Source organism: Aegilops tauschii, chromosome 7 (genome assembly GCF_002575655.3).
Source record: "Aegilops tauschii subsp. strangulata cultivar AL8/78 chromosome 7, Aet v6.0, whole genome shotgun sequence".
Taxonomy (NCBI): Eukaryota; Viridiplantae; Streptophyta; class Magnoliopsida; order Poales; family Poaceae; genus Aegilops; species Aegilops tauschii.
In genome coordinates this window covers 593,814,919-593,887,007 of record NC_053041.3, presented here as the reverse complement: position 1 = coordinate 593,887,007, position 72,089 = coordinate 593,814,919, and positions in this window count along the sequence as shown.

Genomic DNA, 72,089 nt, shown 5'->3' with positions numbered 1-72,089 from the left:
CAATCCGCCTCCTCCCCCGCCTCGTGGGGAGACATATCCCACCCCGCCGCCTGTCACGCATCCGACTCTCGCTGGCCGACTAGGCCACCGCGAAGGAATCGGTGAGAACGACGCCCGCCACCGGATCGACCGCCTTGCGCGATCCCTGGCGCTAGAAGAAGAAGGCGATGTCGGCCCACCTTGCTTTGGCCCCCGGATCCGCGACGAGCCCTTCCCCAAAGGGTTCTCGCTCCCCAGAGACATGCCCAAGTACAACGGCTCAGTGAAGCCGGAAGATTGGCTCATCGACTATTCTACCGCTGTCAGCATAGCGAATGGCAACAGGCGCGTAGCCGTGAAGTACGTCCCTCTCATGCTTCAAGGCACGGCATGCACCTGGCTAAACAGCCTCAAGCCCTATAGCGTCAATAGCTGGCTGGACTTCACGGAAGTCTTCATCCGCAACTTCACCAGCACGTACAAGCGGCCCCCAAAGCCCCGCCAGCTCTCCTTGTGCGTCTAAGGGCCTAGCGAATCGACTCGCGACTACCTCACGTGATGGGCCGAGCTCCACAACTCCTGCGAGGGGGTGCACGAGGTTCAAGCCATCGAATACTTCACCGCCGGGTGCCGAGAGGGCACCCTCCTCAAGCACCAACTCCTCTGCGACGAGCCGGCTACCCTCGACGAGCTGCTGGTCATAGCCGACAAGTACGCCACGGCCGACTCCTCCATGAAGACCGAGCTCCGAGTGGACGCCTCTGGGAAGGTGCTCACTCCGGCTCCCAAGACGCCGGCTGGAGACTCCAGCCGGCGCCCCTACCAGAACGACCACAAGCGCAAGGCCCCTATGCCGCCTTCCACCAGTCGACAGGTGGCCACTGTCGAAGATGAGCAGCCCGAAGAGCGGCCGGCTCCCAAGAAGAAGGGCGGCAGGCCGGCTTGGCAGCCGGCCTCCTCCTACGAGCAGACTCTCGATGCCCCCTACAAGTTTCACAACGGCGCGAAGCCGTCCAACCACACGACCTGGAAGTGCCACTGGCTCACACGGATCTCCAAGGGCGAGGGGCTGGTGCCGCCTCCGCCTCCCGGCCCGCCGCCTCCAGCCCCCCAGCAGCCGGCTGCTCGGCCAGCAGTCGGAGCTATTCAAGATGAGTTCCCAGATGAGCATGCCGCCTACGTCGTCTTCACGAGCCAGGTCAAAGACAAGCGCAGCCGGTGCCGACAGCACTAAAAGGTCAACGCGGTCGCCTCCAGCAACCCCAAGTTCATGCATTGGTCTGAAAGGCCTATCAGCTGGAGCCGGGACGATCACCCAGAGGTGATGCCGTCTCCTGGCTCCTACGCATTGGTGTTGGACGTCACCCTCGCGACGGAGAGGTGAGCTGGCCGATTCTCCCGCGTGCTGATTGATGGCGGAAGTAGTATCAACATACTGTACCGCGACACCATGGAGAAGTTGAACCTCAAGGCAAAGCAGCTCATGCCAAGCCGGACCGTGTTCCATGGCATCGTACCCGGCCTGTCATGTTCCCCAATCGCCAAGATTAAGATGGATGTTCTCTTCGGAGAGAAGGATCACTTTCGCCGAGAAGTGATCTGGTTTGAGGTAGTGGACCTAGAGAGCCCTTACCACGCCTTTCTTGGCCGACCTGCCCTGGCCAAATTCATGGCTGTGCCCCACTACACCTACCTCAAGATGAAGATGTTGAGCTCGAAGGGGATCATCACTATAACCGGCGACTACAGGAAGTCCATCGAGTGCGCTGCAGCCAGCAGCCGGCTGGCCGAGTCCCTCGTGGTTGCAGAAGAGAAGAAGATGTTGGAGCGAGTTGTGGCCATGGCCGGCAAGCAGCCAGCCCTGTCCCCCAACCCCAAGGAATATGATGCGCAGGGCTCCTTCCAGCCAGCCAAGGAGACGAAGAAGATACCTCTGGAACCGGAGAACCCGGAGAGGTTTGCTGTCATTGGAGCAAACCTGGACAGTAAATAGGAAGGCGAGCTCGTCGACTTCCTCCGTGAGAATCGAGACATCTTTGCATGGTCCCCAAAGGACATGCCGGGTGTTCCGAAGGATTTCGCCGAGCACAAGTTACACGTCCGAGCGGACGCGAAGCCAGTCAAGCAGCCTCTCCGCCGACTGTCAGAGGAGAAGAGAAGAATCGTGGGAGAAGAGATAGCCCGTCTCCTTGCCGCCGGCTTTATTATGGAAGTGCTTTTCCCAGAGTGGCTTGCCAACCCAGTCTTGGTGTTGAAGAAGAACAACAAATGGCGTATGTGTATAGACTACACTAGCCTCAACAAAGCCTGCCCCAAAGATCCGTTTGCCCTGCCACGGATTGATCAAGTGATAGACTCCACAGCCGGATGCGAGCTGTTGAGTTTCTTGGATGCCTACTCAGGATACCACCAGATCAAGTTGGACCCAGCTGACCGCCTGAAGACCGCCTTCATCACACCCTTCGGAGCTTTCTGTTACCTGACTATGACATTCGGCCTGAGGAATGTCGGTGCCACTTTTCAGCGTTGCATGCAGAAATGCCTCCTCAAGCAACTCGGCAGAAATGGCCACGTCTATGTAGACGATATTGTGGTGAAGACGGAGAAGCGTGGTACCCTGCTGGAAGACCTCAAAGAAACATTTGCCAACTTACGCCGATTCCAGATCAAGCTCAACCCCGAGAAATGTGTGTTTGGAGTACCAGCCGGCCAGCTTCTAGGCTTTTTGGTCTCCGAACGCAGCATTGAGTGCAACCCTGTGAAGATCAAGGCCGAAGTTCATCGGGTGCCTGGCCTCCCTAAACCGCTTCATCAGCCGGCTAGGAGAAAAGGCTCTCCCCCTGTACCGACTCATGAAGAAATCCACTCACTTCGACTGGAACAACCAAGCAGACCAAGCTGAAGAAGATGCTGACCACTCCACCTGTCTTGGCGGCACCGACTGAGAAGGAGCCCATGCTCCTCTACATAGCCGCGACTAGCCGAGTTGTCAATACAGTCATCGTGGTCCAGTGCCCAGAAGAAGGCCGAGCCCAGTTAGTCCAGAGGCCGGTATATTATTTAAGCGAAGTACTGTCCACCTCAAAGCAAAACTACCCGCACTACCAGAAGATGTGCTATGGAGTGTACTTCGCCGCCAAGAAGCTGAAGCCCTACTTTCAAGAGCATCCCATCACGGTCGTATGCACCGCCCCGCTTGCCGAGATCATAGGCAGCCGGGATGCATCCGGCCGGGTGGCTAAATGGGCCATTGCGCTGGCGCCTTACACAATCTTCTACCAGCCCCGCACCGCCATCAAGTCTCAAGCATTGGCCAACTTCCTTGTCGACTGGGCCGAGACCCAGTACCTACCGCCGGCTCCCGACTCCACTCATTGATGGATGCACTTCGATGGGTCCAAGATGCGCACCGGCTTGGGAGCCGGCATCGTCCTCACCTCTCCCAAATGCGACAAGATCAAATACACGCTGCAAATCCATTTTGCCGCCTCCAACAATGTGGCTGAGTACGAGGCGCGCATACACAGGCTCCGGCTAGCCAAAGAGCTCGGCATACGCCGGATACTGTGTTATGGCGACTCAGACTTGGTGGTCCAGCAGTCATCTGGCGACCGGGACGCCAAGGATGCAAACATGGTGAGCTATCGATTCCTCGTCCAGCAGATCAGTGGATACTTTGAAGGGTGCGAGTTCCTTCACGTGCCACGGGCCGACAACGACCAAGCAGATGCCCTGGCACAGATCGGCTCCACCCGACAGGCTATACCAACCGGTGTCTCTCTCCAGCGCCTCCTCACGCCGTCTATCAAGCCGTCTCCAGAATCGGACTGTTATCTTTGTACCGCCCGCCCCTGATGCAGCAGGATCCGACTGGAGGAACCTAGCAGGCGGCTCGGGGACCTCGACAAGCGGCCCGGGGACTGTCGTAGTCGCACCCGGCTCGGGGACTTCAGAACCCGGCCCGGGGACTGCAGCCGTCGGCCCGGGGACTGCAGCGACACAAGAAGCGGTGGCCGACTCCAACTCTCCACCGCCCAACCCACCCACCTGGGTCACAGTGGTCGTACTAATGATAGAAGAAGTCACAGCTCCATCATGGGCCTAGCCCATCCTCAACTTCCTAGTCGGCCTCCATCATGGGCCCAGCCCATCCTCAACTTCCTAGTCGGGTCACAGTGGCCGTACTGACGATACAAGAAGACTGGCCGCCTTAAGTTATATTAAAAGTTCTACCTGAAGTCAGACAAGTAGTGTGCCAGCACCCGAGCCCTCTCTTGTTGAAAGTCGCAGCTCGAAGAACCGACTGTCCGACTGGCAAGAGCCAAAGGCAGAAAGGATGCCCACACGAAAAACGGCTAAGGACTAACGAACTTATATAACGCAAGCCGGCCTCCAGCCACGCCTACCGACTGACCAAACAGCCGGCTGGCCGGCTTCCCAGTCACTTCGCTACAATCCAACAAAGCTAAAGTACTTGCCCTCCCAACCGGCCAAGCACTTCTTTTCTGATTTTTGCATAGGTTACAAAACATATTACTGCACATAATATAGAGAGCACAACATATAAACAGCAGATTTATCGAATACAATAGAAGATTAGTCTCCGAATACAATTCATCATATTAGTCTCCGAATTTCAAATACCGAACAAAGTTATAACATTACAAGTCTCGAAACCGCGAGTAGCGAGTTTGTCGAAAGTAATACTAATCCTAAAAAGTCCTACTAATCATCATCATACAACTTCAACTCGTTATTAATAACAAGTCATACGATCATCATCCTGATAGTCATCGAACCAACCCTACTTAATTGTTCTTAGCACATGATCATCAGTATTAGGCAGGACCTAAATACCCTATTTAAGGTAAAATAGCATAAAACAATATAGACCCTGACTCTCCATTATGGAGAATGGAGATCATCCTGTCTCCAATTCTTGCACGGCGCTTCCTTATGCTTCCAAGAACCTCCTTACGACTGTCCATACATTTTTTCCATTCTCTGATTAGCATGTCTCCACTTCTTCTAGAAACCGGTATGGACAGTTGAGATTCGTAGGATGACCTGGATATATGTTCAAAACACGAAGGCTGCCATTCTGATACATCAAATGAGGCACACAATCCTCTGGGATTCTCTGTTGAAAAACATAGTAATAACTTCATAGTTAGCAATGATGTACTAGTTTTAGAAGTATGCAAAAGATGCACGGATGTCGTAATAGTAAAAAATCTTACCAGGGTATCTCCATGGTAGTTACCGTAGTTCAACACGTGCACTAGTGGCACGTATTGACCATAATGTTGAGGAGTTTGATTGTAGATATTGTTATTCTCAAGATCAGTACAAAATCCGACCAGATGATTTTTCTCCTGATAAGTTAACTCGGAGCCATCGGTGTAGTGGGTTTTGTCTACCATGTTCCGCACATTTTTTGAACAATCAAAATAAGCTGTCAAAGGAAATAAGTTGTCAACTATTTTGAAATAAACAATATAAATTAGTTAATAATTAACTATGTTTGAGAAACTCACATAGCGGTAGAACTGGAGGCGTATCAACAAGGACCCAAATGTCCATATTGTCTTGGTCGATGTCAGGATCACCAAGATCCATGGTGACAAGCATACCCTCATCAAAACCATACATCTTGCAAAATGCTTCCCAATTTTTGCAACCAAAATGGGTTACGCTCTCAGCATTATACAAATTTACTTCAAAATCCACATCATGATGTGTCCTTAGGTGAATTTTCTTCGTTTCAAAATTTTCATGGTCTTCAAAATCCATCCTCTCCAAGACATAGCGTCTTGCATGGCATGGGATAAACTATACTCGAATTGTAAAAGATGAAAATTACACGTTGAAATAGTTGAAGTCATGCTTAATTATGAAAAAAACACTTGTCGTCGTTGCGTACCGTTTCAACTTCGAAGGTCTCCTCGAGCTTAATGCTGAAGCGCCGATCATCGTCCAGGTGAGGCATGTCGCACAGACCTCGACCATCGTGGCACCAGTCGCACTCCCCCGGGAGACTTTCGTCGTCCGATGACGACATTTCCTATGTTCATAATTCAAAACTACATCATCTCTGTTGGGTCCAATAAGATAATCCACAGTGTGGTGAAAACACGCCCTTCGAACTGGTTTGAGCAATTGGTGAATGGAGATGGTCTAAGATTTTCAGTAGTAAGAAGTGAAGTGGTAATTTTGAGAGCAAATGGTTAGGATGAGTGGTTCCTCTTTCCTGTTTAGCTTTACAATAGAATATTGTTAGTCATGCACACTTGTGCATTTTCAGCCAGGCCTAGTGGAGTTGGCCTCAAAACATTTCTTTCTTTAAGCCTGCTACATCCATCTCAAGTATTTATGGTCAAGGGTTAGCAGGGCCATCCAAATAGAATATTTGGTATGAGATTTTTTAGTAGGTCATCCTACCAGATTAGGGTTTATCGATGACGAGCAACTGACATTAGTAATAACTATGAGTAGATATCACACTTCTATATGTATAACACAATAGGCAGTTGATCCTACTTAATGAAGTACTAAGATACCCCGGCCCATGCATTAGTCGCAAGTGCCCCATATGTCCTATTTTTAGCAAAGTCATGCAAAAATCACGGAAAATTTCAGCATGACCTTTGCTGAAAAGAGGACATATGGAGTACCCGAATTTGCCGGAATGGAAGTTAATCGACATTTCGGCAAACTCAAGGGCCTCTCGGGGTACAGCAGCAGCATCACAAGTTGACAAAATTCCCAAGTAGTACATCAGCAATATCACAAGTAGTACCAATGAACATATAGTCCAGCACATTATGAATTTCGATAAATGACAGCAAGTTAACTCATTCTGAACATATAGTACCAATGAACATATAGTCCAGAACATATAGTCCAGCAGCAGCATCTATTTACCCACTTGATTTACCGGTCTTGAAGAAAGAGATACTTGTATGCCAAAACATATGCTTAGTCCGGATGCCTTAAATCTTAACCACATTTTGCTATTGCTAATTTCTAGAAGTGAGCTCTGACAGCTTTCTATAATAAATTAGTCAAGATAAGTTCCTAAGCTCCTCATATGATAAAACAAGCGTACAAATACCAGTAAATACAATTTGTAACAAATTGTTGTACAACAATATATCTTCTAGCCATGAAATCCTACCCTGATTCTCCTTTCTTCCTCTTGCCGAAGAGAAGTTGGCTGCAGAGGATGGCCCAACTCAGATCAGCCTGCAGAAGTTCATTGTATAATTCTGTTTAGTTCCAAGCAGTAGTTCAAGAAGTGCAAATTGCAGAAGTTTGAGAAAGCACTAACTGGAAAGTCTGGTGTTTCCTTGAAAACATGAAAGGGCCTGACTATGCATACAATTTTACAACAAGACATCCACCATACAATTTTTATTAAAGGAAAAGACATAAGTTAACTTTAATTAAAGTTTCAGTTAAAGTTTAAATTAAAGTTTCAGTTAAAGTTTTAGTTGATTTTAAAGTTAAATATGGAGGGCACAAGACAAACTACTGAAAAGGTTTGCAGCTACAGTTTAAAATTTCTACTTACAAGGTTATATCTGAAAACAGCACTAAATAGACATTTTAAATATATTTCAGTGATAATATGATCATTTCCTTAATCCTACAAACAATGGTAGCCACCCTCTGGTACTCATGCCTGCATATCATAACAACAGCTTCACTGCAGGAAAACATGTGGTAATTGCCTAACTACAGAACCAGGAAAATTGGGGGGGGGGGTCAAGTTTGTGTTTTGGTGCCTTCACATGAATGGTGCCTTCATGATTGTCCCTGCCTACGGACTGCGGCTGCGCCTACGGCACGACCGACAGGAGGGACGCCGGCGTCGCCACGGTCGAGGGGAGGGTCGGCGGCGGCGGCTGTGCGGCATTGACCAAGGCCGTGGGTGACAGTGGCAGAAGGGGAGGGAGGGAATGGGGAGGAAGGGTGGAGAGGGAGGAAGGAGGAAGGAGGAGAGGTACCTGGGCGGGCGCGGCCGGTCGCCGGAGGGGTCGGGGTCGGGGTCGGCGGCGGCGGGATGGTTGCGGGTCGGCGGCGGTCGTCGTCCTGCTCCCCGTGCGGTCGTCGACGGTGGGATGGTTGCGGGTCGGCGACAGGATGGTTGGGGGCCGCGGCGGCTTGCTGTCCGGTGGGCGGCGGAGGAGCTGCAGTGGTGGGGGCGCGGGGGCGCGAGGGCGGCGGCGCACGTAGGGGCGGCGGGGTCGTGGGTCGGGGCTGCGGGGCGGAAGTGTGGTGAGGGAGGGACGACGGGATCGGGCGAATTAGCTAGCTAGGGGGGAAGAGTACTAATGGCGCACCCCCTAGCGGTGTGCCATTAGTATTTTTTTTATAGCAATGGCGCACCCCCGAGCGGTGCGCCATTAGAAATCTTTTTTTAGATAGCAATGGCGCACCACCTAGCGGTGCGCCATAAGTAACCTTTTTTTCCACAACAATGGCGCACCAGCCAGCGGTGCGCCATAAGTAATTTTTTTTTGTTGCATCTAATATTTTTTTAGAAAATGAAAATGAATATGAAACAGTAATATTTTTTTATAAAAACAGTAATAATTTTTTAAAAAATATCATCAAATTTGTTATTTGAAAATATTTATGAATATGAAAAAATATCATCAAATTTTTTATTTGAAAATATAATCAAATTTGTTTTTTTTTGGATTTTTAGTTGCATTCATTTGTGAATTGGTAAGACATTACTGGGGAGGGTGCGGGGGTGCTCGGTGGCGGTGGAGCGGGCCGGGGAGGGTGCGGGGGGTGCTCGGCGGCGGTGGAGCGGGGGAGGGTGCGGTGTCCTGATGAATATTCAATATTTTTTCATATAGAATATGAAAAAATGTCATAAAATTTGAAAAAATATTCATGAATTCAAAAGGTGCCCATGAAATTTAAAAATATTCATGAGTTCAAAAAGTGCCCATGAAATACAATCGAGAAATGAAGGCTACAATTTAAATCCGTGGACCACCTGCCCCGCGAGATATCCGTAACCAAGATAGTCGTACACCGTCGTGAGGAGTGCGGCTCTCATAGGGAAATATTCTTTCTCTGCGGCGTCCCACGTATTGGCTGGCGTTTTCCATAGCATGTCTAGCTCCTCTTTCAGCAGCCCCAGATACAGATTGATGTCGTTCCCTGGTTGTTTCGGCCCTTCAATTAGCATACTCATGTGAATGTACTTCCTCTTCATGCACAACCAGGGGGGAAGGTTGTACATCCACACAAACACAGGCCAGGTGCTATGTGTGCTTCTCTGGCTGCCAAACGGATTGACTCCATCGGTGCTCGCGCCCAGCACGATGTTCCTTGGATCGTTCCCAAATTCTGGGTGTTCGAAGTTCAACACATGCCACTGGCTCCCATACTTAGGGTGACTCAGCATCTTGTCTTTTTTATTTATCTCCAGATCATTTGCGTCATCTTCTCGCTTCTTCTCCTCCCTATCCGCATGCCAGCGCAAGAGTTGCTACCTTAGGGTCCGCGAAATACCGCTGCAGACGAGGAGTGATCGGAAAGTACCACACCACTTTTCGAGGAGCTTTCTTCCTCTTCTTGTATCGAGTGACGCCGCACACTGGACATATGGTAGACTCCGCGTGCTCGTCCCGATAAATGATGCAATTGTTCATGAACACATGGTATTTCATGTGCGGTAAATCCAGAGGTCACATGATTTTCTTCGCCTCCTCGAAACTGGTAGGGCACTTGTTCCCCTTGGGAAGACGTTCGTGCCAGAATGACATGTTCTCGTCGAAGGACGCATCGGTCATTTTGTGTTTTACCTTCATCTCCAGAGCCATGAGCGTTACTTTCAGGCGGGTATCCTCGGGCCTGCATCCTTCATAGAATGGAGTAACCGCGTCTATCTCCAGTTGATCCAGCTTGGCTTTCTCTCGGGCTGCAGCTCTTGCGTTATCCGTCTGCTTGAGAAGCAGCTCTGAATATGATGGTCCTGCACCCAGCCCATCGATGGTCCATCGTCGTCTGCTCCGGCATCTTCATCTTCATGATCATGCCCTTTGTCTGTTCCGGCATCTTCCTCATCATCATGTCCGGCATCTTCTACATGATGACTGTGTACTGCATCTACTTCGTGATCATGTCCTGGAGATTCTTCGTCTTCTCGCCCGCCCTCGCCGCGGTTGTCTTGCTGCCCTTCCTCATTTCTTGCCGGCAGGCCCCCATGGACGACTTCATAATCATCTTCATCACCTTGCCACCGATAGCCATCCATGAAACCACGCAAGAGCAGGTGGTCCCGCACCTGTACGGAGTCCGGGTCCATAAGGCTCCTCAGCTTGCATCTTCGACACGGACAACTTATCTCCGTCTCGTTATTTTGAAGCATCTCGGCCTTCGCGGAGCTCAAAAACCTATTCACGATGCCTTCGGTCATCGTGCGGACCATGGTCGCCTGCGGGGTAGAGAAAAATGATATTTTAGAACCAAGAAAAGATTTGGCATGACTTTGCCTAAAATAGGACCAAAAAGAATGCATAGTGCCAAAATTCTCGCCGAAACGGAAATGAATCAACATTCCAGCAAAATATTGGCAACTATCGCATTTCAAATACTGGTACCTGCAAACAGAAACATATATGCAACACCACAAACATACATAGATCTAGCTAGGCCATAAAAAGTGCATGTGCACGTTGTTGGAGGGAGAAAAAAGTAGATCTACAACATAAAGCAAGCTTTCCCCTTACTTACCTATCCAAAAAAGGTAATTTAACCACTTAATTTGGATGAGTCTATGGTGCAAATGAGGTGAGGAGGAGGAGGCACCCGAGACAAGCTTGGAGGAGGAGGTGGAGAGAATGAAGTGGGGAAAGTGAGTGTGTAGGTCGCTGTCCAAAATATCTAGCTGGTCCCAGGTTACTAATGGCGCACTGTCGGAGTAAATGGCCACGGGTAGCCTAACCGACTCCCCCTGGCTCTTTGAAAAATTATCAGGCCATTCGAGCCTTCAAGCATACAGAGCACGGGGCCGCCTTCCCCCGGCCGGCTATCCCCAGGGCCGACTACCAGAAGGCGACCCGGCCTCCGAAACCTTCCCGAAGAAAGCTAGGAGATGGCCGACTCCAGTAAGCCGGCCATAAGAGGACCGACTCCCAGCAGCCGGCCATGAAGAGAGCCGACTCCCAGAAGTCGGCCAAGACTACACCCACCAAGACTGCATCCACATAACGGTGATAAGACGGGTCGTGACCGCAGTACAGCCCACTACCCCCGAATCCCGAAGCAGGCATGGCCACAGAGCGCCGTACAGGTTAGCCATCTCCCGTCCGGCACGGCACTGTAGCCATGTTGACCTCGATGTCACCCACGATAGGCGCCAGTACGGCCCGCGAGCGGCGGGCCCCTTTAGCCAGAGAGACACTCGAAGGCGGCCCGGCCTCCCCTAGTCGGCCAGGGGTGCGGCCGGCTCCCAATAGCCGGCTACCTCCCTCCCTCGAAACATGTGCCTCATTAAGGAGACAGGACGAGGTAAGGCTACAGTGAGAGCCCGCAAGGCGGCGGCACTGTAGCCACTCTTACCTCGAAAAAGCCCTCGTCATCAGAGGCGAGGCAACAGTAACCAGCCGCACTGTAGCCATGTTGACCTCGATGTCACCCACGACAGGCGCCAGTACGGCCCTCGGTCGGCGGGCCCCTTTAGCCAGAGAGACACTCGAAGGCGGCCCGGCCTCCCGTAGTCGGCCAGGGGTGCGGCCGGCTCCCAATAGCCGGCTACCTCCCTCCCTCGAAACATGTGCCTCATTAAGGAGACAGGACGAGGTAAGGCTACAGTGAGAGCCCGCAAGGCGGCGGCACTGTAGCCACTCTTACCTCGAAAAAGCCCTCGTCATCAGAGGCGAGGCAACAGTAACCAGCCGCCGACAAGGCCCCCAAGCGGTGGGGCCGGCCTGTCGCCCAAGAGACCGGCAGCCGGCAGGACCCACCAGTCGGCGAGCCCCAATGGCCGGCGGAGAAGCCGGCGAGCATAGACACTGATGGCTGGGACCCGCGCCCAGCCGGATTACCATTGTACCCCTGGGGGTAGGCCTATATAAACCCCCCGGGACACCCATGAAAAGGGTTGATCTCATAGAGTTTCACACACCATATAGAGAGAAAAGGAGAGCTAGCCTTGCCCTTCTTCTTCCTCTAGCCAAACAGCTCAAGGAGCACTTGTAGCCACTTATATTGATCTAGTGATCATGAGGAGACCCCGCACAGCAGGACTAGGGGTGTTATCTCCACGGAGAGCCCCGAACCTGGGTAAGATCCGCCGGCGTGCATATCTTCGCCTTCTCCCGTTTCCAGGCACCGGCGATGTCTTACTGGCTCCCACAATGATAAGCCACCCGTTGGCATATGTCACACCTACCACCCGACATTTTGGCGCCCAACTTGCGGCCAGGCGCACCGTCGTCCGGAGACCTGTTCTGGACGGGAACCCTTTTCCTCCCCCGCGAGCATAGTCAGCCCGCTACGCCCAACAGCGCTTGCCTTGACGCGCTGCGAGGCGGCGACGACGCCTGCGCGGTGAGCTGCCTCGCCGACCTTCTTGGCGAGACTCGCATCTCTGACGAGCCCGCGTCCGACGCGGGCACGGACTACCCCGAGAGCCGCCTCGTCAGCCTCCTCGACCAGCTTCACGTCTCCAGCAAGCTTGTTGTGGACTTGGAGTCAGTCGGCTCCACCGACCCGATGCTTGTCGACTCCGACACGGCATCGCTCGACGCCTACCCCTCCGACGTGGTAGTCTTCGACGACCCTCTCCCTCGAGCCGACAGTGGCAGCAGCGCTGTTACTAAGGTGCTGGTCAGCAGCCACGCCGTCGACTCGGGCGAGAACGCCCACGATGCCCTACAAGCGGCGATGCACGGCTTGTCCATCCCCATCCCGGCCGACGCCGACGCCGAGACTCTGGAGGCACGCCGCCTCGCCCTCATCGCGGAGGGCCGGAAGATAGCCTCCATGAGACGCCTCACTGAAGCTCACCAGCGCGAAGTCGATCGCGCCGCCTTTGGTACACCGCCTCATGGCGGGCCGAGCCGAGCCGGCCTCGTCAAGAACCGCGGCGCGGCCATCGCCAGCATGCTGGGGGCAGACCGCCCAGTCTACGCCACACCGCTCGAGAATCTGCGAGCCGCCCAGGCGGCCGCAGAAGAGCTGAACGGGCTGGGGGCTGATGAGCTCCCCTGCATGACAAGGCGCATCCGGCAGCTGATCGACGGCGGGCCCCTTTAGCCAGAGAGACACTCGAAGGCGCCCGCACTGAGAGTCCTCCCCCACGCCGAGAACACGCCGCGACATCCCGGTGGCCGACTGCGAGCGGCGCCCGCGCAAGGAAAGACAAGGAGCCGGCTGCCAGCCACAGCCGGACTCGAATCACCATCGAGCGCGACGCAGAAGGCCGCCCTCGAGCAGTGGAGCGCCAAGGCAATCGGCCTCCTCCCCCGCCTCGTGAGGAGAGATATCCCACCCCGCCGCCTGTCACGCATCCGACTCTCGGTGGCCGACTAGGCCACCGCGAAGGAGTCGGTGAGAACGACGCCCGCCACCGGATCGACCGCCTTGCGCGATCCCTGGCGGTAGAAGAAGAAGACGATGTCGGCCCACCTTGCTTTGGCCCCCGGATCCGCGACGAGCCCTTCCCCAAAGGGTTCTCGCTCCCCAGAGACACGCCCAAGTACAACGGCTCAGTGAAGCCGGAAGATTGGCTCATCGACTATTCTACCGCTGTCAGCATAGCGAATGGCAACAGGCGCGTAGCCGTGAAGTACGTCCCTCTCATGCTTCAAGGCACGGCATGCACCTGGCTAAACAGCCTCAAGCCCTACAGCGTCAATAACTGGCTGGACTTCACAGAAGTCTTCATCCGCAACTTCACCAGCACGTACAAGCGGCCCCCAAAGCCCCGCCAGCTCTCCTTGTGCGTCCAAGGGCCTAGCGAATCGACTCGCGACTACCTCACGTGATGGGCCGAGCTCCACAACTCCTGCGAGGGGGTGCACGAGGTTCAAGCCATCGAATACTTCACCGCCGGGTGCCGAGAGGGCACCCTCCTCAAGCACCAACTCCTCTGCGACGAGCCGGCTACCCTCGACGAGCTGCTGGTCATAGCCGACAAGTACGCCACGGCCGACTCCTCCATAAAGACCGAGCTCCGAGTGGACGCCTCTGGGAAGGTGCTCACTCCGGCTCCCAAGACGCCGGCTGGAGACTCCAGCCGGCGCCCCTACCAGAACGACCACAAGCGCAAGGCCCCTATGCCGCCTTCCACCAGTCGACAGGTGGCCACTGTCGAAGATGAGCAGCCCGAAGAGCAGCCGGCTCCCAAGAAGAAGGGCGGCAGGCCGGCTTGGCAGCCGGCCTTCTCCTACGAGCAGACTCTCGATGCCCCCTACAAGTTTCACAACGGCGCGAAGCCGTCCAACCACACGACCCGGAAGTGCCACTGGCTCACACGGATCTCCAAGGGCGAGGGGCTGGTGCCGCCTCCGCCTCCCGGCCCGCCGCCTCCAGCCCCCCAGCAGCCGGCTGCTCGGCCAGCAGTCGGAGCTATTCAAGATGAGTTCCCAGATGAGCATGCCGCCTACGTCGTCTTCACGAGCCAGGTCAAAGACAAGCGCGGCCGGCGCCGACAGCACCAAAAGGTCAACGCGGTCGCCTCCAGCAACCCCAAGTTCATGCATTGGTCTGAAAGGCCTATCAGCTGGAGCCGGGACGATCACCCAGAGGTGATGCCGTCTCCTGGCTCCTACGCATTGGTGTTGGACGTCACCCTCGCGACGGAGAGGCGAGCTGGCCGATTCTCCCGCGTGCTGATTGATGGCGGAAGTAGTATCAACATACTGTACCGCGACACCATGGAGAAGTTGAACCTCAAGGCAAAGCAGCTCATGCCAAGCCGGACCGTGTTCCATGGCATCGTACCCGGCCTGTCCTGTTCCCCACTCGGCAAGATTAAGATGGATGTTCTCTTCGAAGACAAGGATCACATTCGCCGAGAAGCGATCTGGTATGAGGTAGTGGACCTAGAGAGCCCTTACCACGCCTTTCTTGGCCGACCTGCCCTGGCCAAATTCATGGCTGTGCCCCACTACACCTACCTCAAGATGAAGATGTTGAGCTCGAAGGGGATCATCACTATAACCGGCGACTACAGGAAGTCCATCGAGTGCGCTGCAGCCAGCAGCCGGCTGGCCGAGTCCCTCGTGGTTGCAGAAGAGAAGAAGATGTTGGAGCGAGTTGTGGCCATGGCCGGCAAGCAGCCAGCCCTGTCCCCCAACCCCAAGGAATATGATGCGCAGGGCTCCTTCCAGCCGGCCAAGGAGACGAAGAAGATACCTCTGGACCCGGAGAACCCGGAGAGGTTTGCTGTCATTGGAGCAAACCTGGACAGTAAATAGGAAGGCGAGCTCGTCGACTTCCTTCGTGAGAATCGAGACATCTTTGCATGGTCCCCAAAGGACATGCCGGGTGTTCCGAAGGATTTCGCCGAGCACAAGTTACACGTCCGAGCGGACGCGAAGCCAGTCAAGCAGCCTCTCCGCCGACTGTCAGAGGAGAAGAGAAGAATCGTGGGAGAAGAGATAGCACGGCTCCTTGCCGCCGGCTTTATTATGGAAGTGCTTTTCCCAGAGTGGCTTGCCAACCCAGTCTTGGTGTTGAAGAAGAACAACAAATGGCGTATGTGTATAGACTACACTAGCCTCAACAAAGCCTGCCCCAAAGATCCGTTTGCCCTGCCACGGATTGATCAAGTGGTAGAATCCACAGCCGGATGCGAGCTGTTAAGTTTCTTGGATGCCTACTCAGGATACCACCAGATCAAGTTGGACCCAGCTGACCGCCTGAAGACCGCCTTCATCACACCCTTCGGAGCTTTCTGTTACCTGACTATGACATTCGGCCTGAGGAATGTCGGTGCCACTTTTCAGCGTTGCATGCAGAAATGCCTCCTCAAGCAACTCGGCAGAAATGGCCACGTCTACGTAGACGATATTGTGGTGAAGACGGAGAAGCGTGGTACCCTGCTGGAAGACCTCAAAGAAACATTTGCCAACTTGCGCCGATTCCAGATCAAGCTCAACCCCGAGAAATGTGTGTTTGGAGTACCAGCCGGCCAGCTTCTAGGCTTTTTGGTCTCCGAACGCAGCATTGAGTGCAACCCTGTGAAGATCAAGGCCGAAGTTCATCGGGTGCCTGGCCTCCCTAAACCACTTCATCAGCCGGCTAGGAGAAAAGGCTCTCCCCCTGTACCGACTCATGAAGAAATCCACTCACTTCGAGTGGAACAACCAAGCAGACCAACCTGAAGAAGATGCTGACCACTCCAACTGTCCTGGCGGCGCCGACTGAGAAGGAGCCCATGCTCCTCTACATAGCCGCGACTAGCCGAGTGGTCAATACAGTCATCATGGTCCAGTGCCCAGAAGAAGGCCGAGCCCAGTTAGTCCAGAGGCCGGTATATTATTTAAGCGAAGTACTGTCCACCTCAAAGCAAAACTACCCGCACTACCAGAAGATGTGCTATGGAGTGTACTTCGCCGCCAAGAAGCTGAAGCCCTACTTTCAAGAGCATCCCATCACGGTCGTATGCACCGCCCCGCTTGCCAAGATCATAGGCAGCCGGGATGCATCCGGCCGGGTGGCTAAATGGGCCATTGCGCCGGCGCCTTACACAATCTTCTACCAGCCCCGCACCGCCATCAAGTCTCAAGCATTGGCCAACTTCCTTGTCGACTGGGCCGAGACCCAGTACCTACCGCCGGCTCCCGACTCCACTCATTGGTGGATGCACTTCGATGGGTCCAAGATGCGCACCGGCTTGGGAGCCGGCATCGTCCTCACCTCTCCCAAAGGCGACAAGCTCAAATACACGCTGCAAATCCATTTTGCCGCCTCCAACAATGTGGCTGAGTACGAGGCGCTCATACACGGGCTCCGGCTAGCCAAAGAGCTCGGCATACGCCGGATACTGTGTTATGGCGACTCATACTTGGTGGTCCAGCAGTCATCTGGCGACCGGGACGCCAAGGATGCAAACATGGTGAGCTATCGATTCCTCGTCCAGCAGATCAGTGGATACTTTGAAGGGTGCGAGTTCCTTCACGTGCCACGGGCCGACAACGACCAAGCAGATGCCCTGGCACAGATCGGCTCCACCCGACAGGCTATACCAACCGGTGTCTCTCTCCAGCGCCTCCTCAAGCCGTCTATCAAGCCGTCTCCAGAATCGGACTCTTATCTTTGTACCGCCCGCCCCTGATGCAGCCGGATCCGACTGGAGGAACCTAGCAGGCGGCTCGGGGACCTCGACAAGTGGCCCGGGGACTGTCGTAGTCGCACCCGGCTCGGGGACTTCAGAACCCGGCCCGGGGACTGCAGCGACACAAGCAGCGGTGGCCGACTCCAACTCTCCACCGCCCAACCCACCCACCTGGGTCACAGTGGTCGTACTAATGATATAAGAAGTCACAGCTCCATCATGGGCCCATCCCATCCTCAACTTCCTAGTCGGCCTCCATCATGGGCCCAGCCCATCCTCAACTTCCTAGTTGGGTCACAGTGGCCGTACTAACGATACAAGAAGAATGGCCGCCTTAAGTTATATTAAAAGTTCTACCTAAAGTCAGACAAGTAGTGTGCCAGCACCCGAGCCCTCTCTTGTTGAAAGTCGCAGCTCGAAGAACCGACTGTCTGACTGGCAAGAGCCAAAGGCAGAAAGGATGCCCACACTAAAAACGGCTAAGGACTAACGAACTTATATAACGCAAGCCGGCCTCCAGCCACGCCTACCGACTGACCAAACAGCCGGCTGGCCGGCTTCCCAGTCACTTCGCTACAATCCAACAAAGCTAAAGTACTTGCCCTCCCAACCGGCCAAGCACTTCTCCAGCCACAGACTGCAGAGCAGCTGTCCGGCTGGGAAGGCGGCAACCAAGGGAGGGCGGCTAAGGAAACAGCCGAAGGATGAAAAGCAAAGAACAAGGGAAAGCCAAACACATGCATAATTACATTTACACATAAGGCCTTCAACAGGCCGGCAGTCAATATAGTTCGAATACACCCCCAGTGGGTGGAATTGTGCAAACTTAACAAAATACTGTTCCAGGAGTAATAAAACGGGAAAGTAGAGGTAACCAATTAGACTAAGGGTGCAGCAGGGGAGCCATACTGGTCGGTGGAGACGGCGGCGCCGGCTGGAGGAGTGGCCGGCTGACGAGTCTCGGCTTCATCATCGCCAGCTGCAGGCGGTGCGCCCGCGCGTGCCTTGTTGCTGGACGCACGGTCAAGCTGAGGCTGACCGGCCGCTCCACCATCTGGCGCGGTGTCTTCACCCTCCTCCTCCTCCTCGCCCTCGTCGCTGGAGTCGATGTCCTCCGCCGAGTCCTCGCCGTCTGCCGGGTTCAGCCCGAACCACTCCTCCGGCTGGGCAACGCCGTTGTCGTCCACCTCAGGAGCGAAGGCGCTGGTGTCGGTGTAGTCGGCGATCGCCGAGGCTCGCTGGATGATAGCCGGCCGCACCGGCTCCAGCTCCGTGTCGGCCTCTTGCCGCCAGGTGGCCAGCTGGTCCAAACTCAGCTCGGGATACCAGGCCTTGATGAACTCCAGCGCCCGCCTGGCGCCGGACCGAGCCACAGAAGCCTTCCAGGCCTCGAAGCGGCCGGCCGCCACCTCCAGCTAGTCGGCAGTCCGACTGGGGTGCGGGGAATCACCTCACCAGGCTAGAGAGTGGCCAACACCTGCGCCCCAACACGCTGAAGCCGGCGGAGCATGTGGTGAGCCAGCTGGAGGCGGGCTTGAATCGCCAAGAGCTGTTCCTCCAGCGACCGGCGAGCGTTCGGCGCGATCTCGGCGCCAGCCTGCCTTTGTGCCTCGCGGTGGGCCTCGACGACCTGGTTGGCGGTAGTAGAGTAGCCAGGGAAGTACTCTGCGCAAGAAAGAAAGAGAAAGAAGAGAAAAATACCAAGTCAGAAAAAGAACCAAACGGCAAGCGGCAAGCAAGGGACGAAGAAGAGGGCGGCCTACCCTCAACCAAGTCTTCAATCTGGCCATAGCTGTTGATCAACGGCTACCTCACCTCGGCCCAGCTTGTCGCCTCTGTCTCATATTCGGCTTGAAGGGTGGCCTCGCTATCGTGCACCGCCTTCAGGGCCGCCTTATGGCTCTCCTCCTGGTCGGCCAGCCTCTTGGCCAGGCGGTCACGCTCCTGGGCCAAGGCATCAAACTCAGCCTCCTTAGCGCGAAAGGCGGCCTGAGTCCCACCCAGCTACTCCCTCAGTTTGGCGTTGGCCGCTCCAGGCATGGCAGAGAAGAAAGAAGCAATAAGGAAGAAGTCGTCAAGGAAGATCCGACCCGACTGCTCAGCAGTCGGCCCGAATCTCGGGGACTACACCGAGTTGGTGCGCTGACGCGCCCCCACGTGAGATAAAAGATGAAGCACTTACCCCGGCTCTCAGATAGATCAGCATTCTTCTGGGTCAGCTCCCGAGCCTGGGAGTTGAAGGCAGCCGCGCGGAGGTTGTGGTAGTCCTGCAAGTCAGGTAGAGAAGCGAATGAGAACATGATAGTAAACAAAGCCTGCTAAGAAGTTCCAAGCCGCCTGCTCAGCAACCGACTCGGAACTCGGGGACTACACCCAGTGGGTGCGCTGACGCGCCCCCACGGAAGAAAACAAGATCAAAAAAGCAAAAATGGGAAGACTAACCCGAATGGCCGCTCACGTCGCAAGGAACTCGTCATTGTATTTCCTCAGCGCCGCAGCCTGGGACTGAAACCGGTTCCGGACTTCCTGCGCCGCCACGTTCACCACGGCCGTCCCTCCACCCGGCGTCCACCCCGAGCTGGCGCTGGCCGCCTCCACGTCTCGGGCCGACGAGCCGGAGCCCGCGGCCTTCTGCGGGTCCGAAGTGGCCTTCCCCGCACGCTGGCGCGATGGCGACTGGACCACCAGGTCCGTCCTCGCGGCCGGCTCGCCCCCAGCTGGTTGCACCGACGGCACATTAGGCCGGCTGCCTTGGGCCGCCCCAGTCGGCGAGGCCGGTGCCGCCTCCCTCTCCGGGACGACGACGTCGTCCTCCCTCTCCAGCCCCGGCAGGTCGCCGCCGGCTTTCTCCGGCGGGGGCTCCGGGACCTCGGGCGCCGCGACACGCAGAGGGGTGAGAAGCAAGGCCCCCTCCGCTGTCGTCGCGCCCGCAGCCTCTGCTTGGGCTTTGGCCGCCACATCGGCACGCGCCTTCGCCGACTCCTCCTCCTCCTGTGCTGCCTTGGCCGCAGCCGCCCTCAGCTCCTCCGCCTCCCGCTCCTCCCGTGCCTCCCGCGCATTTCGCTCCGTCGCCGCTTGAAGCTCGGCGCGGGGGTCCACACGGCGGGTGCTCCCGGATCCTCCCGGCGACCCAACCACGGAGGCGGCAGCAACCCGCTCAAGAGAAAGCGGAGCCCTGATTTTTGAGCAAGGACAAGGATTCAGAAATCATCAAGGAAAGAAGAAAGAATATGCAAAGGAATATACACTCACGCCAACACCGTCAGCGGCTGCTTCACCACCTTGCGGAAGCGCGCCGCCTTCGCGGCCGCCTCATCCTGCTTGTTCGCCACCGCCCCGCCCTTGGGCTTCTTCGGCCGACTGCCGAACAAGCCCGACGCGGCCCGGTGCTTCTGCCCGCCGCCCCGAGCAGGTGGCGCGGCGGAGGAACCCGCGCCATGGACGGACACCGGCTAGCGGCGCGGGACGATTTCCGCCTCGTCGTCATCCGGCCAGTCGTCGAAGCTGACTCCAAGCCCGGAGCCGCCAGCTTCGCCGCCGGCTGCGCCGCCACCCGCCTCGGTGTTTTCGTCCATGGCGGCCGCCCCCAAGTTGTGGTCCTCCAGGTCATGCTCCGCCCGGTCGGGGAGAAATCGGCGCTCCGCCCCCGACTCGGCTACAGGTCGAAGGAGAGGGCTCCGCCAAGACGTGCCGACTGGTCAGAGTCGGCCAAGAGGAACTCGGCGACAAAACTAAGAGAAGAAAGGGTAAAGAGAGCATACCGTAGGCGGAGGATGTGCACAGGAATATGGCTCCTTGCCAAACCGCCACTCTGCGGAGAGCTTGCAGTTCGCAAGTTAATTTACCATATGAGCCACTTCGTCGTGCGGCATATCCTTGGTGCACATCCGACTCGGATCGAATTGGCCACTCATCTGACAGATCAGGTGAGGGCGGCTTTGAAGCGGAAGCACCCGGCGCGCGACGAAGGCGGCCAGCAAGTCAGACCCAGTCAGGCCCTCTGACTGGATCATCACCCGAAGTCGGGCGATGGCCACGGCTCCAGCCTGCAACAACGTCACGTCCCGATAGGACCACTGGGGCCGCCTCAAAGCCGGCGGGCCGACTACGTAAGCCGGCAAGTTGACATAGTCTCCTTGCGGGGCGACGTTCCTCATGTAGAAATACGACTTCTGCCAGAGCTTCACCGACTGGGCCAGCGTGATGACGGGGAAGGCGTTGTCGGCCGCCGGCCTCCGCATCGCGATGAAGGCGCCGCTCTGAGCCGGCACGCCCTGCATGCGGGTGCCGAGCTTAGATTGGAAGAAATCCCCCCAGAGCTCGAGGGTGGGGAGAACGCCAAGAAAGCCTTCGCACAGGGTGACGAAGGCGGACAGCAGCACCACCGTGTTCGCAGTGAGGTGGTGCGGCTGGAGTTGATAGAAGTTGAGGAAGGAGCAGAAGAAAGCGCTCGCCGGCAAGCCGAGGCCGCGCAGGAAGTGCGAGCGAAAGACTACCCGCTCGCCTTCCTCCGGCGTCGGCGTGATCTCCTTCTCTGGTGCGAGACGGACCCGCACCTGGTCCTTGCCGGGCAGCCGCCGCGTCTTGCGGAGGAACTCGATGTGGTCCATATGGACGAGGGAGCCGTCCCTGTCCCTGCCGTACTACATGGTGGCGAGAAGCTAACAAGGAAAAGTGTGGCGGCGGAGAAAGCACGGCCCTGCGGCGGCAAAGCTGCGGGGCGGAGTGAAGATTGGTGGGACGGCGCGGCGGCGAGGCGCTGCTGCGAGGGAAAGCAGGAGGAAGAAGATGGCGGAGAAGAGAAGAGCGTGCGAGCGTTTGCCGCTTCCCCTCCTCCCCCTACTTATAGCCTCATGCGGCGAAGCCGAGGAGGCGAGGCATGGGGAGGAACGTGGGATTAACTGCGCCCACTCCCCCACGTCCCGCGATTATTACGCCCTAACGGCGTGCGGAAACCGCCGCCGGAAGACGTGCGGACAGCTCTGGGCCACAGAGGATCCACGCCTGGGCCTAGGCGTAGGAGTGGTGGGCCCCCGGCCTGCGGCGACGTCCTGTCGCGCGCGTGGGTTGGCAGGCTTTTTTCAGCCGGAGGAAGCCACGTGGTTCGCAGACGGTGAGCAGCCGGCCCGCGGCCCGGTGCATGCTCCAACAGACTCCCGCCTTCCTACTTTAGAAATTTTGCCAAGACAGCGCGCCCAACCGAAGCCAGCTCCTAGCTGCCGGCTCGTCAAGATAAGAAGCTGACCGAGCTTCTCGACCTCCTCTCAGCCTCGAAGCCCAACCAGCTTCGGGGACTAACGTCGGAGTAAATGGCCACGGGTAGCCTAACCGACTCCCCCTGGCTCTTCGAAAAATTATCAGGCCATTCGAGCCTTCAAGCATACAGAGCACGGGGCCGCCTTCCCCCGGCCGGCTATCCCCAGGGCCGACTACCAGAAGGCGACCCGGCCTACGAAACCTTCCCCAAGAAAGCTATGAGATGGCCGACTCCAGGAAGCCGGCCATAAGAGGACCGACTCCCAGAAGCCAGCCATGAAGAGAGCCGACTCCCAGAGGCCGGCCAAGACTACACCCACCAAGACTGCATCCACATAACGGTGATAAGACGGGGCGTGACCGCAGTACAGCCCACTACCCCCGAATCCCGAAGCAGGCATGGCCATAGGGCGCCGTACGGGTTAGCCATCTCCCGTCCGGCACGGCAATATAGCCATGTTGACCTCGATGTCACCCACGACAGGCGCCAGTACGGCCCGCGGGCGGCGGGCCCCTTTAGCCAGAGAGACACTCGAACGCGGCCCGGCCTCCCCTAGTCGGCCACGGGTGTGGCCGGCTCCCAATAGCCGGCAACCTCCCTCCCTCGAAACATGTGCCTCATTAAGGAGACAAGACGAGGTAAGGCTACAGTGAGAGCCCGCAAGGCGGCGGCACTGTAGCCATGCTTACCTCGAAAAAGCCCTCGTCATCAGAGGCGAGGCAACAGTAACCAGCCGCCGACAAGGCCCCCAAGCGGTGGGGCCGGCCAAGAGGCCGGCTGTCGGCGGGCCCCAATGGCCGGCGGAGAAGCCGGAGAGCATAGACACTGACGGCTGGGACCCGCGCCCAGCCAGATTACCATTGTACCCCTGGGGGTAGGCCTATATAAACCCCCCGGGACACCCATGCAAAGGGTTGATCTCATAGAGTTTCACACACCATATAGAGAGAAAAGGAGAGCTAGCCTTGCCCTTCTTCTTCCTCTAGCCAAACAGCTCAAGGAGCACTTGTAGCCACTTGTATTGGTCTAGTGATCATGCGGAGACCCCGCAGAGCAGGACTAGGGGTGTTATCTCCACGGAGAGCCCCGAACCTGGGTAAGATCCACCGGCGTGCATGTCTTCGCCTTATCCCGTTTCCAGGCACCGGCGATCTCTTACTGGCTCCCACAATGATAGGCCACCCGTTGGCATATGTCGCACCTACCACCCGACACGCACCACCAAAAAATGCGCCATAAGTAACCCTGGATACTAATGGCGCACCAGCTGGCGGTGCGCCATTAGTAGTTTTGCAAAAAAACAAAAAATGATAGTAGTGGCACACGGGGTAACTGGTGCGCCATTAGTAGTTTTGCAAAAAAACAAAAAATGATAGTAGTGGCACACGGGGTAACTGTGCGCCGGTGCGCCATTAGAATTTTTGGAAAAAAGAAAAGAAAAAAATTTGTTAGTAGTGGCGCACCATGGTTGTGGTGTGCCATTAGTGCGAAGCGCAAGAATTGGAGAGAGGATGATCTCCATTCTCCATAATGGAGAGTCAGGGTCTATATTGTTTTATGCTATTTTACCTTAAAGAGGGTATTTAGGTCCTACCTAATACTGATGATCATGTGCTAAGAACAAAGTAGGGTTGGTTCGATGACTATCAGGATGATGATCGTATGACTTGTTATTAATAACGAGTAGAAGTTGTATGATGATGATTAGTAGGCACTACAAAAAAAAGACAAATCCGTGACATTTTGGGCCGAACGAAAAAAAATCTATCATACATATGACACTTCTATGACGATAATTGTGACAAAACCCGGTATCATCATAGTTGTGGTGGGCTCCTACTTCTATGACAAAAAATCATGACAGAAAATGGGCTTTTCGTCCTGGGCGGGCCGGAGACGCAGCTGCATGACATTCTTTGGGCCGTCCATGATGGAAAAAACCGTGCTAGAAGTGAGGGCGAGGAAAATTTCGAGGAGTTCCCGGTTACGGTGGGAGGTCGGGGGCCGAGCGATGCGCGTTTCTCTCGTACACGTATGCGCGTGTGTGCGAGGCGTTTGCTCTAACTGAACCCGAGCGAGCCGTTGGGCTCTAACTGAACCCGAGCGATTGCACTATAGGCTACGCGTTACTGAACCCGAGCGATCGATCGATGGCTGTTAACTGAACCCGATCGAGCGATTCCTTTGCTACTGCTGCTAACTGAAGCCGATCGATGCTGCCTCTGGGATGAACGGTGAGCGTTGCGGGGGGTTTGGATGAACAATGAGCGGTGGCGTTGCCTCTGGATGAACAGGACCCCATGGTGTGGTGGAGGGCTGGATGAACAGTGGACGGTGGAGGGGTGCCCGTGGAGGGGTGGTTGAACAGGACCCCGTGGTGTGGAGGGCTGGATGAACAGTAGACGGTGGAGGGGTGCCCGTGGAGGGGTGGTTGAACAGGACCCCGTGGTGTGGAGGGCTGGATGAACAGTAGACGGTGGAGGGCTGCCCGTGGAGGGGTGGTTGAACAGTAGCCGGTGGAGTAGCACGCGGTGGAGGCTGGATGAACAGGAGCCCGTGGAGGCTGGAGGAGGTCGACGGTAGCCCGTGGAGGCTGGAGGAGGTCGACGGTGGAGATGAACAGTATCCCGTGGAGTCCCGTTTTGCGGTACGCCACACCCCTCCCGATGAACAGGACCCCCGTTTCGACTGTAGGAGGTCCGTTTCGTCCGTTTTGCGGTACGCCACACCCCTCCCGATCAACAGGACCCCCGTTTCGACCATATGAGGTCCGTTTCGTCCGTTTTGCGGTACGCCACACCCCTCCCGATCAACAGGACCCCCGTTTCGACCGTAGGAGGTCCGTTTCCTCCGTTTTGCGGTATGCCACACCCCTCCCGATCAACAGGACCCCGTTCCGAACGTAGGAGGTTCGTTTCCTCCGTTGTGCGGTACGCCAGGCCTCGTTTCCATCGCCTGTTCCGTCCAAGCCCTCCCGATGAACACGACCACGCATTCCGTTCCGACCCTGCCGGTTGGCTCCCACGTGTTCCGTTGCCTCCCGATGAACACGACGCATTCCGTTGCCTCCCCATGAACACGACGCATTCCGTTGCCTCCCCATGAACACGACGAGGACGTTATTTCTCTGTTCCGACCCAGCAATGTCAACGAGCCCTCGCCGTACGTATGCGAGTAGGCGTTCGAGACCCCGCCCGTATGTACACATACGTGGCCGTATTTTCTTTCTTGCACCCTGGCCACTGTACGTACGTGTACATGCTACGTGCGCGCCTCTACTACGACACGTGCGCGCCTCTACATCCACCAGTATATATGTACGTACACGTTCGCGACCAGAATGACAACGCTACGTACGCTTCGACCAGGTGGGTCCCGACTGTCAGGCACTTCCTTGCGTGCGAAGATGTAGCTGGTGGGTCCCAGCAGTCGGGGGCAAATCGTTTTGTTTTTCTTTTTGCCCGGACACACTTCCTTGCGTGCGAAGGTGTAGCTGGTGGGTCCCAGCAGTCAGGGGGGAAACGTTTTTTTCGCGAAATACGGTGGCCCATCCGGTGGGTCCCACTGTCAGGTGGAGGAATAATTATTTTGCGCGTAATAAGGAGGCACTTCCTTGCTGCGGCCGTGGACCCAGTTGTCAGCATCTCCACGCACAGTACTCTTTCGATGGAAGTCAGTCGTTGACCACATTGACAACGCCGCGCCGAGAGCACCACGGCGGTGGACGACGGCGAGGCCTAGGAAGGGGACGACACGGAGGCAGGGAAGACTCGGCAGTTGTTTCCCACGCGGAGGGGAGTACGACTGTACGAGGGTTTACTGGTTCGTCTGCCGTCGCCGGAGAATAACAGCAGGTGTGGGTGAGTAGAGGGATGGCTAGGCTAGCGATGGGAGTACCGTGGGGCGGTGAGGCCTGCGCGGCAGCACAGCCGGCCGCGGGGAGGAGGGAGCAGGCAGTCCCGCCGGCGCTTGTTTGAGCGGCTGGAGCAGGAAGAGCAGAGATTGAAGAAGCACGATGGCCGTTGGATGGACATCCAACAGTCAGTGCTTGTGCGTCAACCTTTTTTTGGGAAAGCCTCAAATCTGTGGAAAACAGCATACAGCCCATCTGCCATTATTTCTAATAATTTACAGCCCATTTGCTAATTCTTAAATTTTTTTGGGAGCCCATATTCTTTTTCTTAGCATTACAGCCCATATTGTGGCCACGGTTAAAAAATTATACGAAATTTTGCATATTTCGGTGCGGTCCGAACTGTTTTTAATCCCGAATTTTCGACTCACATTCAAAATGATTTTAAAAATAAATGTATATCAATATAAAATCCAAAAAATTCTCCACGCATAAAAATTAATGTAATTTAAAATCTTGAAATGAAAAAAAAAGATATTTGAAACTAATTGCCGGTTTGATGTGTTTTATAAATGTACAGCCCATTTCTCATTACTGATGGGCCATTTTCTCGGCCAGACGAATGAAAGCTCTCCTCGTCTTGAATGATTTGCAGCCCAACAGGCCTGACAAAGCGACTTACTTGGCAAATCACAAAAAAACTGGGTTGTGGCCGTGGACCCAGCTGTCAGCCTCTCCACGTACAGTACTCTTCCGATGGAAGTCGTTCCTTGACAACGTTGACCACGCCGCACGGAGAGCACCACGGCGGTGGACGACGGCGAGGCCTAGGAAGGGGACGACGCGGAGCCGGGGAAGACGCGGAGCCGGGGAAGCCTGCGCGAAGAGGAGTACGAGGGTTCACTGGTTCGGCTGCGGTGTGAGGCTGCCGTCGCCGCAGGGCCTGGCCAGCGGTGGGAATAGTAGGGGGCGGTGAGGCCTCTGAGGCAGCACAGCCGGCCACGGGAGGCAGGAGCATGCGGCACGACCGGCGCTGCTTTGGGCTGCTGGAGCAAGAAGACCAGAGGTTGAAGAAGCACTACGGCCGTTGGATGGACATCGTATGGTCACTGGAGCTAGAATCGTTCATATTGACTAAGTTGACAAAGCCCTTTGTCCCCGTCAACTTAGTAGGCCCACAAGTCAGCCTCCCACCAAGGTGGGTCCCAGCTAGCCGGGGGAGTATTCATTTTTTTGTGCGTAATAAGGAGGCACTTCCGGTGGGTCCGAGCTGACAGCAGGGGGAATGTTTTTTTGTGAAATACGGTGGCCCGTCCGGTGGGTCCCAGCACTCAGGGGGAAACAATTTTAACGCAAAATACTGGTGGCCCATCCGGTGGGTCCCCGCTGTCAGGTGGAGGAATAATTATTTTGCGCGTAATAAGGAGGCACTTTCTTGCGGCCGCCGTGGACCCAGCTGTCAGCCTCTCCACGTATAGTACTCTTCCGATGGAAGTCGGTCGTTGACCACGTTGACCATGCCGCGCCGAGAGCACCAGGGCGGTGGACGACGGCGAGGCCTAGGAAGGGGACAACGCGGAGCCGGGGAAGACGCAGCAGTGGAAGCCCACACGGAGAGGAGTACGAGGGTTCACTGGTTCGGCTGCGGTGTGAGGCTGCCGTCGCCGCAGAATAACAAGGGGTGTGGGTGAGTGGAGGGATGGCCTCGCCAGCGGTGGGAGTAGTATGGGGGTGGTGAGGCCTCGGCGGCAGCACAGGCGGCCATGGGAGGCAGGAGCAGGCGGCACGACCGGCGCTGCTTGGGGCGGCTGGACCAATTAGACCAGAGGTTGAAGAAGCACTACGGCCGTTGGATGGACATCGTACGGTCACTAAAGCTAGAATCGTTTATATTGACTAAGTTGACAAAGCCCTTGGTATGCTCCAACTTTGTAGGCCCACAGGTCAGCCTCCGAAACGGTGCGCCCCAGATGTCAGGGGGAGGAATCATTTTTTGGGCGGCCGAAGCTAAGAATATCCGAGATTAAAGAAGAAGCACGACATCCGTTGGATAGACATCCAACGGCCACTGCTGCTAGAACCGTGTGTTGACTATAATAAGTTGACAAAGCCTTGCATATGCGTCAACTTATTTTTTTAGGGGACGCGTCACTTAGTAGGCCCACAAGTGTGTGGCAGAGAACTTATAGCCCATTTGCGTTTTGTAAGAATGTACAGCCCATTTTTGAATTCTAATGGAATTTACAATAGCGCATTTACAGTTTGTAATAAGTACAGCCCATTTTCTAGCTAGGACAACGATTAATAATTTCAACCAACCATTGAAGAAAGAATTCAATAAATTTTCCCACATTTTGATGGGATCCGAAATATTTTTATCCCGAAATTTCTAGTCAGATTAAATATAAATTTGTATTACGTGAAAATCCAACGAAACATTGTGCTCGCAACAATGAAAATTTAAGATTTTCTAAATCCATAAATAATATTTTATAAACTAATTTCGTGTTTGGTGCATTTTTTTATAGTTACTGCCCAGTTTTTATAATTACATCCCATTTATTATTTTTTAAAGCTCATTTTCCTGTTAAGCCTAATGCATCCCTCCTAGGAAAGATTTGCAGCCCAGCGGGGCGGAGAATAACAAGTTGACCTTGCCTGGGTATTCCTCAAAAAGACGTATAGCTGGGCTAGCCATTTTCATCTTGAAAAAATTAGTATCTGGGCTGGATATCTGGCCTGGGCTAGACGGGCCACAGCCCGCCCACTTAGTACCCTGCTCTCCTCTGAACAACAACGAAATCATCGCCAAGAAAAACTCTGCAGTGCTCACGCCTCAAAAACACAAATACTGCTCGAGCTGCTTGGTCCCAGCTGTCGCCCACACCTTGTGCAATTCTCTCGTTTATATTGACTACATAGGTTGACAATGGTGTGGGACCGTGATGTCAGGAAACCAGGAGAAAGCAAAAAATATATAGTTGTACATAATAAGGAGGCACTTGCGTACGTACGGCTATGGCCCTAGTGTTAGGGAACGTAGTAATTTCAAAAAAATTCCTATGCACGCGCAAGATCATGGTGATGCATAGCAACAAGAGGGGAGAGTGTTGTCCACGTACCCTCGTAGACCGACAGCAGAAGCGTTATCACAACGCGGTTGATGTAGTCGTACGTCTTCACGATCCGACCGATCAAGTACCGAACGTACGGCACCTCCGAGTTCTACACACGTTCAGCTCGATGACGTCCCTCGAACTCCGATCCAGCCGAGTGTTGAGGGAGAGTTTCGTCAGCACGACGGCGTGGTGACGATAATGATGTTCCACCGACGCAGGGCTTCGCCTAAGCTCCGCAACGGTATTATCGAGGTGTAATATGGTGGAGGCGGGCACCACACACGGCTAAGAGATCTCAAGGATCAATTGTTGTGTCCATGGGGTGCCCCCTGCCCCGTATATAAAGGAGCAAGGGAGGAGGAGGCCGGCCCTAGGAGGGGGCGCACCAAGTGTGGAGTCCTACTAGGACTCCCTAGTCCTAGTAGGATTCCACCTCCCATATGGAATAGGAAAAGAGGAAGGGAAAAAGAGAAGGAAGGAGGGGGGTGCCCCCCTTCCCTAGTCCAATTCGGACCAGACCAAGGGGAGGGGTGCGGCCACCCTTGAGGCCCTTTTCCTTCTTTCCCGTATGGCCCAATAAGGCCCAATACGTATTCCCGTAACTCTCCGGTACTCTGAAAAATACCCGAATCACTCGGAACCTTTCCGAAGTCCGAATATAGTCGTCCAATATATCGATCTTTACATCTCGACAATTTCGAGACTCCTCGTCATATCCCCGATCTCATCCGGGACTCCGAACTCCTTCGGTACATCAAAACTCAATAAAACTGTCATCGTAACGTTAAGCGTGCGGACCCTACGGGTTCGAGAACTATGTAGACATGACCGAGACACGTCTTCGGTCAATAACCAATAGCGGGACCTGGATGCCCATATTGGCTCCCACATATTCTACGAAGATCTTTATCGGTCAGACCGCATAACAACATACGTTGTTCCCTTTGTCATCGGTATGTTACTTGCCCGAGATTCGATCGTCGGTATCTCGATACCTAGTTCAATCTCGTTACCGACAAGTCTCTTTACTCGTTCCGTAACACATCATCCCGCAACTAACTCATTAGTCACAATGCTTGCAAGGCTTATAGTGATGTGCATTACCGAGTGGGCCCAGAGATACCTCTCTGACAATTGGAGTGACAAATCCTAATCTCGAAATACGCCAACCCAACAAGTACCTTTGGAGACACCTGTAGAGCACCTTTATAATCACCCACTTACGTTGTGACGTTTGGTAGCACACAAAGTGTTCCTCCGGTAAACGGGAGTTGCATAATCTCATAGTCATAGGAACATGTATAAGTCATGAAGAAAGCAATAGCAACATACTAAACGATCGAGTGCTAAGCTAACGGAATGGGTCAAGTCAATCACGTCATTCTCCTAATGAGGTGATCTTGTTAATCAAATGACAACTTATGTCTATGTCTAGGAAACATAACCATCTTTGATTAACGAGCTAGTCAAGTAGAGGCATACTAGTGACACTCTGTTTGTCTATGTATTCACACATGTATTATGTTTCCGGTTAATACAATTCTAGCATGAATAATAAACATTTATCATGATATAAGGAAATATATAATACTTTATTATTGCCTCTAGGGCATATTTCCTTCAGTCTCCCACTTGCACTAGAGTCAATAATCTAGTTCACATCGCCTTGTGATTTAACATCAATAATTCACATCACCATGTGATTAACACCCATAGTTCACATCTCTATGTGACCAACACTCAAAGGGTTTACTAGAGTCAATAATCTAGTTCACATCGCTATGTGATTAACACCCAAAGAGTACTAAGGTGTGATCATGTTTTGATTGTGAGATAATTTTAGTCAACGGGTCTGTCACATCCAGATCCGTAAGTATTTTGCAAATTTCTATGTCTACAATGCTCTGCATGGAGCTACTCTAGCTAATTGCTCCCACTTTCAATATGTATCTAGACCGAGACTTAGAGTCATCTAGATTAGTGTCAAAACTTGCATCGACGTAACCTTTTACGACGAGCCTTTTGTCACTTCCATAATCGAGAAACATATCCTTATTCCAGTAAGGATAATTTTGACCGCTGTCCAGTTATCTACTCCTAGATCACTATTGTACTCCCTTGCTAAAATCAGTGTAGGGTATACAATAGACCTGGTACACAGCATGGCATACTTTATAGAACCTATGGCCAAGGCATAGGGAATGACTTTCATTCTCTTTCTATCTTCTGCCGTGGTCGGGCTTTGAGTCTTACTCAATTTCACACCTTGTAACACAGGCAAGAACTCTTTCTTTGACTGTTCTATTTTGAACTACTTCAAAATCTTGTTAAGGTATGTACTCATTGAAAACTTATCAAGCATCTTCATCTATCTCTATAGATCTTGATGCTCAATATGTAAGCAGCTTCATCGAGGTCTTTCTTTGAAAACTTCTTTCAAACACTCCTTTATGCTTTGCAGAATAATTCTACATTATTTCCGATCAACAATATGTCATTCACATATACTTATCAGAAATGCTGTAGTGCTCCCACTCACTTTCTTGTAAATACAGGCTTCACCGCAAGTCTGTATAAAACTATATCCTTTGATCAACTTATCAAAGCGTATATTCCTACTCCGAGATGCTTGCACCAGTCCATAGATGGATCGCTGGTGCTTGCATATTTTGTTAGCACCTTTAGGATTAACAAAACCTCCTGGTTGCATCATATACAACTCTTCTTTAATAAATCCATTAAGGAATGCAGTTTTGTTTATCCATTTGCCATATTTCATAAAATGCGGCAATTGCTAACATGATTCAGACAGACTTAAGCATAGATACGAGTGAGAAACTCTCATCGTAGTCAACATCTTGAACTTGTCGAAAACCTTTTTTGCGACAATTCTAGCTTTGTAGATAGTGATACTACTATCAGCGTCCGTCTTCCTCTTGACGATCCATTTATTCTCAATTGCTTGCCGATCATCGGGCAAGTCAACCAAAGTCCACACTTTGTTCTCATACATGGATCTCATCTCAGATTTCATGGCCTCAAGCCATTTTGCGGAATCTGGGCTCACCATCGCTTCTTCATAGTTCGTAGGTTTGTCATGGTCTAGTAACATAACCTCCAGAACAGGATTACCGTACCACTCTGGTGCGGATCTTACTCTGGTTGACCTACAAGGTTTAGTAACAACTTGATCTGAAGTTTCATGATCATCATCATTAACTTCCTCACTCATTGGTATAGACATCACAGGAACCGTTTCTTGTGATGAACTACTTTCCAATAAGGGAGCAGGTACAGTTACCTCATCAAGTTCTACTTTCCTCCCACTCACTTCTTTCGAGAGAAACTCCTTCTCTAGAAAGCATCCATTCTTAGCAACGAATGTCTTGCCTTCGGATCTGTGATAGAAGTTGTACCCAACTGTCTCCTTTGGGAATCCTATGAAGACACATTTCTCCGATTTGGGTTTGAGCTTATCAGGATGAAACTTTTTCACATAAGCATCGCAACCCCAAACTTTAAGAAACGACAACTTTGGTTTCTTGCTAAACCTCGGTTCATAAGGCGTCGTCTCAACGGATTTTGATGGTGCCCTATTTAACGTGAATGCAGCTGTCTCTAATGCATAACCCCAAAACGATAGTGGTAAATTGGTAAGAGACATCATAGATTGCACTATATCCAATAAAGTACGGTTATGACGTTCGGACACACCATTATGCTGTGGTGTTCCAGGTGGCGTGAGTAGCGAAACTATTTCACATTGTTTTAACTGAAGGCCAAACTCGTAACTCAAATACTCTTCTCCACGATCAGATCGTAGAAACTTTATTTTCTTGTTACGATGATTTTCCGCTTCACTCTGAAATTATATGAACTTTTCAAATGTTTCAGACTTCTGTTTCATTAAGGAGATATACCCATATCTGCTCAAATCATCTGTGAAGGTCAGAAAATAATGATACCTGCTACGAGCCTCAATATTCATCGGACCACATACATCTGTATGTATGATTTCCAACAAATCTATTGCTCTCTCCATAGTTCCGGAGAACGGCGTTTTAGTCATCTTGCCCATGAGGCACGGTTCACAAGCATCAAGTGATTCATAATCAAGTGATTCCAAAATCCCATCAGTATGGAGTTTCTTCATGCGCTTTACACCAATATGACCTAAACGGCAGTGCCACAAATAAGTTGCATTGTCATTATTAACTTTGCATCTTTTGGCTTCAATATTATGAATATGTGTATCACTACGACCGAGATCCAACAAACCATTTTCGTTGGTGTGTATGACCATAGAAGGTTTTTATTCATGTAAACAGAACAACAATTGTTCTCTAACTTAGATGAATAACCGTATTGCAATAAACATGATCAAATCATATTCATGCTCAACGCAAACACCAAATAACACGTATTTAGTTTCAACACTAATCCCGAAAGTACAGGGAGTGTGCGATGATGATCATATCAATCTTGGAACTACTTCCAACACACATCGTCACCTCGCCTTTTACTAGTCTCTATCTATTCTGCAACTACCGTTTCGAGTTACTACTCTTAGCAACTAAACCAGTATCAAATACCGAGGGGTTGCTATAAACACTAGTAAGTACACATCAATAACATGTATATCCAATATACCTTTGTTCACTTTGCCATCCTTCTTATCCACCAAATAGTTGGGGTAGTTCCGCTTCCAGTGACCAGTCCCTTTGCAGTAGAAGCACTTAGTCTCATGCTTAGGTACAGACTTGGGTTTCTTCACTTGAGTAGCAACTTGCTTGCCGTTCTTTTTGAAGTTCCCCTTCTTCCCTTTGCCCTTTTCTTGAAACTAGTGGTCTCGTCAACCATCAACACTTGAAGTGGTCTCGTCAACCATCAACACTTGATGTTTTTCTTGATTTCTACCTTCGTCAATTTAAGCATCACGCAGAGCTCGGGAATTACATACGTCATCCCTTGCATACTATAGTTCATCACGAAGTTCTACTAACTTGGTGATGGTGACTAGAGAATTCTGTCAATCACTATTTTATCTGGAAGATTAACTCCCACTTGATTCACGATTGTAGTACCCAAAAAATCTGAGCACATGCTCACTAGTTGAGAGATTCTCCTCCATCTTTTAGCTATAGAACTTGTTGGAGATTTCATATCTCTCAACTCGGGTATTTGCTTGAAATATTAACTTCAACTCCTGGAACATCTCATATGGTCTATGACGTTCAAAACATCTTTGAAGTCCCGATTCTAAGCCGTTAAGCATGGTGCACTAAACTATCAAGTAGTCATCATATTGAGCTAGCCAAACGTTCATAACGTCTGCATCTGCTCCTGCAATAGGTCTGTCACCTAGCGGTGCATCAAGGACATAATTTTTCTGTGCAGCAATGAGGATAATCCTCAGATCACGGATCCAATCCACATCTTTGCTACTAACATCTTTCAACATAATTTTTCTCTAGGAACATATCAAAAATAAACAGGGAAGCAACAACGCGAGCTATTGATCTACAACATAATTTGCAAAATACTATCAGGACTAAGTTCATGATAAATTTAAGTTCAATTAATCATATTACTTAAGAACTCCCACTTAGATAGACATCCCTCTAATCCTCTAAGTGATCACGTGATCCATATCAACTAAACCATGTCCGATCATCACGTGAGATGGAGTAGTTTCAACGGTGAACATCACTATGTTGATCATATCTACTATATGATTCACGCTCAACCTTTCGGTCTCCGTGTTCCGAGGCCATATCTGTTATATGCTAGGCTTGTCAAGTTTAACCTGAGTATTCCGCGTGTGCAACTGTTTTGCACCCGTTGTATTTGAACGTAGAGCCTATCACACCCGATCATCACGTGGTGTCTCAGCACGAAGAACTTTTGCAACGGTGCATACTCATGGAGAACACTTATACTTTGATAATTTAGTGAAGGATCATCTTATAATGCTACCGTCAAACAAAGCAAGATAAGATGCATAAAGTATTAACATCACATGCAATCAATATAAGTGATATGATATGGCCATCATCATCTTGTGCTTGTGATCTCCATCTCCGAAGCACCGTGCTTGTGATCTCCATCTCCGAAGCACCGTCATGATCACCATCGTCACCGGCGCGACACCTTGATCTTCATCGTAGCATCATTGTCGTCTCGCCAACTTATTGCTTTTACGACTATCGCTACCGCTTAGTGATAAAGTAAAACTATTACATGGCGATTGCATCTCATACAATAAAGCGACAACCATATGGCTCCTGCCAGTTGCCGATAACTCGATTACAAAACATGATCATCTCATACAACACATTATATCACATCATGTCTTGACCATATCACATCACAACATGCCCTGCAAAAACAAGTTAGACGTCCTCTACTTTGTTGTTGCATATTTTACGTGGCTGCTACGGGCTTAGCAAGAACCGTTCTTACCTACGCATCAAAACCACAACGATAGTTTGTCAAGTTGGTGCTGTTTTAACCTTCGCAAGGACCGGGCGTAGCCACACTCGGTTCAACTATAGTGAGAGAGACAGACACCCGCCGGTCACCTTTAAGCCACGAGTGCTCCGAACGGTGAAACCAGTCTCGCGTAAGCGTACGCGTAATGTCGGTCCGGGCCGCTTCATCTCACAATACCGCTGAACCAAAGTATGACATGCTGGTAAGCAGTATGACTTATATCGCCCACAACTCACTTGTGTTCTACTCGTGCATAGCATCAACGCGTAAAACCAGGCTCGGATGCCACTGTTGGGAACGTAGTAATTTCAAAAAAATTCCAACGCACACGCAAGATCATGGTGATGCATAGCAACGAGAGGGGAGAGTGTTGTCCACGTACCCTCGTAGACCAACAGCGGAAGTGTTATCACAACGCGGTTGATGTAGTCGTACGTCTTCACGATCCGACCGATCAAGTACCGAACGTACGGCACCTCCGAGTTCTACACACGTTCAGCTCGATGACGTCCCTCGAACTCCGATCCAGCCGAGTGTTGAGGGAGAGTTTCGTCAGCACGACGGCGTGGTGACGATAATGATGTTCCACCGACGCAGGGCTTCGCCTAAGCTCCGCAACGGTATTATCGAGGTGTAATATGGTGGAGGGGGGCACCGCACACGGCTAAGAGATCTCAAGGATCAATTTTTGTGTCCATGGGGTGCCCCCTGCCCCGGTATATAAAGGAGCAAGGGAGGAGGAGGCTGGCCCTAGGAGGGGGCGCACCAAGTGTGGAGTCCTACTAGGACTCCCTAGTCCTAGTAGGATTCCACCTCCCATATGGAATAAGAAAAGAGGAAGGGAAAAAGAGAAGGAAGGAAGGGGGTGCCCCCCTTCCCTAGTCCAATTCGGACCAGACCAAGGGGAGGGGTGCGGCCACCCTTGAGGCCCTTTTCCTTCTTTCCCGTATGGCCCAATAAGGCCCAATACGTATTCCCGTAACTCTCCGGTACTCTGAAAAATACCCGAATCACTCGGAACCTTTCCGAAGTCCGAATATAGTCGTCCAATATATCGATCTTTACGTCTCGACCATTTCGAGACTCCTCGTCATATCCCCGATCTCATCCGGGACTCCGAACTCCTTCGGTACATCAAAACTCAATAAAACTGTCATCGTAACGTTAAGCGTGCGGACCCTACGGGCTCGAGAACTATGTAGACATGACCGAGACACGTCTCCGGTCAATAACCAATAGCGGGACCTGGATGCCCATATTGGCTCCCACATATTCTACGAAGATCTTTATCGGTCAGACCGCATAACAACATACGTTGTTCCCTTTGTCATCGGTATGTTACTTGCCCGAGATTCGATCGTCGGTATCTCGATACCTAGTTCAATCTCGTTACCGGCAAGTCTCTTTACTCGTTCCGTAACACATCATCCCGCAACTAACTCATTAGTCACAATGCTTGCAAGGCTTATAGTGATGTGCATTACCGAGTGGGCCCAGAGATACCTCTCCGACAATTGGAGTGACAAATCCTAATCTCGAAATACGCCAACCCAACAAGTACCTTTGGAGACACCTGTAGAGCACCTTTATAATCACCCATTTACGTTGTGACGTTTGGTAGCACACAAAGTGTTCCTCCGGTAAACGGGAGTTGCATAATCTCATAGTCATAGGAACATGTATAAGTCATGAAGAAAGCAATAGCAACATACTAAACAATCGAGTGCTAAGCTAACGGAATGGGTCAAGTCAATCACGTCATTCTCCTAATGAGGTGATCTTGTTAATCAAATGACAACTTATGTCTATGGCTAGGAAACATAACCATCTTTGATTAACGAGCTAGTCAAATAGAGGCATACTAGTGACACTCTGTTTGTCTATGTATTCACACATGTATTATGTTTCCGGTTAATACAATTCTAGCATGAATAATAAAAATTTATCATGATATAAGGAAATATATAATACTTTATTATTGCCTCTAGGGCATATTTCCTTCACCTAGTGGGTCCCTAGTGTCATCCAGTCAAAATAAGGTCATCTCCTGAATCCTCATGTTCGTTGACGATGTTAACAATGCTCGGCGCCACGGCGAGCACAACAACTCGAAGGACAATGGAGAGGGCCTCGCGGGTCCTACGGATGGTCTGATACAGCGCCCGCTGCTCATTCAGGAAGCCAGGATCATCGGACACCTATGAGCACCTTCGAGAAACTGAGACGGCATGAAACGGTAAGGCCGTGCTTGGGAGCTCTGGTTTATTTCAAACCTGTATTAACATACAAGTGTAATTTACTCGTCATCGGAAACAACGCGTAAAATATAGGCGTAATGAAACCGAGGGCCCGAGGTCTGTAAGTAAAACCGGCGGGTTACGCGTGTAATTTGAGAGACCGGTGTATATTTTATGAGCACTGCTATATGGACGACATTACCAGACGGTACATGCACAACGTGCGTATCATTCCATCCATGGCAAGGCTGAAATAGCAGCTAACGGCTGGATTAGCAATCGTCCGAGTGTCGTTCAGCGTTTTTATCGTGTGTGAAGTACTTCCGATATTTTACTAGTCAAAATCGACCAACCAAGCGCCTTCGCCCGAGACCATCTGCTTTAATTTACAAGCGTCAGTTTTACAAGCAGTTTTGGTTGGAAAACGACGATCCAATCACGGCCTAATATCATGAGTTGGTCGGAAGATCATATGGTTTCACGTCTAACCTACCCGACTTGTCGTATAGGCTATGGATGAAACATCAAACGATGAACTTCTTAAGCACGGAAACAACAGAAGAGGATGATCTTCTTAACAAGCAAATCAATGGCATTAGATCGACATGCAAAACAATACGAAGCATTATTCTCAGGAGGCACGGTGAATAGCTCATGATGCCGCATGCCACAATATTCCAAGCTCAACTTTGCAATCAAACACAAGGCCTGGCATTACATAGACAATATTCAGAGCAAACTCTTAACACAAGAATATCTCAGCAGAGTAACTATTACTTCTAAACTGAACACAGGAATAGGAAAAAACACTCGACGCTGCTCACAGCAAGGGCGTCCCACTCAAAAATATCGAATGCATGTCTTCTGGCTAACATCAATGAGCAAATTTTGACAAGGTTTTCCAATTCCAATATATTAAACTAACGTCTTCTTGCTAACATCAATGATTAAAATTTGACAAGCTTTTCCCATTCAAAATATGTAATGCCTATGATCGTGGAGTCCTGTCGTAGCTTCTTGTACTTGTTTGGGCACTTTTTGCCCAGGGCACTCCACATGTTGTTAAATTGCCAATGGTCTCTGCAGACTAGTCATGTCACCGGTGTCTAATAATACTCTGTAAAGCTTCTCGGTCATTCCTTCTGTAATGTAGCGCAAACAGTGACTGCTTCTTTCTGCAAAGTGGAACGACCAACTGGACCCAGTAATGTAGCAGTTTGCCTTGGACACATTGGCTCCTTTTGTGCAGTTCAACTAAAATCGAAGTCGGAATAAAACCAAGCTTTAATTTTGATATCCCTGTAAGAAACAATAGGTATAAGGGAAACAATTACTGAGAAATAACGGTTGATGACTTGTACTCCCAGAAGAAAAGCATCTACTGATCTACTTTATCTTAATGGGAAACAAAGCAGGAGAGTAGCAATTCTCCATCAGTGTGATTCATTCATATTGACTGAGACATTATCTTAACAATGCCTTGTTTCAACATGTATAAAGAACGACAAAGCAGAAAAGTACCATTCCTAAAACAATGCAACTGATTCATTTTAACAGAGACATTATCTTAACAATACCTTGGTTAAACATGTAGAAAGAACTACAAAGAAGAATAGTACCGTTCCTAACAAGTGTTGCAGTTTTGAACTAAGATTCAGTAGTTAATTAATTCTGAGAGTGGCATTGCTTAATTTTACCAGCGGCATTAGATTAACAAAAAGCATAAACAGTTCCAGGGGAGAGTGGGCGCAACAACAGTATGTGCTTCCATCTACTTATAAAGGGGGTGATGCAGAGTTTGTTGTAACAAAGCAACAAGCATCATGTCTGGGTTGGTCCCATTTTTGTTCACTACTTAATTGGAAAAGACAGCAATACAATAGCTTCAATTCAACATTTATTTAAAACAGTACCAATACAAGTAGCACAACATCTCAAAGCACACTGCACAATCATGTGGATGAAGGCCTGTACTGACCTTTCATGACACCGACAAAGGTAAAATACGAATCTCGATCTCCTTTTGTGCAGTTCCACCAAAATTAAGCAAAGTCACCGGTGTGACATTCAAGTTGAACTGCACAAAACACTCTTAAAACATAAGTGTTTCGAGTAGCGAAGCAAAATTTCGCAATAGCAACAAGTTGAATCGATAGCCCTGTTTTAACAGAGGCAAAAAAGGAAACAATTACTTGCCGATAAAGGAGGATGAAACAAACGGTGGAAGAAAGAAGCATCTAACTTATCTTGGATGGAAAACAAAGTAGGACAGTAGCATTTCTAAAACGGTTGCATTGATTCATATTAACAGAGACATTCTCTTGAAACAATATTCGTTAAAAAATGTAATTTACTTTTAACAGTGGCATTGCTTCAATTTTCCGGTGGCATTCTTAGATTAACAACAGCAAAATAGCTGTATGGGACATGCCAGCACCATGTGCGTCCACACGTATAAATGGGTGATGCAGAGTATGTAGCCAAGCAGCATATATGCGCTGGTCCCATATTTGTTCTCTTTGAACCTTCTTCCTATGTGAGGGCAGCAAATCTAGTCCTGCACAAACTATCCGATCCCCCAGTTTCTTTCCCTTTTCAACAAAGAGATCGGTTCCTTACAGATTTGTGTACTGGGTTACCCCCTTTTTCCCTTTTCGACCTACAAAGCGGCTGGATAGCCAGTCTATACTACTTTCCGCCCCTCCTTTCCTCATTGAACCACGTCCTAGATTCTTGCTCCAGCCCACCACACCCTTCTTTCCTCTTTGAACCAAGACCTAGATTTGACTACAGATCGAAAAAGAGTCCACATGCAGCTAGAGCAACGACGGTTTCAAAGAAACTTATACCTTAGGGTCGTCGGGATGTGGCAAGGCGTGCGGCGGGAGGCCGGATCTGCCCACACTACGTACGACAGCGAGGAAGAAGGGGTCGGTGGCCCTCCCGCATAGGCGCTGGGTGAAAGAGAACAGCGCAGCCGGCAGTGGATTGCCTCCCTCGCCGAAGGCGATAGAGTGAACGCTGCACCTCCTCCCCTTCCCGGTGCGACGGGATACGGACGCCTCCTTCACCAGCTGTGAGGGGGGAGAGAGAGACAAGAGGCCAACGCAGTCTTGTTAGATCTGGTGAAGAGAGGGTGAGAGACTGTGAATATAGCAAACCCTAGCAAATGAACGCTGAGCCTCCAGCGTGTAACATATATGTAGTGCGGCGAGCGTGTGGAGAGTGCAAACCCTAGCGAACAAGCGCTGAGGCTCCCGCTTATATATACACTACTGTAGTACGGACTGAGCTCCGGTGCCTTCACTGCACCTGCTTTTGGTTGTATGACAGGTGAGCCAGCCACATTTTGGGCCCACCTGTCATAAATCCAAAGGCAGGTGCACTAAGTCAATGAAGCTGCGTCCATATAATACTCTCGTGTATACGACTAATATATAGTGGAGTGGTTTTCTTATTCTCTCCATAACAATCGTTTTAAATTCTGGAAGTACGAAACGAAACTCTTTATTTAATGTACAGTGAAGAAAACTAGTACTACTTCCGATGAACTAACGATCCACGCCCACGCGTCCTGGTCGCACTTCCTGCCCTTCACGTGTGGTACACTGCCCTCCCTTAAGTGAACAACCACACATGCGCCAAATTATCGAAAACGTGTGAGAGTGTGTACAAATAAAGAATTTTAATTTCAATTATCAGAAAGGTTTGAGAGTATTACAAAGTTTGACTTCAGTCAAATCTAATATGTGGAGTAAATAAAAATGGAGGGCTACTACGTCCATCCAGGTTTTTAGTCCACACCATTTTTTAAATCAAAGTTAATAGCTGGACAAATAAAATTACAGGGGAGCTGGAGACAAAGTTGTGAGAAGGCTTAGAAATCAATACAAAACTTATGCTCTTAGTACCAACGTCGATCCTTCTTCGAGGAAACATTTGGTTCATAGCCAATTGTGTGATAAAATTGCACCAACGTGAAAGACGACTATGTCTCCAACGCAACCAAGGTGAACTGACGAAGGATATCATCTTTGTGCGTAACAAGCAAAGAGCACTGATGGAAGACATGTTGTTTTTCATTGAAAATCGATCAGCTTCACCAGCCGATGTAACCATGAGGCGCAACCATGAGCATCGATAGGTCATCGTGGTGATGCATCATCCATTTGGCATCAAGTTTGGGTGAGGCACCTATGAAGTTCGACAAATCCTCACTGTGGTCTGTTTCTTCTCAGTAATCAAGCTCGAGGAAGGAAGAACCACGTGGCAGAGGACAGTGAGGCGGAACAACAATGGCCATCCAATTTTGTGCAGTTCCACTAAAATTGAGGAAGACATGCCCGGGTATGGAGACACACATCGCTGTTTCCAAAAATATAAAAAACGGTTAGCAACGACATCTCAATTGTCAATAAGAATTAATGAAAAGTACACCAACAAACAGAAGCATCATAATTATCTTGATGGGAACTAAACCAGGATACCCGAGAAAAAAAGCATTTCTTCATTTAACCAGTGATAGTACTACCACCATATGAACAATGACCGCACAACCACCATGTACTTTTTTGTCGAAACAACATGTATACCTCCACCGAGGCATAAATCAGGACAACTTTTTGAGTGGCATTTCCACTATAATAGTACTAGTAGGTGATGTTGGACCAGCCGACGAACCCTAGCTACTATGCATAGGGAGCTTGGGTGTAGTCGCACAGAAGAAAACCCGCACGCAGCGACCTAGGGAGCTGGACCAGTACAAGAAGTTATACCTCAGGTGGGCGAGATGTCGTTTAGGCAGGCGGGCGGGATCTGTCCACACGACGGCAGCGAACAAGGGCGCGGAGGATCTTCGTCCGCGCCAGCGCTGGCTCCGAGAGGATGGTGCGCATCGGCTTCCTTCGTCGCCGACGGCGACAACGTCAACGCTGCACCTCCTCACCTCCCGCAGCGGACGGGATTCGGCCGGATCTGTGACCACCGGTGAGGAGAGAGATAGAGTGGACACTGTCATCTTGTTTTGATATGGAGAGCGTGAGAGAGCGAGACGCGAGAAACTCTATCAAACAAGAGGCTATAATGGGGTAAAAAAATCTCTCCATAGCAGTGGTTTTAAATAGAATCACGCGTTCCCCAAAAAAGAAACAAAAACTGGCGGACAATTTTTCTAACGTACCAAGAAAGAAAACTCGATCAAAAACACACCCCCGCTTCCAGGTCGCGAGAGTCGTCGCGCACACACACATAGACATAGACATGCATAACCGTGTTTACGTAAAATTCCATTTCCATCTCCATCTCCAATCATATTTGTCCAACTGGCACATTATTTACGTTGTTAATTATATACGCAGCAATATTAACGTACAGCATCTCTTGTTTGCGCATGTCCGGACCGCTGCCACGGCCCGTCCTGACCAACCCGAACCCTCTTCATCACCCGCGCGTGCTTCCCGCCCGAAACGGTTAGTGCCGCATTCATGCCCGGCCGGAGCGGACGCGACCTCTCACTGGCACCGGCATTAAAGCGGCACGCCGGCCGAGAGAGCGTCGCCCGCGCCGCTTCCGGGTGCACGCCGCTGCTCCGCGTACAAAGGTCGCAATAGTCGGCTACAACATGCATGTAAAAAGTTCTTGGGAGTCCGTGCTACAGCTAGCTGTCCTCCCCCAACTCGTCAATCTCTTCCAGTAGTGCTAGTACCCCATGGCGCGATCCATCGACAAGCAGGCGGGAAAGTTATCGTATACTCGGTTTGCGGTGAGTGGCATGCCGAGCGACCGTGTGGGGTCGAGCCGTGGAGGAGGGTGAGACACGAACACGACAAACGTGATTTAAACGTTGGTTTTGCTCGATGGCGCGATCCAACGAAATGAAAAGTTGGTTTCTCTCCGTTTCCATTTTTTCTCCGGAAAAACGGAAACTTTCCACTCCATTTTCATTCCTATTCCAAGGTTGCCCCGTTACAACATTCCATCAAATACAAAGGAAAACTAACACGCATGCTGATGCATCTCAATGATTCACAGATCATAGCCAATATTTACTTCACAACTAAAGAAAAAAGTTGTGAGAGCGTGTACGAAAGAAAAACTACTGATGGGGTCACTACGACTTAAACCCTAAACCCAAAACATGATTTAATTTCCTGGCCAGGTAGAACCTGTCGAAGGAAAGACGGCTGGCGCCCTTGGATCATACGATGCTTTTGTGCAGTTCCACTAAAATCGACCTGAGCATCCCTGATGGCAAAGATATTGAAGAAGTGTGATTAGAATAATAGTACCGCACTACAGGAAACAGCTTCTTTGCCGTCAGCCACGGCGGACGGCAAAGGCTCGAAAGGCGGACGGCAAAGACCTTTGCCGTCAGCCGCTGACGGCAAAAGGCTCCGGCAAAGAAGGCTACGGTAAACAGCTGCTTTGCCGTCTGCTTCCTGGCGGCGGATGGCAAAGGCTCTTTGCCGTCTGCGGCGGACGGCAAAGAAGGCGGACGGCAATAATTGCGCTGTCAGTCCGTTAAGTGGCTAACGGCAGACCTTTGCCGTCCGCCGCAGACGGCAAAATTTCTCTGGTCTTTGCCATCCGCCTTATGATGTCATCTACACGTCACTAGATGGCAGGTTCATTGCCGTCTACCACTGATTCTTTGCCGTCTGCCACGGACGGCAAAGTCTTTGCCGTCTGCCACTGTAGGCAAACTGACCAAATGGGTCAGCTCCCAGGAAGCACAGTTGGCTGCCACGTGGCTTCTTTGCCGTCCGCGGCAGACGGCAAAGAGCTCTTTGCCATCGGTGGCAGACGGCAAAGAGCCTGCATATTGTCTGTTTTTTCTGTTTTTTGTTAAATCCCACAATTTGCACAGAAAATATATATGACATATAGATATATTTCACAGGCATTCATCACATAAACAAGTTCATACATCATTTCATACATAAACAAGGTCCATCCATCATTTCATACATAAACAAGTTCCATCCATCATTTCATACATAAAGAAGTTCCATCCATACATAAAGTAGCACTCCATAGCTAAGGTGACTAGAATGAGAAGACAAGAATGAGAAGACAAGAAGAAGAAGAGTAGAACAAGCACTCCATCCAGCACATAATGAAATCTGCAAAATGGCAAAATAAGAAAGTTAGAAATGGATCGTTTTTGAGGTAACTAAGGTGAAATGGATCGTTTTTTAGGTAACTAAGGTGAAATGGATCTTTTTTAGCTCACTTAGGTCAAATGGATCGTTTTTGAGCTAACTTAATTGAAATGGATCTGTTTTGAGCTAACTTTGTTGAAATGGATCATTTTTGAGCTAATTTAGTTGAAATGGATCATTTTCAGCTAACTTAGGTGAAATGGATCATTTAAGAGCTAATTTAGGTGAAATGGATCGTTTTTTAGCTCACTTAGGTCAAATGGATCGTTTATGAGCTAAATTAGTTGAAATGGATCGTTTATGAGATAACCTAGGTAAGATGGGTCATTTTGGAGTTAACGTAGGTGAAATGGGCCATTTTAAAGCTAACGTAGGTAAAATGGATCATTTAGGAGCTAATCTAGGTAAAATGGGTCATTTTTGAGCTAACTTGGATGAACTACATCATTTATAAGCTAACCTAGGTAAAATGGGTCATTTTGGAGGAAAATAAGCTAACTCTAGGTCATTATGGTAAGCATATTGGAGGAAATAAAGCTAAGTCTAGGTCTTTATGCATTTGTTAAGCAAAACACTAGAGAAACTTACCGTGATCAGGGAGCTGTAGGAGCGGGGTGGCTAGTGCCGCTACCTGGAGAAGGATCGTGCGATGCGTTTCTGGAGTTAAGCTGCAACAAAGATCATCTCCAATGTCTCGTTAGCATTACGACACTCAAATGTTAAGACTACCAACTAATGTCCATTCAAACTAAACTCACCGTGCTCCCAGGAGCAATCACTGGCATCGGCGGAGGGGGCTGACCGGACTTCTCGCACACAGACTGCACATTTGGTTTTCAGAACAGAGTCATACTAGTTAGTAATGAGACTCAAATGTTAAGACTAGCAAGTAATCTGCAGAAGAAACTTACCACAAGGAGCTCGTACATGGCCCTTGCCTGCATGTCATTCCGTGCCCTCTCCTCCTCCATCATCTTTCTCGTCCTCTCCTCCATCTCCCACTGCCTCTCCGCCGCCTCCGCCAGAAGTTTCTCCGTTCTATCTCTCTCAGTCTGTATAGCAGCCTGCAACACCACTCACATGACCATTTGTAATCATTGATGGAAGCGCACACAATGTAATGGAGAAAGATAACTGAGTACGTATCACTAACCTTGATGGCGAGTTGCACTGGCCGTTCACGAGGCCTTATCTCAGGAGCGGAGCTCGACTGGCGCGCCTTGATCTCCGGGAGAGTGCTAGGACAACGGATAAGTCCATCTCCAATGGCTATGGAGCCATGGGACCTCCCGCCACCAGATATCATCACCAGCTCTGGATCAATGGGACCCTGGCTCGGGTTAAAGTCCTCCCCTTTCCTTGCCTTCCCCTCATCTCTATATCTCACGAGCTTGTTGTGGGAGGAGATGTTGGTGAAGTTGTTTGCATCATCGAGGTCAGAGTGAGAGAAAGCCTTGACTTTCTTGAAAGAGCCAGTGTGGGCCATGGCATACAGGTCGTACACCTCTGGCACCTTATCCGCCTTATTGTGGCGTGCCTGAAAGAGAGAAACAATGAAAATTAGTAATTAAAGGGCTCAAGCTAGCATGATGAATGAATTGCATGAATCATGAAGCAAACCACATACCCAGTTGCGCCCGAACTGATATAAGTTGGAGCTGCCTTGATGGTGTGGCACACCTTCCATTTGGGCACGTTTGTCCTTGGCCTGGTTGTGGAGGGCTAGCCATTCTTGTGAGCACCACTCATCGACCAACACTTCCCAACAATCCATCCGATCCGCACACCATCTCGGAGGCGCCTAAGTTAGCAAATAGAAACTTGAGCGCTACGGCTAAGAATTACTAAATGAAGGAACTTAAGTAGAAGGCCTTAAGAATTACCTTCATGTACTGCTCCTTACTCAGGAACTTATCGCGGCACGCCGGCTTGGTCTTCTTGATACCACGCAAGGCATAGTAGTCTCGAACAGCCTGCACCCGAGCCTCGTGCCGTAAGTTCTGGAGTAGGCGCTTGCAGACGTTCTGGATAACATTTGCGCTGTCCTCCTCGTATCCCTCCTTACACCTGTAGAATGTCTGCAATCAAATGAGACAATATTGATTAGTACAATTAATAACTAGCTAGTTGAAGATTTTGAAATGTGTAAAGGAGAAATTACCCAGAACGTCCTGATCACCATGTCTGCCCTCGTGTCGCACACGACACCGTCGATAATGACATCCGGCGGGGCCGGGGCAGCCACGTAGTGCTCCCAGCTCAACCCAAGCTCTGGAAGCCGACCCTCACAAGGCAACGTGACAAACCCCGGGAAGTTTTGCCGGCAAAGAACTCCAAGGACGGAGTTGGGCCGGCGGACACTATGATGGTGGTCCCAACCCCTGCAGCATGACAAGGCCAACGCATTAGTTATTTGAAGAAACGTGAATGCAGAAGGTACAAAAATATTAAATGCACTTACGTACCTCTCCCCATCAGGGAAGATCAACCACCTCTGCTCGCGGGTCGCCGGCACGGACGAGAGCCGTGTAGCACCACGCTGGTACACGGTGCCACCCTCCTCCTCAAGATCAGTCGGCTCCCCGCCATCATCAGCATGGCCACTCGGCTCCTCGGGCTGATCCGGCCAGGTACCCCATCCGGACGTGTGCTCCTCCGGGTTCTCGTGGGCCGAACTCTCGTGGGCCGAAGGCCAGTCGACCCGAGGCTCGTGGGCCCAAGACCCGTGGACCGGAGGCTCGTGGACCGGAGTCCATGTAGCCTCCTCCTCGGACGAGTCCACCCTAGCAGTCACGTGCTCGGGTGAAACAGCTGGGGGTGGCGGCGAGGAAGGTGCCCTAGCAGTCACCCTACCTCCTCTCCCGCGACCACGTGCCCCACCTCCTCTCTTCCTACCTTGTCCCCTGCTGGGCACCGCGGTCGACGAAGAAGGGCCCGGCGGTGTGGACATACTGTCCAGCAACGCTCGGCGGAGAGGTACGTCTGGAATCGAAGACCTCAGACCACGCGCCGACGAAGAAGGGGCCTTGGCGCGCTCCCGACCAGCGCCCACCATCTTTCAACACCTGCCATGAGAAACAGTAAACGAAATTAGTACAACATAAAAAAAAGACCGACATGAATAATAATATGTGTATCACTTAAGTGTATCATCATCAAGTACAACATTAAAAAATTTAATACCTGACACTACTAATAATCTCGATCAGTATCATCAATAAATGCATAATCATCATCATCACTATAATCAATGACTGGCTCATAGGGTTCAGTGGCATCAACATGTGCAAGGCCACCTTGACGTAATCGGTCAAGCAATGACAGGTCATCCGCAGCAGTAACCTCTTCTTGTTCCGGCTCTTCTTGTTCCTCCTCTGGGGTGATGTCGGATTCACTGTCGTTGTCTACTTCAATGTTTTGGGGTGAAGTATAGCGGTTCTTGAAACGCTTTTTGGAAAGACGTGTCTCTTGGAAGAATTCTCCTTCATATGTGTCTGGGTTAATGTGAGGTTCATAATCCTCTTCCTTTGGGGGAGATAGTCTAGCACGTGGCGGCACTTCATAAACGACATCCCAACCTTTCAGATTTGGATTAGTTTGGCAGGCCCACGATAGATAGAATACTTGGGTCGCCTGTTGAGCCGTAATATAGACATCAGGAACATCTAAATGGGTGCTTTGGTTGATTTCAACTAGCCCTATATGTTCATGAGTCCTTCTAGTCTCCTTCGGCTGAAACCAATAACATTTGAAGACTACGACATTCGGTGGGTTTTCACCATAGAATAGAAGTTCATAAATTGCTTCAACTCTCCCATAATACTCGGTACCTCCTTCGCTGATAGCAGATACACAACAATTTGTAGACTTTCGGTCGGCCATAGATAGCTCTTTGCCATAGGTACGAAAGCGATACCCGTTGATGTCGTATTTGTCAAATGAACGGACCTTATAGTCAAAACCATTAGCGACTTGTCTCAATTCGGCGTCCATAGACTCTGAATTAGCCTACAAGTTTAATATGAAAGGATTGTTGCATTACGCACAAATTAGCGAATGAAACCGGGATAGCCGCCTACAAATTAGCCTACAAGTCTAATAGAAATTACCGTTTGTTTGAACCAAGAGATGAAACCGGGATAGCCGCCTCCTTGCTTTGCGAGAAGCTCATACTCTTCGACAGAATCCTTTTGGATCACCGCTCCATACGAGAATAAGGCGACGTATTGACTGTATGAAATATCCAGGAATAAGAGCAGTTCAAAGGAAATAGAAGTTGCGAAACTATGTACCGAGAACTTACTCGATGTACGGCCGCACTTCTATCAGGTTGTTGAAGATATACAACGAAATGGTCCGCCATTGTTCGTTATCCAAAGATACTGGATTTGAAACACTGGCTGGTGCGAGATTCCCTTTGAATAGGCTGAGGTTGGATCCACCCTTTTTAGGGTCGTCAGCATTGTACCGAGGCTTCGGATTATGCAAATGACGATTTTTGGCTTCGTAGTGTGCTGTCACGAAGTTTGCCGCCTCCTTAGTGATGAATGCCTCAGCCATCGATGCTTCAATTCTACGTTTATTTTTACATTTTTGTCGAAGTGTCTTCTGCATCCTCTCAGTTGGGTAGCACCAACGATTTTGCACGGGCCCCCCCAATCTTGCCTCGGTCGGGAGATGCAAAATCAAATGTTGCATTGGATTAAAGAAGCCCGGTGGAAAGATCTTCTCTAACTTGCAGATCAACTCCGGCGCCAACTCTTCCATTTCTTCTAGCACGCCAGGCGATAGTTCTTTCGCACAAAGAACACGGAAGAAATAGCTGAGTTCTGCCAGTACTAGCCATTCATCCTCAGGGATGAAGCCACGCAACATCACCGGCATTACCCGCTCAATCCATATGTGCCAATCATGACTCTTGAGACCAAATATCTTCAATTTACCAAGACTGGCTCCCCTCTGTAGATTCGCTGCATACCCATCGGGGAACATCAACTGCATTTTCACCCACAAGATAATTTCCCTCATAGCTGGCCTTCCAAGATTGAACCATGCCTTTGGCTTCGTCCAGTTCTGCTTTCCTTTCGGTTCTTTCATGTTTTGTAACGGCCTGTCACATAGCGCCTCCAGATCGACTCTAGCCTTAGTATTATCCTTTGACTTCCCATCTATGCCGAACAATGTACCAAAAAGTGCCTCGGCGATATTCTTCTCAGTGTGGATCACGTCGATGTTGTGTGGGCAAAGGAGGTCTTTAAAGTAAGGCAGATCCCATAAGCATGTTTTGTGAGTCCAGGCGTGCTTAGAATTATACCCCTTGAAGTACCCTGGACGCTCTGGATCTGGCTCGAGAGCATTTAACTGATTCAGGGTCTGTTGGCCTGTCAATGCATGTGGTGCAGAGTTTTTGTCAACTCTACCTCTGATGAAGTTCTTCTTGTCTTTCCTGAACTTATGGCGAGGATTCAGGAACTGTCTATGCATGTCGAAGCAAGAAAACTTGCGACCGGCCTGAAGCCAATGAAACTCAAGAGCTCCCTTGCATGTGGGGCACGGGAACCTTCCATGCACACACCAGCCAACGAATAGCGCATACGCCGGCAAGTCATGCGTCGAGTACATGTACCAGACACGCATTATGAAGTTCCGTTTGCTATAGGCATCGTATGTCTTGAACCCATTATCCCAGGCTTCTTGCAATTCGTCCTTAAGCGGTTGCATATACACATTCATATTTTTCCCCGGATAGTTGGGCCCTGGAATTATCAACGTTAGGAAAATGTTCTTTCTTTGCATAATCTGTCCGGGGGGAGATTGAGTGGAAATACAAATACGGGCCAACAACTGTATTGGGCTGCCGTCATACCAAACACACTGAACCCATCCGTGCTGATGCCGACTCGAGGATGCCTCGGATCTGCCGCTTTGTCACCATGTAATTCATCAAACTTTTTCCACGCAACACCATCCGATGTGTGTACAATCATCAGATTCCCATCTGCATCTAGTTCGGTTCTTTTGCCCGTTTTGTGCCATGTCATCTGTCTGGCCGTCTCTTCGACCATGAAAAGACGTTGAAGTCTTGGTACGATTGGCATATACCGAAGAACACTAACGGGGATTTTGGTCTGTGTCTTCTCACCCATACCGTTGTCTACCACAACATACCTGGAAGACTTGCAAATGGGACAACAGTTCAAGTCCGCATAGTCAAGCCTAAACAAGACACATCATTTCTCACAGGCATGTATCTTATCATAGGGCATCTTCAGTGCACGGAGGATTTTGTCCGACTGGTACAGGTTTGCAGGCATTACATGGCCTTTGGGTAGAAAGCGTCCAAATATTGTCATCATTGCATCGTAGCATTCTCTGCCCAAGTTGAACTGAGCCTTCAGAGCCATTACTTGTGAGATGGCATCCAACTGACAAAGCTCAGTGTGCTCATGGAGCGGACGTTTTGAAGACTCCAACATTTCATTGAAGGCCTTTGCAGATTCCTCCATCTCCTCGTCCGAATCCCGAGCATCATCAAAGTCTTGCACCATGTTTTCCATACCGGTACCATGCTCGTCGGTGCGACGACGATCCACCTCAGCTCGGTCACGTTGGGCAGACTCACCATGAAATGTCCACACCGTATAATCGGGCGTAAAACCACTCTTCTGCAGGTGTTTGCCCATTTCAGCCACTGTCCTCTTTTCCCAATTGCCGCACCGTAAACAGGGGCACCAGGTTTTCCTCTGGCCATTTGCAAATGCGGCTCGCACAAACCCCTTGGTTTTTGTGAACCATTCAGTGCTCCATTTGTTCTGACCAGTGTGACCGGTGTACATCCACGCACGATCACTCATCTTGACTTTCAGAGCTACTAGACACACAACAAATATATATATATATATAATTCACCATGTATGTATTCATCAGTTGATCTACTTTGTCAATTTTATTACGTCCATGCAACCTACACTCTAATAGGTAATGATAGGTCCTAATCCCACCCGAGTATGTTTAGATTGGGTTCATTTTCCCATGCTATGCCCCGGATCCTACGCAAAATTTTGGCAGCACCTCCCCGCTGTTCTCCTGATACACGTCTCTGCAATAAACAGAGAGGATGTGTACCCGGAGAACAACAGGGGAGGCACTGACGAAATTTATGCGTCGGATCCGGAGCAAAGCATATGGGAAAACGAACCCAATCTAAACATACTCAGGCTGTCCATGGATAGCGTTGGACAATTCGAAAGAATCAAGGTTATAAATATGCAAATCCATGCATATTTATAACTATTACGCTTTCGAACAGGAGACACATATTGGTTACGCATACTGATGATTCAAGACACATATATATCTAGCTATCAAGTTTCATCGGAATAGAACAAATAATTAATGGGGGAGGAGGACATGTCATTTGTGCTCACCCACGAACGAAGGGGCAGAGCTCGTCAAACGCACGGCGAGGTCGTCGAACACCAAACCTCGCAGCGATGAAACAACTGCACATTTAAAACTACCCGATCAACACAATTATATATGATGTTTTTCATAACAAAATCGAAAGATATATGACCTAACTAATAATTCACAAAGATATGACCCCGTCGGCTTCTGGAAGGCCAAAGAACACCTTTTCGGGGTCGGGGTCTCGGGGTCGGGGTGTCGGGTCGGGGTGCCGGGTCGGGGTCGGGGTGCCGTGTCGGTGTCGGGGTCGGGGTGTCGGGTCAGGCTCGGGGTCGGGGTGTCGGGGTCGGGGTCGGGGTCGGGGTCGGGGTCGGGGTCGGGGTCTCGGGGTCGGGGTCTCGGGGTGTCGGGGGTGTCGTGTCGGGGGTCGGGGTGTCGTGTCGGTCTCGGGGTGCCGTGTCGGGGTCGGGGTGTCGTGTCGTTCTCGGGGTGCCGTGTCGGGGTCGGGGTGTCGGGTCGGGGTGCCGGGTCGGGGTCGGGGTGTCTTGTCAGTGTCGGGGTCGGGGTGTCGGGTCAGGCTCGGGGTCGGGGTGTCGGGGTCGGGGTGTCGGGGTCGGGGTCGGGGTCGGGGTCGGGGTCTCGGGGTCGGGGTGTCGGGGTGTCGGGGGTGTCGTGTCGGGGGTCGGGGTGTCGTGTCGGTCTCGGGGTGCCGTGTCGGGGTCGGGGTGTCGTGTCGGTCTCGGGGTGCCGTGTCGGGGTCGGGGTCTCGGGGTCGGGGTGTCGGGTCGGGGTGCCGGGTCGGGGTCGGGGTGCCGTGTCGGTGTCGGGGTCGGGGTGTCGGGTCAGGCTCGGGGTCGGGGTGTCGGGGTCGGGGTCGGGGTCGGGGTGTCGGGGGTGTCGTGTCGGGGGTCGGGGTGTCGTGTCGGTTTCGGGGGTCGGGGTGCCGGGTCGGGGTCGGGGTGCCGTGTCGGTGTCGGGGTCGGGGTGTCGGGTCAGGCTCGGGGTCGGGGTGTCGGGGTCGGGGTCGGGGTCGGGTTCTCGGGGTCGGGGTGTCGGGGGTGTCGTGTCGGGGGTCGGGGTGTCGTGTAGGTGTCGGGGTGCCGTGTCGGTGTCGGGGTGCCGTGTCGGGGTCGGGGTGCTGTTTCGGGGTCGGGGCTTCGGGGTGTCTCCTCCTCCTCCTCTTCTTCTTCTTCTTCTTCTTCTTCTTCTTCTTCTTCTTTCTCCTCCTCCTCCTCCTCCTCCTCCTCCTCTTCTTCTTCTTCTTCTTCTTCTTCTCCTCCTTCTCCTCCTCCTCCTCCTCCTCCTCCTCTTCTTCTTCTTCTTCTTCTTCCCCCTTCTACTTAACCTAAACCTAAACTAACCTAAACTAAAAACCTAAACTAATTAAAACTAAACTATTTAAAACTAAACTATTTAAACTAATTAAACCTAAACTTAAACAGAAAAAAAAACAGAAGAAAAAAAGGGGAGGAGGGGCTCACTGTGGGGGGGCGGCGATGGGTCGGGGAGGGGCCGGCGACAGAGGGCCGGGGCGGGGCGGTGGAGGAGGCGGGGCGGCGGGGGGGCGGGGCGGGGCGGTGGAGGAGGCGGGGCGGCGGGGGCCCGGCCGGCGGGGGGCCGGGGCGGCGGGGGGGATGGGGGGCGGGGGGCCGGGGCGGGGAGGTGGAGGAGGCGGCGGGGGGCGCGGGGCGGCGGGGGGCCGGGACGGCGAGGGGCCGTGGCGGCTGTGGGCCGGGGCGGCGGTGGGGCGCGGGGCGGCGGGGGGCCGGGGCGGGGGGCGACGGGGCGGTGGGGCGGCGGGGAGCCGGGGCGGCGGGGCGACGGGGCGGCGGGGGCGACGGGGCGGCGGCGCGCGGCGGGCGGCGGCGGCGGCGGCGGGGTGGGAGGAGAAGGGCGCGAGGACGAAGTGAGTAACGGGCGGGGGGTACGTGCCGTTAGTCAAGTGCCTTCTTTGCCGTCCGCCAGCCTTTGCCGTCCGCCTTTTTGCCTCTTTGCCGTCTGCTAGCGGACGGCAAAGAGGTGGGCCGTTATGATTTTTTCAAATGAGCGGGGGGTGGGGGCCACCACACTCTTTGCCGTCTGCCAGCGGACGGCAAAGATTCTTTGCCGTCCGCTGGCAGACGGCAAAGAGCTGGCAGAAGGCAAAGAGCTTCTTTGCCGTCAGCCTTTTCTTTGCCGTCTGTTTGTGTGTAGCTGATGGCAAAGAGCTTCTTTGCCGTCAGCTAGCAGACGGCAAAGAGCTGGCAGATGGCAAATTAGCTGATGGCAAAGAGCTGGCAGATGGCAAATTAGCTTCTTTGCCGTCGATAGCCCTGTTTTAACAGAGGCAAAAAAGGAAACAATTACTTGCCGATAAAGGAGGATGAAACAAACGGTGGCAGAAAGAAGCATCTAACTTATCTTGGATGGAAAACAAAGTAGGACAGTAGCATTTCTAAAACGGTTGCATTGATTCATATTAACAGAGACATTCTCTTGAAACAATATTCGTTAAAAAATGTAATTTACTTTTAACAGTGGCATTGCTTCAATTTTCCGGTGGCATTCTTAGATTAACAACAGCAAAATAGCTGTATGGGACATGCCAGCACCATGTGCGTCCACACGTATAAATGGGTGATGCAGAGTATGTAGCCAAGCAGCATATATGCGCTGGTCCCATATTTGTTCTCTTTGAACCTTCTTCCTATGTGAGGGCAGCAAATCTAGTCCTGCACAAACTATCCGATCCCCCAGTTTCTTTCCCTTTTCAACAAAGAGATCGGTTCCTTACAGATTTGTGTACTGGGTTACCCCCTTTTTCCCTTTTCGACCTACAAAGCGGCTGGATAGCCAGTCTATACTACTTTCCGCCCCTCCTTTCCTCATTGAACCGCGTCCTAGATTCTTGCTCCAGCCCACCACACCCTTCTTTCCTCTTTGAACCAAGACCTAGATTTGACTACAGATCGAAAAAGATCCACATGCAGCTAGAGCAACGACGGTTTCAAAGAAACTTATACCTTAGGGTCGTGCGGCGGGAGGCCGGATCTGCCCACACTACGTACGGCAGCGAGGAAGAAGGGGTCGGTGGCCCTCCCGCATAGGCGCTGGGTGAAAGAGAACAGCGCAGCCGGCAGTGGATTGCCTCCCTCGCCGAAGGCGATAGAGTGAACGCTGCACCTCCTCCCCTTCCCGGTGCGACGGGATACGGACGCCTCCTTCACCAGCTGTGAGGGGGGAGAGAGAGACAAGAGGCCAACGCAGTCTTGTTTAGATCTGGTGAAGAGAGGGTGAGAGACTGTGAATATAGCAAACCCTAGCAAATGAACGCTGAGCCTCCAGCGTGTAACATATATGTAGTGCGGCGAGCGTGTGGAGAGTGCAAACCCTAGCGAACAAGCGCTGAGGCTCCCGCTTATATATACACTACTGTAGTACGGACTGAGCTCCGGTGCCTTCACTGCACCTGCTTTTGGTTGTATGACAGGTGAGCCAGCCACATTTTGGGCCCACCTGTCATAAATCCAAAGGCAGGTGCACTAAGTCTGAAGCTGCGTCCATATAGTACTCTCGTGTATACGACTAATATATAGTGGAGTGGTTTTCTTATTCTCTCCATAACAATCGTTTTAAATTCTGGAAGTACGAAACGAAACTCTTTATTTAATGTACAGTGAAGAAAACTAGTACTACTTCCGATGAACTAACGATCCACGCCCACGCGTCCTGGTCGCACTTCCTGTCCTTCGCGTGTGGTACACTGCCCTCCCTTAAGTGAACAACCACACATGCGCCAAATTATTGGAAACGTGTGAGAGTGTGTACAAATAAAGAATTTTAATTTCAATTATCGGAAAGGTTTGAGAGTATTACAAAGTTTGACTTCAGTCAAATCTAATATGTGGAGTAAATAAAAATGGAGGGCTACTACGTCCATCCAGGTTTTTAGTCCACACCATTTTTTAAATCAAAGTTAATAGCTGGACAAATAAAATTACAGGGGAGCTGGAGACAAAGTTGTGAGAAGGCTTAGAAATCAATACAAAACTTATGCTCTTAGTACCAACGTCGATCCTTCTTCGAGGAAACATTTGGTTCATAGCCAATTGTGTGATAAAATTGCACCAACGTGAAAGACGACTATGTCTCCAACGCAACCAAGGTGAACTGACGAAGGATATCATCTTTGTGCGTAACAAGCAAAGAGCACTGATGGAAGACATGTTGTTTTTCATTGAAAATCGATCAGCTTCACCAGCCGATGCAACCATGAGGCGCAACCATGAGCATCGATAGGTCATCGTGGTGATGCATCATCCATTTGGCATCAAGTTTGGGTGAGGCACCTATGAAGTTCGACAAATCCTCACTGTGGTCTGTTTCTTCTCAGTAATCAAGCTCGAGGAAGGAAGAACCACGTGGCAGAGGACAGTGAGGCGGAACAACAATGGCCATCCAATTTTGTGCAGTTCCACTAAAATTGAGGAAGACATGCCCGGGTATGGAGACACACATCGCTGTTTCCAAAAATATAAAAAAGGGTTAGCAACAACATCTCAATTGTCAATAAGAATTAATGAAAAGTACACCAACAAACAGAAGCATCATAATTATCTTGATGGGAACTAAACCAGGATACCCGAGAAAAAAAGCATTTCTTCATTTAACCAGTGATAGTACTACCACCATATGGACAATGACCGCACAACCACCATGTACTTTTTTGTCGAAACAACATGTATACCTCCACCGAGGCATAAATCAGGACAACTTTTTGAGTGGCATTTCCACTATAATAGTACTAGTAGGTGATGTTGGACCAGCCGACGAACCCTAGCTACTATGCATAGGGAGCTTGGGTGTAGTCGCACAGAAGAAAACCCGCACGCAGCGACCTAGGGAGCTGGACCAGTACAAGAAGTTATACCTCAGGTGGGCGAGATGTCGTTTAGGCTGGCGGGCGGGATCTGTCCACACGACGGCAGCGAACAAGGGCGCGGAGGATCTTCGTCCGCGCCAGCGCTGGCTCCGAGAGGATGGTGCGCATCGGCTTCCTTCGTCGCCGACGGCGACAACGTCAACGCTGCACCTCCTCACCTCCCGCAGCGGACGGGATTCGGCCGGATCTGTGACCACCGGTGAGGAGAGAGATAGAGTGGACACTGTCATCTTGTTTTGATATGGAGAGCGTGAGAGAGCGAGACGCGAGAAACTCTATCAAACAAGAGGCTATAATGGAGTAAAAAAATCTCTCCATAGCAGTGGTTTTAAATAGAATACACGCGTTCCCCAAAAAAGAAACAAAAACTGGCGGACAATTTTTCTAACGTACCAAGAAAGAAAACTCGATCAAAAACACACCCCCGCTTCCAGGTCGCGAGAGTCGTCGCGCACACACACATAGACATAGACATGCATAACCGTGTTTACGTAAAATTCCATTTCCATCTCCATCTCCAATCATATTTGTCCAACTGGCACATTATTTACGTTGTTAATTATATACGCAGCAATATTAACGTACAACATCTCTTGTTTGCGCATGTCCGGACCGCTGCCACGGCCCGTCCTGACCAACCCGAACCCTCTTCATCACCCGCGCGTGCTTCCCGCCCGAAACGGTTAGTGCCGCATTCATGCCCGGCCGGAGCGGACGCGACCTCTCACTGGCGCCGGCATTAAAGCGGCACGCCGGCCGAGAGAGCGTCGCCCGCGCCGCTTCCGGGTGCACGCCGCTGCTCCGCGCACAAAGGTCGCAATAGTCGGCTACAACATGCATGTAAAAAGTTCTTGGGAGTCCGTGCTACAGCTAGCTGTCCTCCCCAACTTGTCAATCTCTTCCAGTAGTGCTAGTACCCCATTGCGCGATCCATCGACAAGCAGGCGGGAAAGTTATCGTATACTCGGTTTGCGGTGAGTGGCATGCCGAGCGACCGTGTGGGGTCGAGCCGTGGAGGAGGGTGAGACACGAACACGACAAACGTGATTTAAACGTTGGTTTTGCTCGATGGCGCGATCCAACGAAATGAAAAGTTGGTTTCTCTCCGTTTCCATTTTTTCTCCGGAAAAACGGAAACTTTCCACTCCATTTTCATTCCTATTCCAAGGTTGCCCCGTTACAACATTCCATCAAATACAAAGGAAAACTAACACGCATGCTGATGCATCTCAATGATTCACAGATCATAGCCAATATTTACTTCACAACTAAAGAAAAAAGTTGTGAGAGCGTGTACGAAAGAAAAACTACTGATGGGGTCACTACGACTTAAACCCTAAACCCAAAACATGATTTAATTTCCTGGCCAGGTAGAACCTGTCGAAGGAAAGACGGCTGGCGCCCTTGGATCATACGATGCTTTTGTGAAGTTCCACTAAAATCGACCTGAGCATCCCTGATGGCAAAGATATTGAAGAAGTGTGATTAGAATAATAGTACCGGCACTAGTTCATGAGACATATACTCATCACAAGTAGAAGCCGGTAGAAGTAGAGAAAGATCGACATGGAGATGGAGCTACGGCAGTGGAGCAAGCCGGCTCCAAAAGGAAGATGGAGTACCTGGGACGTCGGGTTGTAGCTAGAAGGGCAGTTGGGACGCGGCATCGGCCCATACCGCGGTGACCCCCGATTGGGACGCACCGACTGTGGGTTTTCTCCCTCGCCGATATCGACCGCGTCTACACAGAACATTGTTCCCTTCCCCCAGCTGCGGGATCAGGCCCGTCGTTCTATGCTTGTGAAGAGAGCAACCTAAGCAAGCAGGCTTGTAGCTTAGGCTCCTGCTAGTGTATATATAGTGGTTTTCTTTTTCTCTCCATATCAACCATTTTATATTGCGTACGTGTCATTCAAGAGTGAAATAATGGTTGCTTCTTCCGACTAACTTACTGTGTGATTTGACTACTCCTTAGTGGCCCCTACACGTACTCCCCCTACGTGTATGCAACAGTCACACGTACACATGGACGCAAAAACGCGCGCGACGCCCTAATGCATGCATGTCCGAGCACACGACGGAACACACACGGTCACACTCAAGTGCTCAACCTACACGTGCATGCACACACATACTCAGTCAGGGTGAGCTAGTGACCGTATAAACACCGGAAAATATATATATTAAGCGCAATGAGCGTATTATGAAGTCCACTGACCGTATTTTTACAAATATACAGTGACAGACAGTGTATTTATCTCGTTTGAAATTAAGACAATATTAACCGGAGAGGAGGCAGTATGGACTAGCATTACTTTGTTGTGTCCCGTCAACTTGCCGAACGAGGAGAAGATTGCAGGACGGGAGAAGCTTGCGCGCGGTGGCTCGCAGGCCAAGGAGAAACTTTTGACTAATGCAAGCTCTCCCTTGCTCAGGCGGTGGACGTGCAATAGTTAATTCGGTGTCAGATTGCCAGAAGTATACACTATACTACTAGTGCTATTATTGTTCGACTTCCCGAATAGGCGAACAGCCAAGCGCAAAGTAAACAGGTCAGCAAACCTTGCGGCGCATCTTCGTGCGAACCGTGCGGCGCATCTTCGTGCGAACCGTGCTTGCTGCACTTTGAATGTGGCCGAGAGCTGGCTTGATGAAACACCTCGCTTCCTACTTCTTTTTTTGCGGGGTACCTTGCTTCCTAGTGACCAGTGTCTTGGCTGATCGTCCTAAGAATGCTTATATATGAATAAAGCTCTCTCATTTACCCGCAAAAAAGATTAAGCCATATTAACCGGAAAGGAGGGAGTATGGACTAGCACTACTTTTTGGTGTGTCCCGTCAACTCGCAGAACGAGGAGAAGCTTGCATCACAAGGTGAACCTCGCTTACGCCTTTTTACTAATGCAACCTACCCTCGGTGGACATGCATCAGTCCATTCGGTGTCAGATTGTTAGAGGCATACACTGTAGTACCCAACATGCGGAGTACCATCATTGTTCGACTTCACGAAGAGGCGAAGAGCCAAGCGCAGTAGTACGAGTAGTACTACTACTAGAACCGCATGGTGGAGCGTCTGTACTCTTATTTTTTTTATCTCTGATAAAGTACACGTTTATTCCGGAGAAGGGCGGAAAACGGCGGCCGAACATGTAATGAATGATATCGATCAACCAACCATGCTCGAATATATCTTGGCCTCCGTGCGAGCCCGTCTGTGTTTTCTTGCTCCTCGTCTCTCTCAAGGAACGGCGGGTTGGCTCTTTGCCATCAATTAAGATCGGTTTGCTCACACTCCTGTCCCACATGTCAGTGATATGCCAAGAGGAGGTGCGTTGACCGACTGGCGATACGCGTACTTGGTTTTGCACCTTCATACTACTCCTCCCTCCGTCACAGTTTGCAGGGCGCGCTTCATTATGATGCATTTCTCTCAATGCATTTCCACCACCAGAGAGACTTTAGACGCGTTTGGTTTAATGCTCAATTAATTAGGGCGTGGTAACCGCAATCAAGTCCACAATTTTCTCTCCATGTACTCTACTACTACGGAGTGGAGTAAGTGCATGCATGTGTGTACCCGGGGTGGAAGCACTGCATGCATGTGTGTACGCATTATTCCCTCTAGTAATAGACGTCATGCTATAACTACCAATGCTATTTTTCAGGCCGATCGCTAGTCGCCTTGGTCCCACAGATTTTTTTTTCTTTTTTCTGAAGCGCGCTGTATAAACAGTGACGGATGGAGTAGTATGAGCGGATTCAAAGAAGAGCGTATTGATGGTTGCTTCTTCAGAGCAACTTATAGTGGGAAAGGTGGGGCTTATGATTTGACTGCTCATTACTCACTATTAATGCGGTGCAACGACCGGGCTGAGTCTCCCATGCGGTTGTGCACTACCCCCTCGGTTCTTAAATATACTCCGGAGTATTTGTCTTTCTAGAGATTTCAACGAGTGACTACTCAAATATTTGTCTTTTTAGAGATTTCAAATAGACTAGCACATACGAGTGTATATAGACATATTTTAGAGTGTAGATTCACTCATTTTGCTCCGTATGTAGTCACTTGTTGAAATCTCTAGAAAGATGAATAGAATATTTAGGAACGGAGGGAGTACACATACGAAGCAAAATGAGTGAATCTACACTCTAAAATATGCCCGTTTGAAATTTGTAAAAAGACAAATATTTAGGAATGAAGGAGTATAATTTTGTCCATGGCACATGGACCCGGATGATGAAGAGGCTTCTGGCAATGCTATCAAGCTTCCATCATTTGTTTACATAATTGACGTACTATACAAATAATTTTCCAGCGACATGAAATTGTACAATGGTGTGAGCTTTCAGCTTTTGTTTCGCGTGTCTTGCCATCGATGCTCTTTCGGAAACAATAAAAACTAACTTCCTTGCTAATGCATGTCAATTATTAGCAGATCAGAGCTAATAATTACATCACAACTGAAGGCAGAGTTGTGAGAAGGTGTTAAATTAAAATTGATCCATGCTTTCATTGGCAGCAACGTCCCCCCAGCTCTGTCTAAATCAACAAGGCATGTTGGGAAAAAAAAAGTAGCTGTCTGGAGCATGCAACATTCCGATCATTTTGTGCAGTTCCACTAAAATAGAGCTGAGCGTCCCTGTTCCAAAGATATTAAGTGTGATTACGATAATAGAGGACTGCTGATGAAACAATAAACACACAAATAGAAGCCGGTCACCTTTGCAGTCTCTCTTAAGACTAACTAGTTGGAGAAGATTAGGCTCGAAGTTGGATGAGGAGGATAGAGCAAAACCAATCTCCCTTTGTGCAGTCGCACTGAAATGTAGAGACGTTGCCCGTGTGACATTTTAGTACAACTGCACAAAACACTCTTAAGAAAAAAGTGATTTGTGCAGTTCACCAAAAGGTCGCAATAGCAACGAGTAGAAAGGAAACAATTACTGGCCAATAACAGTTGATGACACATGCGACGACAAAAAAGAAGCATATTCCTTGTCCTAAGGGAAGATAACAACACGGTTGTGTTTGTCTAAAACGGTGTGAGGACGAGAATGCAATATGGAAAGTACGCCGGACGAGCTACGATTTGGGCAAAGAACTATGGAAGATCCACATGCAGCGACGGGCAGTGGAGAAAGGCCGGAGGGGATACCTGGAGGTCGTCGGGATGTAACTAGGTGAGCGGCGGCGGGCGGAATCTGCGAGCAGGTGGCGTAGGCCCTGCCGCGCCGGAGCTTGGTCAGAGAGAATGGCGTGTACCGCAGATCAGGACGTGCTGCCTCGGCGCCGTCAAACGGAGAAATGATGCACTTCCTCCCTTTCCCCCGGCGGACGGGATGCGGCCGGATCAGTGACCAACGGTGAGAGAGAGAGAGGCCACCGCACTCCCTTTCCCCCGGCGGACGGGATGCGGCCGGATCAGTGACCAACAGTGAGAGAGAGAGAGAGGCCACCGCACTCCCTTTCCCCCGGCGGACGGGATGCGGCCGGATCAGTGACCAACGGTGAGAGAGAGAGAGAGGCCATCGCACTCCCTTTCCCCCGGCGGACGGGATGCGGACGGATCAGTGACCAACGGTGAGAGAGAGAGAGGCCACCGCAGCCTTCTGTGAGATACTCTGATGAGCGACAAACCAGGCAGGCAGGCTCCATTGTATATAGTGAGCGGACTACCTTTTTCTCCATAAAAATCGTTTTATATTCTGTGTACGTGCCATTGAGCGCTATAACTTTATTTAAAAATAACGCGGCAACGCGTCAAGTCGAACTTTGTTTCGTCCACGCGTGGTACACGACCTCCCTAGGTAAACAACCGCTGCAGGCGTTCAAATTAGCACGTGGGCTGCCATTTCGTAAAGAAATGAGCTCCACCGTGTACCCGCGCGGGTGTGGCTGGGCACGAAGCATGAGTACGTGCACGGTGCACCTATTCTCTTCTTGTATACGTACACCACCTACGTGGGGTTGTGTGAGAGAGATACAAACCTAGAGAGATATAGTGTGTGGGTTCTTGAGAGTTTTTGGGGGGGTCAATCAAAAAATGTAACATATGCAATGTGTGTGAAATAGAGTCCTGGATATAACATATATATAGAGGGGGCGATCCACGAGAAGAGAGTGGAGGTATCATCGGCTTGAGGTGTCCATAGAATCGAAGAGAGGGATGATGTGTGTGTGTGCGCGCGCGCGATCAATAAAGAGTGCCATCGAATTTGTGTGTGCCCACGTCAAAGATATAGAGTGGCTGGCCTACTGGAACGTGAGATGGGACATGTGCAGTTTGTCTCTGTGGCATGGATACCTACCTGCAGTGCTCGACTATCGGTGTGTGGTGGGGGAAGAGGGAGGCCCAATTAGCTATAGAGGTACAATGGCTGGTATATGTGTGGAGGAGGAGAGAGGCCTACCTCATGTATTAAGGAGATCGATCTGCCTCATGTATTAAGGGAGATCGATCGGCATCCATGCATATGTGCAGGAGAGGAATAAGGTTGGGAGAGAGACAGAGCTAGAGTGTTGGAGGGGGTGGTAGTGGAGTTGCTTCTAACAAATGGTGGGATAGGCTTGCTAGACAAACGGAGGGCACGCCCGGAATATCAATAAGAGAGGAGATGGCTGCTTGTTGTCTGTGCACGTGCGTGTGAGAGACGGGTCAGGAGGCATGCACGAATGATGAGGGGGGACGATGTGGCTGTGGTAAGCAGACGTAACTACATAGGAAGATCAATCGCCCTTTGTTAGAGAAAGGAGAGACATAACTTGTGAGGTACGTCGATCGATGGGGGGTAGTTAAAGTCGATCTAGGTATATGTTGGGAGATCGATCGGTATACATGCATGTGTGTGTTAGAAGCAAATGAGGCACGAGGAGAAGGATAGAGAGAGAGGGATTCATGTAGGAGGTGGTACGAGAGGCATACTATATCGAGGGGGGGAGTGTGCGAGTACGAGAACGATGAAAAGAGTGGTGGGAGTGAGGCATGGACGGTGACAAGAGAAGAGGGGAAGCTTGTGTTTGTGCTAGGCACACCTGGCTAGAGAGGCATATTGATCGATGTGTGCCGTAAAGAAGGAGCTGGGGGCCCTACACACACCATGGGTGAACGACCTAAAGTGAAAAGACGAATTTGCGCGATGGAGCTAGAGAATGCTGAGGGAGGGTGAGAGGGATGCGGGCGTGTGCATGCACAAGAGAAAGTTAGCGCTAGCTACGAAGATAAGAGGGTTGTGTGGGTGTAAAAGACGAATAGAGATCATATATACTTCATTATAAAAAGCGAATTCGGATATTTGAAGAATTTATCATAGTGTTTCAAACCGACGCATGTGTGAATATATATAACGGTGATACACATGGTGTGGTTATGAACATGTTATACTACATTTAATATATTTTATCTCTACTCTTATAAAAAACGGAGTTGTTGATGATGGTGTGCCTGTCATCCTGCATTATAGGCCGTCCGATTTATATCTGGCGGATAGCAAGGAAACTATGATGGTTGAAGTTGGCAACAATCATGATTGTAGATTCTTATTGAAATAGAGAAACGAATTCAAATTTAGTTCGAATTGCAGCGGTAGTATAGACATTTGGAATGCACTAAAATGTTGGTATGAGTAGGTTACATGCATTATACAGCAAGCGAAAAAATTTAATCGGACATAACATGGATTCATACTCCCTCCTTCCATCTATATAGAGCGTAATGAGATTTTTAAGACCGCCTTTGACTATTGACAAGATTAATAGTACATGACATGCAAAATGTGAAAATTATATCATTGAAAGAACCTTTCACAGACGAATTTAACGGTGTGCTTTGTGTAAGTTGCATGTCATATATCATTGCTCTAATATTTGGTCAAAGTTAGCATGGAAAAACGCATTAGGCCCTATATAGATGGAAGGAGGGAGTAGCTTTGAATAGCATTTGTATAGTAAAACGGGGCAAGACTCTCTCTTTGTGTGGTGTGAATAGTTTTATTTTTTTCGTTTTCTTTTTGGTTGAGGGAAGTGCGAATTGATTTGGTACGTGCAAATACAATATTACTACACGTTAGGCTTGTCCCTAAATTTCAACCTGCGTCTTGTTATATCCCGAAAATTCAGATATCGTGCTCCCAAAACTGGCGCCTTCACAACCCGCGCCTTGCTATCCCGAAATTACAACGCGCGCGAAAACTCCCTCCAGCTGCCTAATCCCGACACGCGAAATCCCCCTTCTAACCCTGAGCCGAAAGGGCCGCTAGTTTAAATCGGTGGGGGGTACTTTTGTAACACACCCTACATTTTGGACAAGCGCGTCCCTAAGTCATGCTTCACCCCCTCCCATCGCCCCCTTTTCGCCATTCGAAATCCCAGGCCGCCATAACCGCTCCGCTCCAGCCGCGAAACCCCACCCTCCTCCGTCCGCCACGTCTCCGCTGCCCAGCCGGAGCCTCTTCCCCGACGACGTTGTCCACCGCAACAGCTCGACGTCCCTTGTCCACCTCCCCGGATGAGGATCCGTCGTCCATCTCGCCGTCCCGCCGGTTCAGCCGCCCCGTCCTCCACCTCCAAGGAGCTGCTCCGACGATCACCTCGTCTATCGCGGTTGCTCCATCCCCACAGCGCCGCCTTAACCTGCTCCACCGGAACCGTAGCATCCTCACCGACTCCTCGGACGAAGCCGAGGCCTACTCGGCGCCGCCAAAGAGGTTGTACACTCATCACATCGCACCTTCTCCTTAACTCGACCTCCCGGCGCCGACGGTGCTCCATCCCACACCCCCATGGAGCGGCTACCTTGAAGCCGGCGCCGCGGGCGACATCTCCACGGCGGCTCTCCCCCAGTGCGAGGCCCCTTCGGCGGCGGCGTCCATACCAGCCGGATCTGCTGCTGCTGCTCCGGCTCTCGCTCGATCGCTCGCTCGCCCAGCTGCTGCTCTCCCCTCGCTCGTGCTGCTGCTCTGCTCCGATTAAGCCACACTTCAGTCGACTGAATCGACCTTTGGGTCAGTCGATTTTCGGGGGTTGGGGGGGCTCGCCGGAATTAAGGAAGAACCACCTGCAGCGGGGACGGGGGCTCGCCGGAGAGGTACCCCACTATCTATCTTAGGGTTCAGGGTGGGGGCGGGGGGCCTAGAGGGCTGGCCGGGGCGGCGGTGGCGAGTTGTTTCGGGGCGGCGAGGCGGCGCTGGGGCCGGCGGTTCGGCCGGTGGTGGCTGGCGGCTCAGGGGGGGTGCAGGTTGAAGATGAACTGCAGGCCCTCCCTAAACTACATGTCAAGTGCCTCTCTGCTACCATTGCGTTCAGTTTCGACAGTAGCATTCAGATTCCACAGTAAATTTCAGTTTCGACAGTTAAGTTCAGAGTCAACAGTTTTTACCTCATCTGTTGTAGTCAGGTGGTTTTTGGTGATGTTAATTTTACATCCATTTTACATCATCTATTGGAGATGCTATTAGAATCCCACTTGAGATTGACGATGTATGTCTTGTGCAGCTTCAGCCTTGACGTCTTACGGCTCACCGGAGCTGCTCCAACGACAGAACGATCCATCACAACAGAGCAGTGCCCTGGACGCCGTCTACAGATTCCTCAGATCTCCCTCCACACCTCCGACAGCCACCTCTGCCTCAACTGCTTCAGCGACCAACCCAATGATGCTGAGGTCGACACGGCTACGGCAAAGAGGTTGTACACTTGTTGCATCACTTATTACTATACATTCACGTCGATCCATTAGGGCTATTTTGGTTCAACGGAAAAACGTCGATCCACTGGTTGTTACCATCACTCTAAATTTCTGCATGCTCTCCTTACATAATCTCACCATATTTTTTTCGTATGCATGTCAGATATTGTACACAGTCGTGCTGAACATGTAGAGAAAAAGAGAAGAGTTTTGCGCGGCAATACAATGTCATGCAGACATCGCTCCATGGTGGGTTCAATGGCAAACCTTCCCTACCCCTCTCCAGATTGTAATCCAGAGGAAGATATCTGTTCTGAGGCGGATTCAGACGCCGCTGACCACTCCTATTTACCCCCCAAGGTGTTTGCTCTACCTTGGCATGATGATGTTAGTCATATCATGCATATGTTGCCTTGCAGTGCCTACTTTTGACATCATATATGTCATCTGTTTAGTGTAGACATGTTCTGTAATGCCACCTGTTTAGTTTCTATATCATATATGGGAATTATGCAGTCTCATGTCTTTTAGCCAGCCATAATATATGTGAAATGTGCAATGCCATCCTGTTTAACCGGGCATCATATATTTCAATGATATCTTGCCCATCCTTTTCTTCATTACATTTCCATTTGTCGACAATGTTTGTACATTAAACTACTCTTCCTGTGATCAGCCATTTGGGTGGGAGATGGAAAAATCTGAAGTGAAAACAAGGCCTTCGGAGCAAACAGTGCTACCTGTCGAAGCAGATCTCTTGTTGGGTCCCGATAGCTCCTCAGAGATGGATTCAGAGACAGATGACCAGTCATATTCCCCCACTGAGGTGTATGCTCTAACTTGGCACGGTTATACTGCTCATATCATGCATACGGTGTCTTGCATTGCATAGTTTAGACATCATATACACAATATTCAACACCATGTTCTTAGTTCAGACATCATATCGAATGCCCTCTGTTTAGCATATAAATCACATGTGTGAATTAAATGATGTGATCCTGATTACTTAGATAACATGTAGGTGAATTATGTCATTAGATCATGTTTAGTTATTCATCATATCTTTGAATTATGTTATGCTATGCTATCCAGTTTAGATAGACATCATATATGTGAAATTATGTCATGCTATCCGTTTTAGTTAAACAATATACATGTCAACTATTTCATGCCCTCTTTTTTCCACACTATCTATTGCATCTGTCTCTCATACAATGTATGTACATTCAACTATGTTTCCTGTTTATCAGCCATTTGAATTGGAGCGGGTGATGCCAGTATCTAGCGGACTAAAAACACGGTCTTCAAATAAAACAGTGCTACCTCTTGGTGGAGATAGCACCCCGGTTGTACATGCACAAGAACCAGCCCTACCACACATAACCTAAACTCTCGCAGATTGTACCCCTACTGCGATGGACAGAGAACCAGCTTCACCCAATCTAACCCCAACCCCGGCTGATAGTAACCCAGTTCCTGTTGACACAGCACCATCTCCACCACAGAGCTCCCAAACAAGAGCAGTTAGTAAGGCAGCTCTAGTGCCCAAAGGGCCAGTACTATCACGGCGAACCCCAACTCCACCAGTTAGTACGCCTATTCCTGTGGAGGAAGCACAACCAGCTAGTCGTAGTTTAGCATGTATCGCATTTGATGTTGTTAAATCGTATGTGCGTATCTTCCCATCTTGGAAATATTATACTGAAGATGAAGGAAAATGCCAGTTGCAGGTGTTTGTCCAGGAATTATGTGTAAGTAATGTTATTCATGGCAATTACTTTGCTTCGTCCCATACATCCTACCTCCATGATGGTTATAATACAACAAATTTTCCCATTTTTCTCAATAGAGAAGGACCGATTTGGAAACTCAGGATGAGGTAACCTGTGCTAATAACTCTGCTATCTTCAAGAATGCTTGGTGGCAGTATCGGCATTACCTGAAGAAAACGTACTTCACCGGCAAAGAAACTCATCAAATTCCCTTACGTTCTCCTGAGACACATTTACTGGACGATGAGTGGGAACGCCTTGTTCTGTACTGGTCCCGAACCAAGAATGTGGTAAGGTCTATGAGCTCATTTTCTAAAAAAATTAGTATTATATTCTTGCGTTTTACTGTACTCTGTTCATGTAGAACAAGTGCCTAAACCTGAAGAACAACTGTTCTAATTTAAGATTCCATTGCTATCATAGTTCAAAAATGCGCTAGGCGTTAATTGTGTGTTTTGCCACCGCCTTGCGCTTTACTGACCAAAGCGCATGCTTATGCGCAGTTATGCGCAATGCGTTTTGCCAACGCCTAGAGCCTAGGCGCGCTTAAGCGCTCGCTTAGGCGCGCCTTTTTTAACTATGATTGCTTTGCTTTTGTATCACTGTATTTACTCATACAAACTTATTTTTAAATTGAAGGATCCAATCGAAACTCCAATGGCACAGCAGGTATGTTCACGCATGTTTCTTTAATAGGTTTGCTCTTATCAATAGCTCTGTTGATTTCAATTTCAATTGTGTATACAGTTGACTTTCATATCATGCACATTACTAGCATCACAACAGAGCCAATAGTGTTGTTGTACATGCAGACCCGTGGTACCCATCTGAAATCTTGTTCTGCCGTGTAGTTTCCCACGCTTTGTATTCTTTCACTGCTGCTTTGTCTTGAACTGATATGATTTGAACCGTGTCTCTATTTTGATTTGGCAAGACAATGCAGTGACCATAGGACATAGATATATGTTTGTTTGATGCTTTTATTATGTACTAGTACTTGGCAATAGAAGACTTGGTAGTTTAATCATGTCCACCTTACTAATGAACTGGTTCACCGAAATGAGTTTCATATACTAGTACATGCTAAACTTGTTATGTGTCTGCTTGTTTCTTCTTTTAGAATGCTGACAGAATATTAGGGAAGAGTGCCTTATTAAGCAATGGTAAAGGAAGTAATGCAGATAAGGTTCAGGATAGTGACACATCCTTGTTGGTCTCCAACAAAGCTGATAAAACAGCTAAGGAAGACTATCTTGAAGACAGCAAGATAACCCCAAAGTCCTGTCTTGGTTTAGTGTTCGAGTTACTGGCCACTACCGCTTGCACAAGCTATTCAAACTCACTGTCTGAATCAGTTCGGTTTCTTGAGTCTCAACTACAAGCTGAAAGACATCGATCAGCTGTGCTGCGACAAGAAGCGGAAGGACTGCGGAAGTCCCTGGAGCATTCAGATGCATACTTTCTGGTGCAACAGCAAGCGTTGGAGGATTTTAGCGCCAAACAGGACAAAGCTAATCAGCTTGCTAAGCTTATTGCCAGCATGGTGGATACCCAGGATAACATTCCTTGACCTCTTCTGAAGTTGTTTCAGTTATGCTCTTGTTTTGCTGCCGCGTTTATTTGCACTGGTGGCCAATTTTGACGGCCAGTGTATGTAATGTGCTGCTTTGTTCTCTATATTTGCACTGGTGGCGAACTTTGATGCCCAGTGGATGTAATATGTGTAATAGCGGTAATAGGCTAGCGTTAATTGCTTGCTTATTTATTTCCTTATTGTCTTGTTTAGTTGTTTGCTTGTAGTCACTGCAGTTCTTTTTCTGTTTTTTTCTAGTGGCCACAATAGCCTATTTTTGGTAACTAGGCCAGAATAATCATGGCAACACACGGACTGTTGTAACCATGGCCTCCTGCAAGCCGTATGATCCATGGGCCTTGGTCCGGCCGTAGGATCCATCGGCCTTCTATACGGGCCTTAGGGTCCATGGGCCTTCTAGGGGCCGTAGGGTCCATGGGCCTTCTACGGGCCGTACGATCCATGGGCCTTCTACGGGCCGTACTATCCACGGGCCTTCTACGGGGCGTATCATCATTTCGCCAATCATGGGCCGTACTATTCGTGGATCATAACGGGCCGTTAATAGGCCGTATTTGATAACTCTATGAAAACAGTCCAACGAGTTTTTTTTTACATGAAAACGGCCCAATGTATTAACGGTCCGCAAACGGGCCGACTGTAACGACGGGCTGAATTTGGCCCACAAGCAGAAAATGACAGTAACGGGCCGTATGTAACCGAATGCTGCAAATGAGCCCAAGAATCAATGGGCCCTGAGAAGGCCGAAAGATAACTTGGGCTGGAAACGGCCCAATGGAATAACGGGCCGTTAATGGGTATAAAGTGATACACTGTTCATTACGGGTCAGTTTCACCATGGGCCGTTAATGGGCCAAGAGTTACAAAGGTCCTCATATGGGCCGAAAGAAGTCATGGGCCACACATCGGCCGGAAGTTAAAACGGGCTGAATCATATTGGACGGCCCAGATGACGCTACTGGGCCTAATTCGGATAGGGCGTAACGGGCCCTGGGTTAGCGGGCTGTAAATGGGCTATATGCGAACAGGCCGTTAACAGGCTTTCCGTGGGCCGGCCCGCCACCTTTTGACCAAGTCAAACGGGCCGGCCTTTTCACAGGAATGGGCCTCTGTTGGGCCGTGCCATGTGTCGCCGTATCATAGGCGCCTTCGGTCCAATGAGCGGATGACATCTGTCCCAACGGTGAGCCGACACGTGTTTCCTCCAGCCAATGATGATTTTACACGTGGAAAATCCCCATTGGTCGGGGCTGTTAACGGGTTATCGGATCCAAAACCCGACCCGATAGCTTAACGGCGT